This window comes from Lotus japonicus, chromosome 5 (genome assembly GCF_012489685.1).
Source record: "Lotus japonicus ecotype B-129 chromosome 5, LjGifu_v1.2".
NCBI classification, from domain to species: Eukaryota; Viridiplantae; Streptophyta; class Magnoliopsida; order Fabales; family Fabaceae; genus Lotus; species Lotus japonicus.
In genome coordinates, this window is record NC_080045.1 from 13406969 (window position 1) to 13466745 (window position 59777).

General features: G+C 39.2%; 3 protein-coding genes across 3 annotated transcripts; all 3 read right to left on the reverse strand.

Moving 5' to 3' along the window:
• Positions 1-2041: 2041 nt before the first annotated feature.
• LOC130719098 (uncharacterized) lies at positions 2042-2428 on the reverse strand. Its single transcript, XM_057569741.1, has one exon. The coding sequence runs from the start codon at positions 2426-2428 to the stop codon at positions 2042-2044; it is 387 nt and encodes a 128-aa protein (XP_057425724.1).
• Positions 2429-3455: 1027 nt separating this feature from the next.
• LOC130719099 (NAC domain-containing protein 83-like) lies at positions 3456-5080 on the reverse strand. The gene is made up of 3 exons (XM_057569742.1): positions 4900-5080; positions 4103-4365; positions 3456-3623 (listed from the first exon to the last, which is right to left on the reverse strand). The coding sequence occupies exons 1-3, from the start codon at positions 5078-5080 to the stop codon at positions 3456-3458; spliced, it is 612 nt and encodes a 203-aa protein (XP_057425725.1).
• A 15977-nt stretch (positions 5081-21057) lies between these two features.
• Positions 21058-22663, reverse strand: LOC130719100 (NAC domain-containing protein 83-like). The gene is made up of 3 exons (XM_057569743.1): positions 22483-22663; positions 21697-21959; positions 21058-21225 (listed from the first exon to the last, which is right to left on the reverse strand). The coding sequence occupies exons 1-3, from the start codon at positions 22661-22663 to the stop codon at positions 21058-21060; spliced, it is 612 nt and encodes a 203-aa protein (XP_057425726.1).
• Positions 22664-59777: the final 37114 nt, after the last annotated feature.

The following is a 59777-nucleotide window of genomic DNA, read 5'->3' on the forward strand; positions in this document are numbered from 1 at the left end:
ATTATTGCTTTCTGTTTTAATATAAATCCATATGAACTTTTTTATAACATGATGTTATAATTTTATGTTTTATAGCATGATAGTTTGTATGAAACTATGTTGATTACTGCTTTCTGTTTCAAAGCATGACTAATTGGTAGTATAACATGATATTATTGGTTTTTTTAAGCATGCGAATTTGTGTGAATCTATGTATATCATGATGATTTTTGCTTTATGTTTTAAGAATGAGAGTTCATATGAATATGTGTATATGAACATGATATGTTTCATACTGTTTCAAACATTTGTTATTCAAATGATGATATGATTAATTTAATTGCAAGAGTTGAACCTTAAACATCACTCATTTCTAATTTCTAGGGTGTAATCGAGCCAAGTTGGTGTTTAAATGTCCGAACCAATAAAAAAGTTTAATTTGAGTTGGTTCATATTTCTTTTTTTATGCTTCTGGACCCGAACCAAACTAACTCATTAGTTCGGTTCGTTTGGTCTAGTCCATAAAAAATAATATTATTTTGAAATGCATGAAATTCATTTTAAAAAAACTTGAAAATTATAAAAAAAATACAAACTCCATATAATCCAACATCTCTAAAAGACCAAAACATTCCATATAATTTAATATAAACAAACTAAGACCAACATCTCCAAAACAAACATAAATAGACTGTAGAATGTTAAACTCCTAACTATCTTAGGTCTTAATAGTATTTTGATATCCAACCATTTTGGTTCCATATGTTATTACGATCATCTACACGTTTGTGGAGGCGGACGGATAAACATAAGTCGTAGGTGCATAATATGTTGCTATCAAATCAGAGGTTCGGCGGATTTTTCTCTATTTTATTTAGAAATATATGTTCATTTCATATTGACGTTTACAGAGGCGGAGATGGTGGATGTTCGTGGTCGCAGATGAACCTAGGTATAGGGTAAGAGAAAATGGTTTTTGGGCTGATTTTAGGGTTTTAAGCCGATATTAGAGTTTTGGACTGATTTTAGAGAGTCAAGGGAGAGATGATGAATTTGAAATTCTTTAATTTTTGGGGTCATTTCAATTCCATTGAATCTAGTAAGTTAAAATACCTAGTTAAATTTTCTTGAATTTATAATTCCGCATAAAAATATATCCATACAAGATATTTCACAACAAAGCATTTTAAATACCCTCTAAAATTACATTCCCCAAAAATTACCCCATCCAATATGGTCATGTGGAATAGACACATGAGAGAATCCAAATCTCTTTTCTTTGTAACTTATAAAGTTAATGCAACGAAGTTACTAAGACAGAATAAGTTAATCCATGTGTCATATTTTCATTAGAGAACAGTAAAAATATGACTTTTTTTTTTGTGAATGAGAACAATAGTAAAAATAGGACTTATGGTATTGTATTTAATATTTTCCATATTTTTATTTAGATTTAATTTGTGTTTGGTCTTTTTCAAGGTATTTCTACACTCGGCAACCGTGAGACTAATTTCTCATCCCACGACCAGCACACTAAGCGGTGGAGGCTGACCAATGAGTTTTTTGACTTTTTCCATTCACAAAAGTCAAGATATAAGTATGAACCCTCAACCACTTGCTTAAGGAGCAAAGTATTATACCATCCCAACTCAGTCACTTGCTTGTTTACATTTAATTTGAGTTCGACTAAAAAAAGTTTAGCATAACATTTTACAATAAAATACAGTATTTTATAAATTCAGAATTTGAAAAACTTCATTAAAATTATTTTTAATATATTAAACTTTCAGTTATAAATTTATTAAATGTTTGGCGATTAACAATTCGACAATTTCATACACTTAAGCTATTGTTTAATTGAATATAATATAAACTGAATATAATATAAACTAAATATATTTTTATATATTCAAATTTTAATTTTAAATACAATAATTTTATAATCAAACATTAATATTTTATATTTTAATATTTTTCCATAAAATATTACACATGAATCACGTGCAAATGTAAGGTTTTTTTTTTTTGATACATCGGAAAATTGCAAGAAATACCAAGAAAACTAAGTGATGCCTAGTGCATCTTGCAGAATGAGAACTTGAAGCTCCGGTCCAGGTGCATCCAAGGTGGTAATCTCCATGCCTGACCCTCGATAGCTGTGTTTGGCTAGCCAGTCTGCTGCCTGGTTACTTTCGCGTGGAGTCCAAGAGAGGTGGAGTTGCCAAGCATGAGTCATGAAGCTGCGAATCTCTTGGAGAAGAATCACCTGGGGATGGGTAGCCACCCTGTGATCATCTCGCAGGATGTCTACAAGTTCTTTACAGCCTGTTTCGCATAAAAGTTTTTGAGTTCCCTGGTTCCAAGCAGTTTGCAAACCTTCACGAAGAGCCTTGGCCTCTGCTCGAAAAGCGTTCCCCCTTGTTCCTTCTTCATGAATCCCAGGACCCATGAGCCCTTGTGATCTCTGAGAAGCCCACCTGTACCCGTCATACTGTCTTCACTATTGAAGCTTCCGTCTACGTTAAGTTTCAAGAAGTCAACTTGAGGAGGCCTCCACACACTAGCCATCCAAACATGATCCTCATCCATGTTGTCTGCTTGAAGGGAGCGAATAATTTCATCATGGTCATGACAAAGTTTTCTCCACGCACTCTCTAAAGTCCACTGTTGAGTGTCCATGCACATATTACATCTCCACTTCCAAATGTTCCACAGGCCAACAAGGAATTTGGTAGCATGAGAGCTGCGAGCATGATGCTCGATCCATTCTTTTAGGTCTTGGGTCCAGAAATTGAGCCAGTGCCACACACCCAGTCTTCCCCAAAGCTCACGTGAGTGAGGACAGTCTCTCAAAGCGTGAAGGTTATCTTCCACTTCACGTGAGTGAGGACAGTCTCTCAAAGCGTGAAGGTTAATGTAAGGTTTTTTTTGAAACCAATATAAGGTTGTTATACTCAAGTATATTAGTGAAATTAACTAGGAAAAGATTTCAAAAACAAAAACTTGGAAAAGAATTTATAAAAAAATGAAATATAGTTTAGGTAAAAAAAAAGTTAAAATAAATAAATTCATATAACGGTTTTTTTATTAAATATATTAATTATTAAAATATGAAAATTTAAAACTACTTTTTAGTGACATTAATAGTCAATAATATTATGAAAAAATTAAAAAATAGTATGTATTTACTAGATATAATACACATGTGTTGCACGTGCATTGCGCGAATTTGTTTATATTTCATAGAGAATATTATATAAAAAAAAACAAAATGGAAAATTTACTATTATATATGTATAAAGAATTTGTAAAAATATGAATTGTAGGGTGTTTTAAAACTTATCATTATTTGCCATAACATGACATTCATTACACTAAACAATCACTTATTAGTTAATTATGAGAAAATGGAACCAATAAAGAGGGTAGGACAAGTTTTTTTTAGGGAGATTCACTACCCTAGCTCAAGGAAGGAGTCATTTGGGAGGACTTGAGAAACTTCCACTGTCAGCACTGAAATCAAAGTCTTCAACACTCCCATTATCACCGCTTTCCCCATTATACAATATTTTGCTATTATTTGCATTCTTCACATTCTTTGCATCCTTAATCTGAAAGATGCGGTACACAGCCCAATTTGCTTTCTGCATTTTGAGTAACAAAGTCCACTAATCAAATACTCATAATGAATAAAACAAAATTAAAAAAATTCGATAATGATCCTACCTAACCAACAAACCATTTCCATGATAATTTAGAATACATTACCAAATTTTTTTTTTATAAACACCTCTCAAACACATTTTACGTGATTGGTTTACTTTTTAAAAAGTCAACACATTTGTCTCACTTTTTAAAAACTATGTTGGCTTTTGAAGAAATAAACCAATCTTATGGAGTAGGTTTGAGAAAACGTTCAAAAGTGTGTGTCGGTAGAATTTTTCTTACTCTAGATTCATAATGAAAACAGTCGGTATTTTAAACCGACTTAGGCCAAACTATACCCAAAGAGCTAGCTTGTGCGTGATGATTTCTCTATCCTATGTAAGGACTTATTTGATCATACCTATAGTCAATGTGAGACCTTTACAATTAGTAAGTCACATTTATTTTCTTTAATTACCTTCGATGGGTTAGTAATTGACACAAGGCGAAACTCATGCATTATCCATCTTGTCCTCCTAAAACAGTCTCCTTGCACTTCCCAATAGTTCAGGGTGTTCCTCTTCCCAATCACCTCATTGTTTGTAGGGATAGGAACGTCTTTCCTTTTTTCCATAACTCTCCACAGGCCACTCCCAACAACTCTCATGTCAAGGTTTTCAAGGTCATCTCGACTCATAGTATTGTGGAAGAAGCACTTGCGCTCATTAAAAATTTTTCCATCTGAGAATAAAAAAAATTCAAAATATCATCTTGGTTCATTTCTCACTTTTAAAAAACACATAACATTCATAGGACATGGATAATTTTTTTCATTTTTGTGACATGATACCACTATTATCCTACTCTAGGTTAACACAAGTGCCATAAAATATTAAGAGTGTGTTTGGTTTCTCTGTTGGCAAACCTTAGAATCAGTTCTAGTTGGTTAAAATCAATTCTTGATGAAGATATTGATGTTTGAGAGTTATTTTGGATAATGGATCTCATACCCAGAATTAACTCAGGTAGAAGCTAGAGAGAGTAGCTTATGCACTGGACAAAATTAATTGTGAGATCTTACAACTGAATTTCGCATTTCCCAACAAAATCATATTTTCATACATTTATCAAACATAAATCACTTAGATTTCAAATAAATTTTACTACAATCAATTTTATCAAAATCAATTGTGAAAAACTTTAATCTAAACACACACTAAAGTGCTCATGGAACCGTGAAAATAAGAGATTTTTGTTTAAAAAATATTCACCAACCTCCTCCTGGTAGACTACAAGGCTCAGTCTGAAACACATCAAAATCTGGAATAATTTCAATTGGAAGAGGTTGAGAAAAGACCCTCCTTTTCAGGTAGAAATCCACAAGAACCTCATCAGTGAGATCAAACCTATATCCAGGTAGAAACCTAACAACCCCATCATTGTCCACATAAGTCATGATTAGGTCCTCCATCTCGAAGGGGCTTTTGTATAAACTCTTTGGATGAATCAATGTTGAAACTTATGTGTTCATGATATCAATTTATAGTAACAAGAGATGTAATATCACCTTCTCCACGTGTCCCCCCACAAGTATTCTATTACCCTCCAAGGAAAAAAAAAGTCATCCCACATTTTTTTTTCAACATGACCTTCTTCCCTATTCTATTTCATTCATAATTAAAAAAAATTTAATTTTTATACATTTTATTTTAAAGAAAATGAATATAACCGTTAATTTTATCCATTAAAGCGGTGTATTAAAAACGTTTTTTTCTATTATAATGTTCAGAATTTAAAGAAATTAAATATAATTGAAGAGTATAACGGTTAATTGTATAAATATTTGATATTTTGGCTGAATATTAATGTGTAATTTATTTCACATAATTCATTTTTAAAAGTATTAAATTGATGATTATTAATGTTATTTAATAATTATTTAATTTTTTAATTATTATTGTTTTGAAATTTATATCCTCATTAATTATTTATTTATTTTAAAATACGTTTTCTTTAGTATTTGAGTTGGCACCCCTTGTGCCCTTTTATTCAATTTGTTGCTTACCCAAAAAAAATCTCTTAAATGAGGACTCAAAAATAATAGACAGGGTTGATTTGATCATTATTAATTTATTATTATTATTATTAAAAATAGTAGCTAAAGTTTTATTTTAGGAAAGAAATGATTCAAATAAGATGAAGATTAAATTTATTCTATTTTTTATCTATGCAGTCAATAATTTATTTTTATTTCATTGTGTGTATATTAGAAACATACATAAATAAATATATATATATATATATATATATATATATATATATATTTTTATTTATATATAATAGGCAACCAAAAATAGAAATCATTTCTATTTTTAAACTTTAAAACGCTTTCCCTTTAAATTTGGTGTGAATAAAACGCTTTCCCTAAATTCAATATTAGTATTGTTTCATTTCTCTAGAAACACTACTGTAAAAATCCTTATATAATTTTTATGTTAATATTTTCGTTTATGTGATATTTTGAATTAAAACTCAGTGTAAATTGACATCGAAATTGAAAAAGATAAAATTTTCTATTTTCAAATTAAGGTTGAATAGTAATTATTAGTATTTACTATATTATTAATTAAGTAAAAATCCTTATATTATTTTTATGTTAATATTTTCGTTTATGTGATATTTTGAATTGAAATTTAGTGTAAATTGATAAAAATTGAAAATAAGAAATTGTTTGATAAGAATTGATTATCATTGAACTTTTTTAAATATAATATTTTTAATAAGAAATCAAGTGTATTATATATGATAAATAATCAAGTAATTATTGATGAAATAGAATAGGGTGAGAGATGGTCATGTTGAGAAAAAATGTGGGATTACTTTTTTCTTGGAGGGAAACTGAATGCTTGTGGAGGGACACGTGGAAGAAGGTGACATTGCATCTCTTGTGGCTATAAATTGATATCCTAACCACTACCAGCTTAGAGCCCTCTTCATCAACCAGAGACCATACGCTGCCGCCGCCTCCGTGTTCTCCATCAGCAATGTCGACAACATCCTCCCTAATTGGTTGACCTTCCGAGCTTTAGGAGTTGGCTACGATTGTGGTGTCGGAAGGCCAACAACCTCCTTGGTGTGAACCAGTAAAAAGGGAGAGTGAGGCCACCCACCCACCCTTGAAAGGTGTTACTGATTCCATAAGAGCTTTTAACTTGTGTTGCACTAAACATGTGGAAGCCTCAATACAATCCTCTCCTATCTGCATATCTTCTTATTCATGTGTGGTTTCATCTTCTATCAAACAATTATAAAAACAAATTACAGGGAAGCCAATTTCTGGAAACAAAGCAACATCTGGAATCCTTGGCCCCGAAACACAAAACCTTGAAGTACCTAAAATCATCCTTTCCTCATCGAAAGAGCAAAACACCTCACGTCGCTCATCCATCTTGCCCGATAAAATGTCACGCCATGATTTAGAAAGATAGCACGAATCACCAACCTTTCTCAGCCAGCCTTGAGAAACAGGGGCCTCCACCTTCTTCAATGGCGCCGAAGATTGGGATCTCGCCTGCTTGACCTATCTAGAACATCCTTAGGAAATTTAGCAAAAGAAACAGACAGCTGACACCCTCCCAATTTCACCCCGTGAAGAAATTTAATTGTTTTAGAAGCATGATCCCTGGACACAAATCGAGGGAAACCGAAGCGAGAAACCCTCCCTTGCTTCTTCATTCTCTGGACGAAAACACTCGCTAGCTTCCCGTGTTTCGCAAACAGCTCTTTAACCTGATAATACCCTACCGATTCTGCAATTCCATCAATGAAAAGAGTGGTACAACTCTGAGAAACAACATCCAACCATGAGAAACGACGTTTTCGATGACCTCCTCCATCGTCTGCGTTGTCACCTTGATCTTGACTATCGCCTTCATCGTCCGTGTCGCCGTCCTCCAAATCTCCTGCACTAACAGCGCCGTTCAATGAGGCTGCTAGGGAAGGGGAAACCCTAGCAGAGAAAGTTGGCACTCGCATGTGATTTGTTATGTTACATCGTAAAGTTCATCGGTGAGCGCCTGCTCACCCAAGAGGAGCAAACTAGGCGAGCCAAACCCTCAAGCCACTCCTTTGACCGGCGCAGGCGGGGGGCCCGTCGTGCCTGATCCTGTTGCCACGGGTAGCGCTTACGATCCCTTGGTGTCCGACCATCATGGCGAGGCTAGTGCTTCACAGACTCCAGATGCTCCTCGCCCCGTTACTTTAGCAGAAGGTCAGCGATCACCCTCTTCCACCCGCCCGCCGTTTCCCTCGCATGTCCAGACGACTCTCGGTCAATCAGCCCCTAGTTCTCCCGGGGTTGGTGGCGAGGGAGAGAATCTCTCTGCAGCCCAGCCTACGGGAACTTCCAGCAGCTCTCCCCCATATCCTTTTTCCTTCCTCCTTTCCCACCCTTATCTTGAGAAATTAAGGGGGGCTCCTAGCCAGAACCCACAATATGTCGCCCAGGAAGCTGTGTCAAATCTTCTCCGCGCCGGCTGCCTGTTCGCCCAAGTGGCCTGGCAAGCGCGACCTCTTACCGGAATCGTCGGGCTTCGCCAAGAGGTAGAGAAGCTACGCTCTTATAACCTTCGGGCTAATGACACCTGCTCCAAGCTGTCCAACCAGTTAGCGGCGGAGGAGGGTAAGACAGAGAGAATGCGACAGAAACTCAAGGATGTCAAACTTGCGATGATAAGGGCGAACGAGAAGGAGGAAAAACTTGAGGCCCAGGTCGAGGAGCTCCGAAGGGACCTTGACGCAAAGGAGATCACCGCTGCTTCTCAGGAAGAAATCCTTGCCGCTAAAGACAAGGAGATTGCTGTTTTGCGTGAGGAACTAGCGGCAAGAATGAGGCGCTTGCCGAGGCCCATTCGGATTTGGCATCCAAGTGTAAACTTCTGGCTGACAACGAGGCCCAAGCCGCCACCCTGGAAGAGAACATAAGGAGGGAGGCTGCCCATGCAGCCGCCAAGGAGCGTGTTCGCGACTTCCTTATCGCCAAAGCTCAAGTCAAGCACCTCCATCCTACTATCAACCTTGACCCTTTGGGAGCTTTTAAAAAGGTTACTCCTGCTGGGTTAGAGGGTCCGGAAGACCCACCGGAAGTTGCTGACGTTGATCTCGGGGATGCTGTGGAACAAGAGAAAAAGATGTAATGTTAATTTGTTTCGAATAATTGTAATGCTACTTCCTTTTGTTTTGTTTGATCGTTATCGTTGTATTTTCGACTTTAGTTAATCAATTAAGTTTTACTTCCTATATCTATTTTAACGCTTTCCGACGTTTACTCTCGCTTTCTCCCGCACTCCCTTTAGTTTCTTTGTTTCTAAATTACGTTCGACGACATTGGTGGTTTGCCGTGTTTAACTAGGACTTCTGCTCAGTTTTTGAACTGAGGCTTTGTTCACACCATGTTTCCCGTAAGATCAGGTGTGGCCTGGCCAGCTTTGCTTGGCGAGGACTTACAGTTGCTCGGGTCCCAATGGCCATATAGGTTGCCCGAGACTTAGCCTAGTTAGGTTTGCTCGCCCATATTTCGGGGAGGCTGTATGGATAAGAAGCCTATCCGCACACATCGCCGACGAGTGACGACAAGTTGCGTCGGCTTTTCCGGAGCGATCCCCAAACATCAAGGTCGTGCTGGGATCGCCACCTTCAGGGAATTTTTCCCACCTAGCTCTTGCCGCAATTCAATGTGATTGAAATTGTAACGCCCGTAGTCGATTAAATAATAATCGGGGAAATTGTTAATTTTTAGCCAGGAGAAATTAATATTAGAATAGTATTATTTTTAGTAGCATGTTAATTAAGTAAGAGGGCTTAGTTTTGTGATGGTAATAGTAATACTGGAATTATAATAATATTATAATTAGAGTAGTCAGGGGGGGTTAAAAAAAAAGAAAGAAAAAGAAGGGTTTGGAGAGGAAAAAAGGAAGAAGGCTGTGCGTGAAGTAGCAGTTTTTATCCCGTTGGGTTTTTCCAAGTAAGGTTTTAATGAGACTCTTTCTTGGGATTTTCTCTATGCCGTTTTGCGGGTTGGTGGTGGGTTCTTTTCAGCTCAGTTTGTATCCGATGTTTATGTCTTTGTGAACCTCAGACTGTATCTGTTTCTTGCCTTGAGTTGGTTTTACACTCGGGCTATTTATAATAATATTCATTTCATCTTTCAAAAAAAAAGTAGCAGGAAGAGAGGGAGAGCGGATCGGCTTCGGAGAATTCGATCGGGAACGGGGAGCTGCACTCAATCCAAAGGTAAGGGTGGGATTTTGAGTTTCTAATGGAATTATGGTGAATGATATTAGGGATTTGGGAGATGTGGAATTGTTGCTGTTAATGATGTTCTGGAAATCTGATTTGAAATCCATTGGTTTTAGGATTTTCTTTTGTGTGATTGAACGGGGTGAGGGCAGAACCACAGTATGCTAGGAGTTTTAGGGTTGAGGTTCCCTTTTGATTTTCTTTATGATCACGCACATTAGGACTGTTAGGTAGCATGCTTGTTAGGTTTTGTGTCTTGTTTGATGAGAAACAACTTTAATCACTTATTTTGGAACATAAAACGGACTGGTCATTTTCCTGGTATGAACCGTGACTTTCGAAGCCTTTTAGAGCCTGTTTAGAGTGCTTGAATAATGTTGCGTTGAACTGAGAAAGTGTAGACCTTTGAAAGAGCTTTCTGGAATGATATGGTACATAATTTTTGGTTGAGAGACGAGGTCTATAAGTTCGGTTTAGTAAACCATGTTTTTCTGCGGTCTGTATCTGCTATCTCTGCCAGTGAACTTCAACGTGATTTTTCACCTTGTTAATGTGCCCAAAAAATTCTTTGATGAACTAGAAAGTGGTAGAGTTTTCTGTTAGCTTTTCAAATTGAGGTCATTTGTAATTTTTGAAGAAGTAACGAATCCTGTAGGTTATCTCTACTGAAACATGTTTCTGCTGTGAGCGTAATTCCTGAACTGCTATATGAACTTTAAAGCTGTCTTATAATTGGTTTTCTTTCCTACTGCAAGCTAGAATGAATCAAATTGAGTACGTAGTATAACGTTAGTGTTTTACAGTAAGATTAAGGATTTCTTGAATATGAGCCAAAAGAATAAGGTGCTGAATTATGTGGTTTTAAGCGATGATAGTGATGTGGTGATATAGGTGCAATGCCTCATGTTGAAGTGATGATTATGAGATGTATACGCCCTTTCGAGTCGCATAGCATTTGCATACTCTGTGATGGCCTGTATTGGCATTTTGTGATGAAGGCTTATGCCTTGTGCCTCTAATAATTGGCAATTAGTGATGAGGGCTGAAGCCCTGTTGGTACCTCATGCACATGCATAGTCCTTGTTGTGTTCAAGTTGCATCCGAGTCGATGACGTTATTTGTGACTGTTTTAGTAACTGAGCTATATGAATGTAAAAAGAAGTGGTGTGACATTAATCTAGCATATTCATTGCCATTCTTATATTTATGATACTCGATATCTCACCCCTTCTGTTTGAATGTTACCCTTGTTGGTTACGTGCAGGTAATCAGGAGGAGTAGTCTATAACCTTTATTTCGAGTTGGGGTCCTTACTCTGATACGTAGCACTCGGGGGGGGGGGGGATGGACGCTTGTTTCGTTTCTGTTATATTTGTTGTTGAATTAAGTTATCATTGAGGAGTTGTTCCTGTTAAGTTGTGAACAAGATGCTATGTTTTCTTTAAGTTTTAAAGACGTTATATCCGCTATTTATTTATTGATTTAGTGAACTATTTTTATTATTAAAAATTAATTATCTGCCACAGGAATAGTTATGTTTAACGCAGTTATGTTCATCATTTTTATGTTCGTTTGCTATGAGTCCTTCTCAAGTTTATGTGCTATGTATCTGTTACAGGAGTATTATGTTGATGTTTTAAGTGATTATGTAATGCCTCATGATCGTTTGAAATTTTATCATTCTGATATTTGCAATATATATACCGATTAGAATTGGGGTGTTACAGAAATGGCTTGGTACAATTTTTGTATTTTCAATCAGACGTTATAGTCAACAAACTCCCGAGATGGAGAACAAGAACATGTCTTTGTTTTTACTATTTAGGCGTTTTTGCCAACAAACTCCCGAGATGGAGAACAAGAATGTGTTTCTTTGTTTTTAATCCGTCAATCTTCATGAGTCGCATTCAGCTGCTCGTCCTCGTGCCAAGCTGGGCTCTTCCTCAATCTTCAACTGTAATAGTACCTCAAGCTCGCCGCATTCCAAGACCGCGGCACCCGCCTCCCATCTAAGCTCTCGAGCTGATAGGCCCCCTTTCCTAATACCTTCAAGATCTTGTAAGGGCCCTCCCAGATCGAGTTCAACTTGTTCCCCGTGTTCCCGGTTCGTTTCTTAAGCACCAAATCCCCCTCCTGCATCGCCCTTGGGCGAACCTTCGTGTCATATTTCGCTGCGGCTCGCTGCTTCATTGCAGCTTCTCTGATACGAGCATCGTCTCACGTTTCAGATAACAAGTCTAGTTCCACTGCCATGTTGGAAGGGTTCTCACCTTCAAACTGCGGTGCTGTCCTCCCAGAGCTATTGTCTATCTCCACGGGCAGCATGGCGTCCGCGCCATAGGTCATCCTGAAAGGAGTCTCCCCTGTGGTTGAATGTTACGTTGTGTTATAGGACCAGATCACCACCGGAAGTTCGTCCAACCAAGCTCCCTTCGCATCGAATAGTCGGCGATTTAAACCCCGCAAGATCACTTTGTTAGCCGATTCTGCTTGCCCATTGGTCTGAGGGTGCTCCACTGAAGAGAATCTTCTCTGGATACCCATTTCTTCACAGAATTACCTCGCCTGATTACTTGCAAACTGCGTCCCATTATCCGAGACAATCGCCCTTGGGACCCCAAACCGGCACACGATTCTTTTCCAGTAAAAGTTTACGATCTTGCCTGCGGTAATACTTGCTAGGGGCTCAGCCTCTACCCACTTGGTGAAATAGTCCACCGCCACGAGGATGAACTTCATCTGTGACCTAGTGGTCGGGAAAGGTCCGACAAGGTCAACTCCCCACATGGCGAAAGGCCATGGCGAGCTGATCGTGGCCAGTTGCTCTGGCGGGGCCCTGGGTAAGTCTGCGAACATTTGACACTTTTCGCATTTCTTAACAAATTTCGCACAATCTTTTCTTATCGTGGGCCAATAAAATCCCGCCCTAAGGACCTTGCTCGCTAGTGATCTTCCTCCTATGTGGCTGGCGCATACCCCTCCGTGAACTTCCGCCATAACGCTCTCATACTTTCCGGGCGGGAGACACCTTAGGAGGGGCGAGCTAAATCCCCTTCGGAAAAGCGTTCCGTCAAGCAGTGTGTAATGCCCCACTTCTCGCCTTTGTTCCTTTGTGTACTTCACTACCCCACTTGTCTCTCCCGCCAAGATGTCCACGATGGGGTCCATCTAAGTTTCTTGGTGGTCGGCGGAGGCTACCAGCTCTCCCTCTATGCTTGGGTTGGCGAGCGTCTCCTGAATCACACTTCGATTATTTCCAGGCTTCCGGGTGCTTGCCAGTTTTTCCAGGGCATCCGCCCTTTGATTCTGCGTTCTCGGCACGAACTCAACCACTACCTCCCTCAATCGACTCATCAGGAGCCGAACACGTTCCAGATACTTTATAATGGCTGGTTCTTTCACCTGGAATACTTCATTCACTTGATTTGCCACCAAGAGCAAATCTGTCCTTACCAGCAAACTTTCGATCTGAACCTCGATAGCCAACTTCAAACCCGCGATCAAAGCTTCATATTCTGCCTGATTATTACTAGCTTTAAACTGAAATCTTAGAGACTGCTCTTGTACTAACTCCCCAGGTCCCTTCAGAGTGATGTTGGTCAATCTGCAAGTGTACAGAATCTACCCGGTTTTAATTTATCGAACCACTGGGAATTGGTATGTGAATTTAGTTTAAGCCTCGAGTTCACGGTAGGAAAGCGAGTAAAATTCAGTTTTAAGGTTGATTGTTTAGGTGATTAATTAGCAAGCAATTGAAATATAAGTGTGTGAAGAACAATGGCGAGCATGCCTTGGGTTCTTGCTTAACTAATCCAGTTTTAGCCAACCTATTCTATCCACAAAACTCCAAGTCTCTCCTTGATGCTCTATCCTAATCAATCATCTATCGATGCCTCGCATAGACAATCCTCTCAAGTCAAGAGATAGGCACAATTCGTTGATAACCTAACCATTTTCTAAAGGCACTAAGCATGCAATTCAGGCCAACAAACCCCAACCCTTCCTCTATTCCTAGTAGCAAGCATAGAAGGGGTAATCCCACAACAAGTCCCTAATCTATAACAAACTTCTGTTCTATTATAGAAAAGCATGAAGCTAGTTCGCAATCAAGCTTGAAACATAAAGCATGGATATGGGATTCAAGGGTTTACTCAGAGGATTCATGAATAGAAATAGGAATTAAGATTAAAACATCATAAGTCTCACAAAGAACCCAAAGCAAAAGGGGTTTAGCCAAGGATGGCTATAGAACCTATACAAGAAAGAAAGGATAAAACCTGGAACATGGACTTGGAGAAAGCTTCTCCTCAAGCTCCAAAGCCTAACCTTACTTTTAAATTATTTAGGAATGTATAGAAATGACAAAAGTTACAAAAGAAATGACAAAAAGCCTATTTATAGGCAAACAGGTCGAGTCTGGGCGCTCAGGCGCCAATTAAGCACGCCTGAGCGCCAATTCCAAGTGGAAAAAGTAGCTTCTGGAGGTAATTGGCGCTCAGGCGCTCAACAGGAGTGCTCAGGCGCCAATTCCTTTCTAGCATGACAGAAACTACGAATCAGTTGGCGCTCAGGCGCTCTAGCGCCTGAGCGCTCTCTACATGCTAAAAAGCTTCTTGAACTTCTTCTTAACTCCTCTAAATGCCTCCTTTAAATTCTCCAAGCCTCTTGACCTTCTTTCTTCATCAGTTTTCAGACCTAGCTGCTTGGGAACAAAGCAAGGAAAATATCTAGGATTTCCAAGAGTTTATTAGCACAAAAGACCCTCAATTCATGTAGAAAAGATATGCAAGTCCTAAACTTACTTTTTTTTTTTGAACACGAAATGAGTAATATTAATATAAGAGCCTGAGCCAAAAACCGCTCAAGACTAAAGTAGAGTACATACTGACCAAATTATATAAGAACAAAGTGCATATATGAGAAATGCACAAAACCCACCACCAACCCACAAAATGGCCTTAAACGAATCCCATGAAGGGGCCTCATTAAAACCTTTCTAGGAAAAACCCAGTGGGATAAAAACCTAGGAAGGAAAAAGAGTACCACCAACATGGGAAAACCATTCTGCATCTGAACAAGAAAGCATGCCCCCATATAATCTATGATCTCCATATTTAAATATCCACCAAGGTACAAAAATTTCAAGCGCAGTCAAGTCCCAGGCAGTAGCTATGTATGATCAAAACAGCAACAAACCAGCAAACTACAATAGGCGGCAACAGTAGCAGAAAAGAGCAGCAAAAACAGCGATATCACAACAGCAACCAGCAAAACAGCAACAGCAGCAGCAACGCCAAACAGCAGCAGCAAAATAGCAACAGTAAAATAGCAACAGCAACAACAAAACAACAACAGAAACAACAACAACAACAAAACAGCAAAAGCAACAAAGAATAAACCATGTTTCCACAGCCGCTGTCAGAACCTGTAGAGAACTCTCCCGCCATAAACACATTAATCCACCTGCTGTTCCAATAGAATTAGACTCAATATGCTGCATATACAAACTGAGTCCACAGAGGTGTAGTACGTTTATGTTGCTCATTCAGTTTAGTTTCCTGTAACAGCAAGAGTTCCGGTTTCAATTGCATCACTGATTTCCTTACTGCCTCACGTTTTGTAGGATCACCTAGCCCGCGAACGTTCCAAGTTATCCAAGGTCCAGACATATTACTTGAGATGAGGGTGATTTTGCCGGATTTGAGTCTCTAAACCACGGAGCATCAAAGCCTCAGACCCTCTCGGTTTCAACCCCAGTTGTTTACCTAGAAGCCAAGTCCTCTGAGCTCTGGTTGTCACACCATCTTCCCCTTGCAACAGCTCCAAAAAATCATTCGGAAGAGGAATAGGTTTATTTTTACTTCCCTTTGGGCGACCCCGCTGTGCACTCTTCTTAGATGAATTTGTTTTTAGTGATTCCTTCTCCTCCAAAATCACTGATGAACCAAGCGCATCTGGTAACGGGATAGGAAAGCACTGTAAGGTTTGCCTCTCTGGAGAAGAGAAGGTGCGACCAGGAGTGGGTTGAGAAATACGTGTTCTTATTATTTGATGAGGTGATGTACGCACAAAGATATCTGTGATTCCACGTACGGCAGAGGTTGGCAAAATTTCAGAAGCTGTTGCACCCTCAAATAAGTTGTTTTGTATAGATTTCATGACAGGCAAACATGCCTCAACCCCATTAATTTTTGTATTGCCAAGCGGGTCCCAGCTGGATGAGTTAAAAGGCCTGCAAATAAATGATTTTTGATTCAAATCCTGAGCATTGAATGAGTATCCCGTAACAGCATATCCCTTCCCTTGATTCTGAATGAATTTATCGCTGATTTGTTTCTCTTTTAACAGAATATCTTCTTTATTTAAATTGTCCTTCCATTCCTTTATCTCCTGTAACGTGTAACCTGATTCAATAAGCATTTGCAACTGCTCCTTACGTTCCTCTGCTACATTGATGGCTGCCAACGCCTGAATTTTTGAATTTTGATCTGTCCCCACTTCTTCCCCCATTGATTGCGGCCTACAGCAGCCCTTGTTAGTCGTCCCCGCCACCTCCTCCGCCGGTATCGCCTTACGCAGAGCATCCAACACTCTCTCAGATGGTGAAGCACCACAAATTTTTAATCCCTCCGCCACTCCATCCTTATAGACCTCATCTACCGTACCTGTTTCGATGACGACCGCGGCTTCATAATTCTTCTCAAGAGAGAGCGACACAGCAGACGTTTCCACTGTATCTTGTCCCTGCACCTCCCCCACAGATCCTTCATCAGAGCTCCCATCATCTTGTGAATTATAAACTTTAACCGGCGTCGACGGAATTGCCTCTACCGTTCCATAATTGTATGCTTCTGGATCCTTCTTAACCAGAACAATACTCGTTGTACCGCCAACATCAACGGCCAAGGTAAAGGAATGCAGAATTGGATGGTGCATACGAACCAAAATACGGGCAAAATCAGCTCTATGTCGCAGCAAGGTAGGAGAGTCAGACATAACATAAGCACCAAGCCTATTTCCAACAGAAGTAAAAAAAGATTCATTCCACAAGCCTAACGGAACCTGCCACAGACGAATCCATACTAGCTGAGCCGCCCCAAACGAAAGCAGCGTACAAGGCTGAATATCATACAATTTTTGCTCTAAGAAAAATGTGCATTCTGTAATAGTTTCCTCCATGTCTGTCTTAGTTTCAAACTCCAGAATCACTTCCTCTGCTCCCAAAGGAATTAGGCGAAAATTGAACAAACCTATTTGTCCAAATTGTTCCTGCAAAACATCCACAGGTATTGACAGTAGGGTACGTGCCCTTGCACATCTCTGGATCCATGCTTCATCCATAACAGAACCAGCAAGACGTAATTGGTAGTTTTCAGGAAGGATTACAGCATCTTGCGTCTTACCGGTTTTTACATTAATCTCCTGACGTGGCTCTTGCTCTTTCTTCTGCTGTCCTAAACTTACTTAAAATGCAAGAAAGGTCCCTATAAAACTATAAAATTACCAAAACAAAGTAAAAACACCAAGAAAGATAAAAATGCATGATAATGCATGAAACATTACATGAGACTCAATAAAAAGACTCAAAACTAACAGAGAAATGACCCTAAAACCACTACTAAACTAGGGTCATCAAGTGACCCCTACTCCACTTCCGCTCTCATTCGATGAGCCATCGACGAACAACGTCCATTGCATGTTTACTCTTTCGCCGACTTCTGGTGTTAATTCCACCCCAAAATCAGCTAAAACCTGCGCTCCGACTTTTCCCCTCTTGTCATACTGCAAACCATATTCTGATAGTTCCACCGACCACGCGACGAGCCTTCCTGATAAGTCCGGCTTCTGTAACACCTGTCTCAAAGGTAGGTCAGTTCTTACTTTTACCTGAAAGCTCTGGAAGTAAGGCCTTAGGCGCCTGGCGGCAACGAGTACGGCGAGCGCTGCTTTCTCTATCTTTTGGTATCAGACTTCCGCCCCTGGAGCGTATCACTTACAAAGTAAACTATTTTTTGTTCACCATCTATTTCTTGGAGAATTATTGAGCTGATTGCGTGGTCGCTGACAGAGAAATACAAATGTAAAGGGAAACCTTGGATGGGTTTCGACAGAACAGGCGGTGCAAACAACATCTCCTTGAGGCGATTGAAGGCTTCCTCACATTCTGGACTCCACTCAAAAGCTGTGTTTTTCTTAAGGCACTTGAAGAACGGGGCTGACTTGTCGCTCGAATGAGGGAGAAACCTGGAAAGGGCCGCGATCCACCCCGTCAGGCGCTGCACCTCTTTCACACTGCTTGGGCTCTTCATTTCCTGAATTGCTTTGCACTTATCCTGATTGATTTCAATTCCCCTTGAGTTTATCATAAAGCCTAAGAACTTCCCACCTTGTATCCCAAAAGAACATTTTTCCGGATTGAGTCTCATGTTATGCTTTCGGAGTCTGCCAAAAGCTTCTGACAAGTCCTCATGATTATTGGTTCCCAAAACAGACTTTACGATCATGTCATCGACGTAAACCTCCATGTTCCTTCCCACTTGATCTTCAAAAACCCTATCCATCAGCCGTTGGTATGTCGCCCCGGCATTCTTTAATCCAAAAGGCATTGTTTGATAACAGTAATTCACTCTGGCGGTCATGAAGGCTGTCTTGTCCTCATCTGACGGGTGCATCTTGATTTGGTGATACCCTGAATAGGCATCCATCAGATTTAGCAGCTCGTTTCCGGACGCTCCATCCACCAATTTGTCGATGCTTGGCAGCGGGTAAGAATCCTTCGGACATGCTTTGTTCAGATCCGTGTAGTCCACACACATGCGCCATTTCCCATTCGCCTTTTTCAACATCACCACGTTCGCCAACCATGTCGGATATTTGATTTCTCGAATAAAGTCCGCCGCCAGCAATTTGTTAACCTCTTGTTGAATCGCCTTTTCCTTTTCATCGCCCATTCGCCGGCGTGTCTGGGTTATTGGTTTGATTCCGGGATTTAGTGCCAGCCTGTGGCAAATGAAGTTTGGGTCTATTCCCGACATGTCTTTGTGACTCCAAGCAAAATGATCCAGATTTTCACCCAATAGCTTCGATAACCTCTGTTCTTGATTCTCAATCAACCTGGTTCCGATTTTGAGGACTTTCTCGCCAAATTTCAGTTCCTTAGTTTCTTCGATCGGTGTGGACCTGTTAACGCGCCCCTCGCCTCTCGGATCTAGATTATCCTTTGGCACATCGACTTCGTTGCATCGGTGTCCTGTCGAAGCATTCTTTTTCAAATATCGTTCCACCGCGTTGCAATAGCATTCCCTTGCACTCTTCTGGTCCACAATAACTGTCACAATTCGCCCATTTGGTAACGGATACTTGAGTTCCAGATGTGCTGTTGAGATCACGGTGCACAGACGGTCCAAGGTATTCCGACCGATTATCATGTTGTAGGATCCCACCGCTCCCAGGATTAGGTATCTTACCTTCAGTGTCCTAGCGTTCTCAAACTCACCAAATGTAGTATCAAGGTCGAGGATGCCCCTTACCCATACTTGTTCGCCCGCGAACCCCAAAAGATTCCCTGCGTAGGGAGTGAGGTCTCCTTCTTTCAAACCGAACCGATCAAACGCGTCACCGTAAATGATGTCCGCCGAACTTCCTTGATCTAGAAGCACTCGCTGTACATTGAGTTGGTTGACGAAGTAGGACCACAATCGGATCGTCTATGTGCGACTTTATTCCGCAGAAGTCCGCGGGCGAAAATGTAATGTCTGGGTGTGAAAAACTGAAAGGAGTCTCTGTGACCGCGTTCACCGCCCTGGCGTATCGCTTTCTTGCTGCACTAGTGACTCCACCTCCGCCAAATCCTCCTGCGATCGTGCTCACTTCTTTAGTCGTTAAGGCCTGATCGCCCTGAGGTCTAACAGGTTCCCCACCGCTATCAGTTGCTCAACCGCGCGCTGCAAATCGTGACATTCCTCTGTAACGTGGCCTGTTGTTCGGTGGTAAGCGCACCATTCTTCCCTATCCTGCTGCTCCAGGCGGTTATTAACGTCGCGGATTAACCATCTCCAATCTCCGTGAGCGTCCAACGTCTCAAATGATAGCAGTTCACCTCTCGATTCACCGCGCTGCCTTCCACATGCGCGACGCAATGGCGGACCGCACGTGTGTCCCAGCCTTCCCCTACTTTGTCGACGATGTGCCTCCATTAGGCTTCACCAGCGAACTAGGAATTCAACCAAAATTCCAAAAAACCGTAGAGAAATGCACGGAAAATCGAACTTCTCTCAACCAAATCACAATCCACGTAGTCCGGGAATCGAAATCTACCGATCCCCACAGACGGCGCCAAATGTTCTATCCAAGAACATAGAGATGAGGTACAGTACCCATAGTGATAGGATCGTGATGTGAGAATCTAGAGAGAGTTTAGAGCGTAACCGCTTAGAGAGAGAAAGTAACTGAATTTCAAGCTTTTATTTCTCAAATGAGCTAAAAGTCATTTACAATTGGTAACCGTCCCCTATTTATATATTTGGGGGTTGGGCTTGGCGCCCCTAATTCCTCCCAATGGGACAATTGGGCCTCCCAGGAGAAGGCTCAAATTCCTGGCTTGCGCGTCGCCCCTGGCTGGCGCGCCTAGGCGAGGGACCCTAGGGTCTCGCCCAGTCCAAAAAAAAAACTAGGAAAATAATTTATAAAAGTTGAAATATAGTTTAGGTAAAAAAAGTTAAAATAAATAAATTCATATAACGGTTTTATATTAAATATATTAATTACTAAAATATGAAAATTTAAAACTGCTTTATAGTGACATTAATAGTCAATAATAATATGTAAAAAGTATAAAATAGTATGTATTCACTAAATATAAAACAAACGTGTTGGACGTTCATTGCGCGAATTTATTTATATTTCATAGAGAATATTATATCAAAAAATCAAAAATGGAAAATTTACTATTATATATGTATAAAGAATTTGTAAAAATATGACTTGTAGGGTTTCAAAACTTATCATTATCTGCCATGACATGACATTCATTACACTAAACAATCACTTATTAGTCAATTATGAGAAAATGGAACCAATAAAGAGGGTAGGACAAGTTTTTTTAGGGAGATTCACTAATCTAGCTCAAGGAAGGAGTCATTTGGGAGGGCTTGAGAAACTTCCATTCTCAGCACTGAAATCAAAGACTTCAACACTTCCATTATTACTGCTTTCCCCATTATACACTATTTTGCTATTCTTTGCATTCTTCACATTCTTTGCATCCTTAATCTGAAAGATGCGGTACGCAGCCCAATTTGCTTTCTGCATTTTGAGTAACAAAGTTCAGTAATCAAATACTCATAATGAATAAAAAAATTAAAAAAAATTCGATAATGATCCTACCTAACCAACAAATCATTTTCATGATAATTCAGAATACATTACCGAATTGTTTTTATAAATACCTCTCAAACACATTTTACGTGATTGGTTTACTTTTTAAAAAGTCAACACATTTGTCTCACTTTTTAAAAACTGTGTTGGCTTTTGAAGAAATAAACTAATCTTATGGAGTATGTTTGAGATAAGGCTCAAAAATGTGTGTCGGTAGAATTTTTCTTACTCTAAATTCATAATGAAAACAATCTTTAAACCGAGTTAGGTCAAACTTTACCCAAAGAGCTAGCTTGTGGGTGATGATTTCTCTATCCTATGTAAGGACTTATTTGATCATGCCTCTAGTTAATGTGATACCTTGACAATTAGTAAGTCACATTTATTTTCTTTAATTACCTTGGATGGGTTAGTAATTGACGCAAGGCGAAACTCATGCATTATCCATCTTGTCCTCCTAGCACAATCTCCTTGCACTTCCCAATAGTTAACGATGTTCCTCTTCCCAATCACCTCATTGTTTGTAGGGATAGGAACATCTTTCCCCTTTTCCATAACTTTCCACAGGCCGCTCTCAGCAACTCTCATGTCAAGGTTTTCAAGGTCATCATGACCCATAGTATTGTGGAAGAAGCACTTGCGCTCATTGAAAATCTTTCCATCTGAGAATAAAAAAAATTCAAAATATCATCTTGGTTCAATTCTCACTTTTAAAAAACACATAACATTCATAGGACATGGATAATTTGTTTCATTTTTGTGACATGATACCACTATTCTCCTACTCTAGGTTAACACAAGAGCCATAAAATATTAAGAGTGTGTTTGGTTTCTTCGTTGGGAAACCTTAGAATCAGTTCTAGTTGGTTAAAATCGATTCTTTATGAAGGTATTGATGTTTGAGAGTTATTTTGGATAATGGATCTCATACCCAGAATTAACTCAGGTAGAAGTTAGAGAGAGTAGCTTATGCACTGAACAAAATTAATTGTGAGATCTTACAACTGAATTTCGCATTTCCCAACAAAATCATATTTTCATACATTTATCAAACATAAATCACTTAGATTTCTACAATCAATTTTATCAAAATCAATTGTGAAAAACTTTGATCTAAACACACACACTAAAGTGCTCATGGAACCGTGAAAATAAGAGATTTTTGTTTTAAAAAAATTCACCAACCTCCTCCTGGTAGACTCCAAGGCTCAGTCTGAAACACATTAAAATCTGGAATGATTTCAATTGGAAGAGGTTGAGAAAAGACCCTCATTTTTAGGTAGAAATCCACAAGAATCTCATCAATGGGATCAAACTTATATCCAGGTAGAAACCTAACAACCCCGTCATTATCCTCATAAGTCATGATTAGGTCTTCCATCTCAAAGGAGCTTGTATAAACTCTTTAGACGAATCAATGTTGAAACTTATGTGGCCAGGATATCAATTTATAGCCACAACACATGCAATGTCATAAATGTTTAGGAGTATGTCTTAAATTGGTGTTGCATTCTCTCTCGCACCACTATTATTGTCAAAATAGCTCTTACCCATGGGTCAACTCACTTATGCCAGGATTTTGACTCCAATACACACAACTAATTCCTAAGTGGGGGCTTTATAGCCTCAATTATCACAATCCACTCAATAAGATGGCTGGGACAAGGTATTACGATGATACATCTCATTAAAAACATATAATTATTTGTATACATGATTAAAACATATAATTATTTTCTGCAGACCATTAGAAGAAAATTCTTCATATAATTATTATTTTCTGCAGACCATTGGAAAATGTTTTAATCCACTAAATTAAAACATATAATTATTTTCTGCAGACCATTAGAAACCCAATTATCATGCACCTTTTTTGGACTTCCCCTTTTTACTCATTTCATGTTTAATGTACTTTTAACGTTCCATAGTTTTTTTTAAAACAAATTAAATGAGTTAATAAAACTCTATGTTGAAAAAATTAATTCTGAATAATTTTTTTAATATTTATTCCAAAATCAAAATAAAAAATTGAATTTGCTTCTTAAATATAATTTGATTTTAAAAATGTGATAAATAGGAAATTTTAATAAATGCCTCAAATTCTGAATATGTTTTTGAAAAATTTATTCTGAATAAAAAATTATATATTTATTCCAAAAATAAAAAATTGAAATATATTTATTCGAAAAAATAAAATTAATTCTTCATTTTTTTCAACCCGATAAATTTAAATAAAAGAAATTTATTTCAACTATGGTCAATGTCACGTGTCACTAGTCCCATCGTAATTCAATTTCTCACTTTCAATTAGTTTTTATATTTTTTATTTTGCATATATTTAAAGTTGTAATGTTTTTAAAATTTAAATTTTAATATAATTAATAAATATATCAATCAAAATTAAATCATCATTATTATATTTATAACCCCTTATTATTCAAAAATTGCAATCTACCTCTTTTAAGCAACAAATAAATTTTCGATGAATATAAATATATGCAGTTTAAACAATCTATAATTTTATATTAGGATCAATTTTAAATTAAAATAAATAACATGATCTATTAATCACAATAAATTTTGACTTTCCTATTGTATTTTGTTTTTTTTTTTTTTTTTTTGAAATTGTATTTTGTTATTCTTCTTATATATGATGATGCATCTTCCATATCTTCATTTGATACTTCTATATTAAACCATATATTTATTCTCTACCATTAGCAACCCAATTATCATACATAACTTCCCATTTTTACTCATTTCGTTTTTAATGTACTTTTTAATGTTCCATTTTTTTTTTTGGAAAAAAGTTAAATACGAGTTAAAAATTATATGTTCTAAAAAATCATAGTAATTATTTTATAAATATATACATAGTCAAAAAATATTATTAATTATTAAACTTATCTGAAAAATAATATTAATTATGCAATATTTTTTAACTAATGTATCACACCACCATGTTGATTCAAGGGAATAATATTGCACAAGGGAATTATGGTATTCATTTGGTTAACATGGTGGTGTGACACATTAGTTAAAAAATATTGCATAATTAATATTATTTTTCAGATAAGTTTAATAATGAATAATATTTTTTGACATGGTGGTGTGACACCATGTTAAAAAATGGTGTGTGTTTTGTGCATATTAGAGGTTGTGTGCTTTTTGGACTGGGCTAGCTTTAGCATCCAACAGTTTGTAGTTTGCTGCGCTTTTTTTTAGAGCGGGTGTTTCTCTTATTGCCTATTAATATATATCCATTTTGCTTTTTTATAAAAAGTTGAAATACATGGAATTAAAAGTTGAATTCAGAATAAAACTAATAAATCTCAACCTTGTTGTTGTCCTTTCCACAAAAGAGAGTCATCCCCACCAACTGCAATAAGAATGCTCTCGCAATTGCATCCGGAAAGTCATTTTCCTTTTCCTCTGCAACACCAGCGAGACATGAGTAGCGACACAGAGGCTCCATTGTTTAGATCAATCTCATCATAAGCCTCCTCCTCTGTCACCTTAAGCTGATCAACCAAGACAACAATAGCACCCTCCCGGGTAAGACTAGCAAGCGTAAAGAAATCCCTTGTGACAGAGATATGCAGCAATGATGAGACATCGTCGAGAGTAATAGTCATTTTGCCGAAAGTCATATGAAAGGATGACGTCTCAGGATGTCATCTCTCTACGAAAGCTGTCAACATGGCTCTGTCAATGCTGGGCAAGTTGCATGTCATTAGAGGCTCAAAACCGGAATCGCGAACCATTTTCCTAATATGACCATTGTAGTACACTGGTGTCCCCTGTAGATGTCTGTCATGGTAGTAAAATTGGATGATGTCCCGGCAATGCTCAGTTTATGGGTCAATGTAATGCTTCCATATCTGATAGGCAACATGAGTTTTATAACTTGTCAACAGTACAAGTCAAAAGGCCCTCCTTGGTAGTAAACCTCATCCTCATTCTCGGACTCCTCCTCTTCGTTCTCATCATCATCATTGTCTTCCTCTTCAGGCTCTTGCACAACATGTTGAACCTCTTCAGCTTCAGGCTCATTAATGATAATCCCATGTACACGGTTTTCTTCTGCTCGCCTTTTGCATTCTAACATCGTGGGATGCCTACGTGAGGGGGCAACCACGACCGATTGGTCATCACAGATTGGACACCTACTATTCAGATTCTTTGTCCTTGCCATCTGTATCAAACAATAGGATCTGGTTTATATCATCGTCTGTCAACATGCACTTTAAAGTGTGCCGCCTTCACACTTTAAAGTGAATAACAATTAGAGTTAAAGTGCATATAGTATCCCACACACAGTTTAAAGTTCGAAGGCCAGACACTTTAAAGTGCGAAGGTCACGCACTCTAAAGTGAGTGGTTAACGTATATTAGAGTGCATAGGTAACGCATTCGAAAGTGCGAAAATAAACCAGAAAGCGAGAAAGCTAATCGTTTTCACGCGAAATCGAGCAAGAATGCAGGACGGTGGTTTGAGCGGCGGCTGAAGCCTCTGGTGTAAGACCAAGATTTGGTCAGGTGGTACAACTCTATGTTTTGATGATAACAAGTTTATTATTATGTATGAACAATTGTGGTACTCTAACGTTTGTCTTTTTAATTTGTGACAAACAGGCTCTGACTCTGATTCAAAGATGATATACTAATCAGAAGTTGAAGACCAAGAGTAACCAGCACAACGCTTCTGCATTTAACTACGTTCTTCTGAACGGTAGCAAACGCTTCAGACGCTCTGAAGATTAAAAGCTCTGATGTGGACTCCGAACGATCCAAACTCTGAAGTTCTGAAGACAAGATGTTCTGAGGAACAGTCCAGAAGCTGAAGACTTGGAAGCTCTGAAGTCCAAGAATAAGCTGGCTCTCAAGACCTGAAGCACTTCATGCTCTGAAGGCCAGATGTTCTGATGAACGGTCCAAAAGCAGAAGTTCTGAAGGTCAGAGGATCCAAGCTTCCTTCTGACTCTGATCACACAAGCTTCACAAGTTCCAACATGAAGCGGCGCCCAAGATCAAGAGTTAACTAGGCTAAGGCAATGTCACTGTCATTCGTACAAAAGCTAATGTATTATTCTGACTGCCTTACCTACGACGTTCAGCCATAGCAGACTCTGGAAATTCCAAACTGCCCTCCAACGGACAGATTCATCCAACGGATACACATTCTAAACCTTGGAGTATTTAAAGGCTGAAGACAGAAGAAATCAGCTAAGAAACTTTGTGCATACACGTGAAATACTTTCAGCGAATACCTTAGCAATATTTCTTCATTGTTCTTATTAGTGTTTACGTCTGTTTGTTTAGAAGCATCTCTTTGTAAATCAAACTCTTTCACAAACTTTGTTTGTAGTTCCTTGAGAGACCAGTGAGGTCAGAATTCTTGAGAAGACTAAGGCAAGGTTGTCCTAGTGTTGCTAGGTCATTGTATTGTTAATCACTGAGCAGGTTGCTAGTGCAGTTGTAACAATCATTGAATAGTGAATTTCCTTCATTCTGAGAAGGAAGAAATCACCTTAACGGGTGGACTGGATTAGCTTGAGTGATTTATCAAGTGAACCAGGATAAAATCATTGTGTTCTTTTCTCTTTCCCTTATCTCTTGCACCTCGTGATCTGTAGTTCGAAAAGATTATCCTTAATCTTAGAGGGAAATTTCTAAAAGCTAAAAACCCTATTCAAATCCCCCCTTTCTAATGTTTTTCATACCTTCAATTGGTATCAGAGCGTAAGTTCTGATTAGCACACTTAACAGTGTTCAGAGATCCGGACCGGTGTGAAAACGCAAATGGTTGCCACCACCAGCGATGCTCAAAGAGATCACTATATTGCTAAACCACCTATCTTTGACGGAGAAAAGTTTGATTACTGGAAAGATAGAATCGAAAGTTTCTTTCTTGGATTTGATGCTGATCTCTAGGATCACATTATTGATGGCTACACTCGCCCTGTTGATGAAGATGGAGAGAAGATTCCAAGAGACAAGATGACTGATGCTCAAAAGAAAATGTACAAAGATCATCACAGAGCAAGAACCATCTTGCTGAGTGCTATCTCATATGAAGAATATGAGAAGATCACAGACCGTGATTCTGCCAAGGCGATCTTCGATTCCTTGAAGATGTCTCATGAAGGAAATGAAGATGTCTATGAGACAAAGACGCTGTCCTTGATCAAAAAGTATGAAGCCTTCATGATGGAACCTGATGAAACAATAGATGCCATGTTCTCTAGATTTTAGATGATCATCTCTGGAATTAGAATACTTGACAAAGGCTACACCAATACTGATCATGTGAAGAGAATTCTCAGAGGTCTTCCTGAGAAGTGGATTCCTTTGATGAGTTCCCTGAAATTGTCTAAAGACATCAAAAAGATGAGCTTAGAAGAACTCATCAGCATTCTGAAGAGTCATGAGATAGATCGTGCTGATCAAGTTGCTCAGAGGAAGCAAAGATCCATAGCTCTGAAGGTGAAGTCTGAGGAGACCAAGGTGCTTCAAGCTGAATAAGTTTCAGACGAATCGTTTGAGTATTCTGATGAAGATGAGCTCTCACTCCTTTCAAAGAGACTGAATCACCTCTGGAAGCACAGGAAAAACAAATACAAAGGTTCATCAAGAGTCAAAGGAAAACAAGAGTCTTCATCTGGTCAACGTAAGTCATCATCCAAAGAGGTTACATGCTTTGAATGCAAGGAGCCACGACATTACAAGAGTGATTGTCCTAAGCTGAAGAAAGACAAGAAGCCTAAGAAGTATGTCAAGGCTAAGAAAGGTCTAATGGTAACTCTTGATGATTCAGACGCATAAGAAGTAGACTCTGATGGCGAAGTCGTTGAAGGACTCATGGCTATCGTCAAAGACAAAGAAACATATTCAAAAGCTGAATCAGATCCAGCATCTGAGGCTGAGTTAGACTATGAAGATGAAAGTGAGGTATTTGTAAGATCAAGTTTTGATCTAGTAGTACAACTCTATGTTTTGATGATTACATGTTAACTATTGTGTATGAACAATTATGGTACTCTAACGTTGTTTTCTGAGTGTTCTAATGTCAGGCTATGACTCTGGTCATATTTCACATAATTCAGAAGCACAATGCTCAAAGAGTAACCTCTGCAACGCTTTCGCACTTACTATGTTCAATCTGAACAGTAGATTAAGCTTCAGACGATCTGAAGATAGTAAAGCTCTGATATGGATTCAGTTCACTAGAAGCTCTAAAGGATCAGAAGCTCTGAAGGATCAGAAGCCCTGAAGGACCAGAAGCTGAGTAGTGAAGATTCTGAAGTCCAAGAGTAAGCTGGCTCTGAAGACCAAGTACTTCTCCTCTGAGTCCAGAAGCAGAAGGTACAAACGTCAGAGGATCCAAGTTTCCTTCTGACTCTGATCACCAAGCTTCACAAGTTCCAATATGAAGCGTCGCTCTGATCAGAAGTCAACTAGGATAAAGGTCATGTCACTATCCAAAGTAAAAAAGCAATTGTACCATTCCTGACGACCTTACCTAACTTATTCAGCCACAACAGAACCCGGAAAACCCAGATCTGCCCTCAAACGGTAGCATTCCATGTAAACTTCCAAACCTAATTCCTTGGAGTATATAAAGAGGCTGAAGATGAAAGATGCCGCAGAAGAAAGCTCATGCGATATTCATTTTATTTCTCTTAAGCAATCTTTCTTCAAATTGTACCTATTGTGTTTACTATTTGCTTTCTGAGAAGCATTTCCTTGTAAACCCAAACTTTCAAACAGTTGTTTGATTTTCCTTAAGGAGACCAATGTTGGTCGGATCCTTGAGAAGACTTAGAGAGTGAATCTTAGTGATAGCTAAGTCAGTGTATTGTTAGTCACTTTGCAGGTAGCAAGTGCAGTTGTAACAAACTCTGATTAGTGGATTGCCTTCATTCTAAGAAGGAAGAAATCACCTTAACGGGTGGACTGGATTAGCTTGAGGGATTTATCAAGTGAACCAGGATAAAATCATTGTGTGCTTTCCTAAACTCTTATCTTAGCACTTTTATCTTTGGTGTTTGAAGAGAATTGTTAAAATCTCAAGTGAGAAAGGTTTTAGATTGAAAACGCTATTCAAACCCCCCCTTTCTATCGTTTTTCATACCTTCAATTGGTATCAGAGCGCAAGTTCTGATTACCACACCTAACAGTGTTCAGTGATCCGGGCCGGTGTGAAAAACTAAGATGGCTGCCACCATTGAAGCGCAAAAAGATGTCTACAGTGCAAAGCCTCCTATGTTCGATGGTCAAAGATTTGAGTACTGGAAAGACAGGATCGAAAGCTTTTTTCTGGGCTTTGATGCAGATCTCTAGGATATTATAGTGGATGGCTATGAGCGTCCAGTTGATGGTGATGGCAAGAAGATCTCCAGAACAGAGATGACTGCAGAGCAGAAGAAGCTTTACTCACTGCATCATAAAGCTAGAACTATTCTTCTCAGTGATATTTCTTATGAAGAATATCAAAAGATTACAGATCGTGAGTATGCTAAGGGTATCTTTGATTCCTTGAAGATGACCCATGAAGGAAACAAGAAGGTGAAAGAGTCAAAAGCGTTGTCCTTGATTAGGAAGTATGAATCCTTCCAAATGGAATCCAGTGAGTCCATTGATGACATGTTATCCAGATTTCAGTTACTCATTGCTGGAATTAGACCCCTCAACAAGAGTTACACAACTGCTGATCATGTCATGAGGATTCTTAGTGGTCTTCCTGAAAGTTGGATGCCTCTGATAACTTCCTTGGAGCTCACAAGAGATGTTGAGCAGATGAGTTTGGAAGAACTCATAAGCATACTTAAGTGCCATGAACTGAAGCGTGCTGAACATTAGGATCAGAAGAAGAAGTCTATAGCCTTGAAACCCAAATCTGAAAAGGCTAAAGCTCTCCAAGCAGAAGAAGAAGAATCTAAAGAAAACTCTGAAGATTCTGATGAAGATGAGCTAACCTTGATCTCCAGAAAGCTCAACCGCATCTGGAAGCACAGGCAGAGCAAGTACAGAGGCTCTGGAAAGACTAAAGGAAAGAATGAATCCTCTTCTGGTCAGAAGAAGTCTTCATCAAAGGAAGTCACATGCTTTGAATGCAAAGAATCAGGGCACTACAAGAGTGATTGTCCTAAGCTGAAAAAGGACAAGAAGCCAAAGGAGCATTTCAAAGCTAAGAAAGGCCTCATGGTGACTTTTAATGAATCAGAGTCAGAGGATGTTGACTCTGATGGAGAAGTTGTTGAAGGACTCATGGCTATTGTCAAGAACAAGGAAGCAGAGTCAAAAGAAGCAACTAACTCTGAATCTGCATCAGAGGAAGATCCAGGCTTTGACGATGAAAATGAGATATCCTTGATCGCTCCACTGAAACACCAATCATGGTATCTGACAGTGGATGCTCGCATCACATGACGGGAGAAAGGCGTATGTTCCAAGAGCTAAAACTTAAGCCTGGAGGCGAAGTTGGCTTTGGAGGCAATGAGAAGGGTAAAATTGTTGGTTCTGGTACTATTGGTGTTGATAATAGTCCATGCATTGATAATGTTCTGTTGGTAGATGGCTTAAATCATAACTTATTGTATATAAGTCAATTAGCTGACAAGGGTTATGATATCATCTTCAATCAAAAGTCTTGCAGGGCTGTAAGTCAGATCGATGGCTCTGTTCTGTTTAACAGCAAGAGGAGGAACAAAACTTATAAGATTAGATTATCTGAGTTGGAAACTCAGAAAGTAAAGTGCCTTCTTTCTGTTAATGAGGAGCAATGGGTATGGCATAGACGGTTAGGGCATGCCAGTATGAGAAAGATATCTCAGCTGAGTAAGCTTGACCTTGTCAGGGGCTTACCCACTCTGAAGTTCTCTTCAGATGCTCTTTGTGAAGCATGTCAGAAAGGCAAATTTACAAAAGTCCTTTTCAAGGCAAAGAATGTTGTTTCCACCTCAAGGCCGTTGGAACTTCTGCATATCGACCTTTTTGGACCAGTGAAAACTGAGTCTATAGGTGGCAAGAGATATGGGATGGTCATTGTTGATGACTATAGCCGCTGGACATGGGTAAAATTTCTATCCTGCAAGGATGAGTCTCATTCTGTGTTCTCTACCTTTATTGCCCAAGTGCAAAACGAGAAGGCTTGCAGGATTATGCGTGTCAGAAGTGATCATGGTGGAGAGTTTGAGAATGACAAGTTTGAGAGTCTGTTTGATTCCTATGGAATTGCACATGATTTCTCTTGTCCTAGAACTCCTCAACAGAATGGGGTTGTTGAGAGGAAGAATAGAACTCTTCAAGAGATGGCTCGAACCATGCTTCAAGAAACTGACATGGCAAAGCACTTCTGGGCTGAGGCAGTAAACACAGCATGTTACATTCAGAACAGGATCTCTATCAGACCAATTCTGAATAAGACTCCTTATGAATTGTGGAAGAAAGTAAAATCCAACATTTCTTACTTTCATCCTTTTGGTTGTGTTTGCTATGCTTTGAATACTAAGGATATATTGCATAAGTTTGATTCTAAATCTTCTAAATGTCTATTACTTGGTTACTCTGATCGTTCTAAAGGCTTTAGAATTTATAATACTGATGCTAAAACTATTGAGGAATCTATTCATGTTAGATTTGATGATAAGCTTGACTCTGATCAGTCAAAGCTAGTTGAAAAGTTTGCAGATATGAGTATAAATGTTTCTGATAAAGGCAAAGCTCCAGAGGAAGCTGTGCCAGAGGAATATTCTCCAGAGGAAGTTGGTCCCTCTGATTCACAGCCTCAGAGGAAGAGAAGAATTGTTGCCTCTCACCCTAAGGAGTTGATTCTGGGAAACAAAGATGAACCAGTCAGAACCAGATCAGCATTCAGACCCTCTGAAGAGACTCTACTCAGTCTGAAGGGATTGGTATCCTTAACTGAACCAAAGTCAATTGATGAAGCTCTTCAAGACAAAGACTGGATTCTGGCAATGGAAGAAGAATTGAATCAATTCTCCAAGAATGATGTTTGGAACCTTGTCAAGAAACCTCAAGGCGCTCACATCAATGGAACCAAATGGGTTTTCAGAAACAAGCTGAATGAAAAAGGAGATGTAGTCAGAAACAAAGCAAGGCTAGTTGCTCAAGGCTACAGTCAGCAAGAAGGAATAGATTATACTGAAACATTTGCTCCAGTAGCAAGATTGGAAGCTATCAGACTGCTGATCTCATTCTCAGTGAATCACAACATAATTCTTCATCAGATGGATGTTAAGAGTGGCTTCCTGAATGGATACATCTCAGAGGAAGTGTATGTGCACCAACCTCCTGGTTTTGAAGATGAGAAGAACCCTGACCATGTCTTCAAATTGAAGAAATCTTTCTATGGTCTGAAGCAAGCTCCCAGAGCATGGTATGAGAGACTTAGTTCATTCCTTTTGGATAATGAGTTTGTAAGGGGTAAAGTAGATACAACTCTCTTTTGCAAAACTTACAAAGATGATATCTTAATTGTGCAAATTTATGTTGGTGATATTATATTTGGATCTGCTAATCCATCTCTCTGCAAGGAATTTTCTAAGATGATGCAGGATGAATTTGAAATGAGTATGATGGGAGAACTCAAGTACTTTCTGGGAATACAAGTTGATCAAAAACCAGCAGCAACTTACATCCATCAAAGCAAGTACACAAAGGAACTTCTGAAGAAGTTCAATATGACAGAATCAACAATTGCTAAGACCCTTATGCATCCTACATGCATTTTGGAGAAAGAAGATGCCAGTGGAAAAGTAAGTTAGAAGCTCTATCGTGGAATGATAGGTTCACTTCTATACTTAACTGCATCTAGGCCAGATATTATGTTTAGTGTACATTTATGTGCTCGATTCCAATCAGATCCTAGAGAAACTCACTTAACTACTGTTAAGAGAATTCTCAGATATCTGAAAGGTACCAATAACCTTGGCTTGATGTATAAGAAAACATCAGAGTATGAGCTTTCAGGTTACTGTGATGCTGATTATGCTGGAGATAGAACTGAAAGAAAGAGTACTTCTGGGAATTTTCAATTTCTGGGGAATAACTTAGTCTCATGGGCAAGCAAGAGGCAGTATACTATTGCACTATCCACTGTAGAGGCAGAATATATCTCAGCAGCTATTTGCAGCACTCAGATGCTCTGGATGAAACATCAGCTAGAGGATTATCAAATCCTTGAGAGCAACATTCCAATTTATTGTGATAATACTGCTGCAATCTCACTCAGTAAGAATCCAATCTTACACTCAAGGGCAAAACACATTGAGGTAAAGTATCACTTTATTAGATATTATGTTCAGAAGGGCGTACTTCTTCTGAAGTTTATTGATACTGACCATCAATGGGCAGATATCTTTACAAAGCCCTTAGCAGATGATAGATTTAATTTTATACTGAAAAATCTGAATATGGACTTTTGTCCAGTATGAAGATGGATCAGAACCTCTGACTATGATGCTACCTCATCAGAAGTTGTCTAGTTCAGAAGGTAACTTAATCAGATGCTGAGTACCCATTGGTGCTTACTCTGAGACAAGACAGTAAACGTGTGTCAGTTCATTCTGATGCCTCGTTCCTTGTGCCCTCCGGATAATCTGTTGTAATGAGTGTAGATGTGCTTATTCTCCACCGTGTGTTTTGTGTATTAACTGTTCATAATAATGTCTTTAATTTTTAGCCGTTGATTTTACTTTTGTTTTACAATCAACAACAGTTACCTTCTAAAAACCACTACGCACACACGTTTTCCATCACTCATGTTTTTCGCTTCTCTCTCCTGTTTGCAAAAACTCTTATCTCCTTCAGCTCTCTCTCTCTCGTTCATCCCTCTTCTACCCAAGCCTCCAACCTTCAACTATGGTGAGATCTGAAAAAGCTGATTCCGGTGAAAGGGCTGATTCCGCCGATGGAAGAGTGTTCCCAAGGATGGTAGTGGGTCTTCCAACAGGGCAAGTAGGTCCCGTTCTTCGTCCCAAATCGATAGAGGGTGCTCAAGCACAAGTGAAAGATGCTGAGGATGTTGTTCCTTTGTCTCAAAGGAGTTGTGCAGTTACATGCGTCTTCCCTCCAGAAGAACTTCAAGTTCTTGCTGAATGGCGTTTCGACCTAGACAACATTGCTGCTAATGGGGTCGATCTTCGTCCTGAAGTACAGGCTCAAGGCTGGGAAGGATATTTCAATAGATTACATGGTCCAGTCTATGATAAGCTGGTGAAGGAATTCTGGAAGCATGCTGATTGCAATGAGTATCAGGTTGTGTACTTTGTTCTGGGAAAAAGGATCATCATCTCAGAGAAGTCTTTTGTAAGACTTCTGGGTGCAGATACAAGTCGTGGCTACAGATTTCAGATGCAAGAGTCAAAAGTCAAGACAAGTACCAAGGAGAAGGTCAACAAGGCTTTATACTCTACATGGAGACCGGGCAAAACTGATTGCAAGACAAAGGATCTTCATCCTGAACTGAGAATCTGGCACAAGATCCTCCTGAAAGTGCATAAATCAAAGACCAAAGGGAAGCTCTCCAGATTACATCAATTTCACTCAGAAGGTGATGCTTTTCTTCATCAAGGAGCACACCAAAGTCTATCTGCCTTACTTTCTATTCTCCTATATGAAGGAATGCATCAGACAGTCAAGGACTACTGCGTCACCAAAGTCTGCCATCAAATACATACCTTTTGGCATATTACTATCTGACTTCTTCATTGAGAGCAAACTGATATCTGCTCTGACCAAAGCTAGATGCACAGAAGACCTAACAACAATTGTTGGATATGTCTTCACTCCCACATCATTGAAGATAATGGGCTTGGTAGAAACAAAAGTTGAGGTTAACCCTGCTACTGCAAAGTCAAGAGGAAGAAGAATCCCTCTGAAGGACTACCCTCTCTGGTCAAAGGCTGATGATCCAGAGGCTATCAGGTTCTATCTTGATGATATGAAGCAGCAAAGCTTTGTGATTGATGTGGATGAATTCTTCAGAAATCTTCCAGAACCTCCGGACTTTGAGTCTCCCAGGAAGAAGAAGACCAAGAGAAAGCAAGTGGAACCCTATTGTAAGATCAAGTTTTGATCTAGTAGTACAACTCTATGTTTTGATGATTACAAGTTAACCTTTTGATATGAACAATTGTGGTACTCTAACGTGTTTATCTGAGTGTGCTATTTACAGGCTCTGACCTCAACTCAATCTCACACAAATCAGAAGCACTGTGTATAAAGAGTAACCCAAGCAACGCTTTCGCATTCACCATGTTCAGTATGAACAGTGGAAAAGCTTCAGAAGTTCTGAAGCTATACAAACTCTGATGTGGACTCAGTCGCTAGAAGCTCTGAAGATCCAGAAGTTCTGATAACCAAGAAACACTGAAGGTTCAGATGTTCTGATGGTGTAGAAGACTCTGAAGATCCAGAAGCTGAATAGTGGAAACTCTGAAGTCCAGAAGCAAGAAACTCTGAAGGCCATGTTCTTCCCTCTGAGTTCAGAATCAGAAGATACAATGGTCAGAGGATCTGTGCTTTCCCTCTGACTCTGATCAACTGGCTTCACAAGTTCCAATACGAAGCATTCCTCTGATCAGAAGTCTCCTAGGTTAAAAGGTCAAGTCGCTATCCAAGTACAAAAGCAAGTGTACCTGCCTGACGACCTACCTAACGTTCTCAGCCACAGCAGAAGCTGGATTTTCCAGAACTGCCCTCCAACGGTAGCATTTCCCATGCAACGCTCAACCCTAATCCTTGGAGTATATATAGAGGCTGAAGATTGAAAGAAGCAGTGAGAGAAAAAGTGAAGAAGCAACACATACGCGCAAGACATATTCAAAATATTCTAAGCTTTCTTTCATCTGAAATTCATTGAGTTTACTATTAGCTTTTTAGAAGCAAATCTCTTGTAAACATTTCTTTGATAAACAGTTTGTTTAGTTCCTTTAGGAGATCAAGGTTGATCGGATCCTAGAGAAGACTAAGAGAGTGAATCTTAGTGTGAGCTAAGTCAGTGTAATTGTTAGTCACTTGTAGGTTTCAAGTACAGTTGTAACTCTTACCTGATTAGTGGATTGCCTTCATTCTAAGAAGGAAGAAATCACCTTAACGGGTGGACTGGAGTAGCTTGAGTGATTTATCAAGTGAACCAGGATAAAATCCTTGTGTGCTTCTCTATCTCTTATCTTTAGCACTTAAGCTCTCGAAAGATTTGTCAAAATCTTTAAGGTGGAAGTTTTGTACTGAAAACGTTATTCAAACCCCCCCCTTTCTACCATTTTTCATACCTTCACCTATGAGACACAGGATCCCTCTGATGGTGATGATAATGATGATGATGAACCACCACCTCAGAAGAAGGCAAAGAAGGTCAGAATTGCAACGCAAGTCATTCATCTGGAACCAACTCTAGAGCCTACTAAACTGCAATCTCTACCAGAGTCACAAGATCTGCAGTCAGAGCTTCAAGTAAGTTTATTGCTCTTTCTGATGATGATGATTTAAATCTGCTTGATGCAATTCCTGTTGTTTCCAACCCTGAACCCACACAAATTGATCAATCCACTTCACACAATTCACCACCTAGGGCTTCATTCTTTCAACCCTCCATTGAGGAAGAACCCCTCTGGAAAATGCTCCAAACTCCTAAGTCCACTACACCAACCTCACCCATTATCCTTCCATACACTCCACAAACCTCTGAACCACAGGCTTCTGAGACACAAGCTCTAGAGATACCAACCACTGAAAAGTCTAACTCTGAGCCTCAACCCTCTGATCACTCAAATCAGGAACCCTCTGATAGAGAAATTCTCTCTCCTACTCCCTCTGTCTCTTTTCCAACAAATGTTCCATTTTCCTCTCCTTCAAATAAATCTGAAGCCTCTCGCCAATTCTTTCAAATTGCCAGAGAAAGAATTTCAGAACTTCCTGAACATTTCTTAAATGTTCCAAGTCCAAACCGCTACTCTGGCCCAAGACCAGAACCTCTGACTGCTCCTGACTTTCCAATCCATGCAGTCCCTCTGTCTTCAGTACCACCGCCTCTTCCTCCTTCTCCTCCATCTCAAAATGAAAACTCTCTCTTTGACCAATCTCTAAATCCTGAGACTGAAGTTTCTCATCCACACCCTGAGACCAATACCTCTGAACCCCAAACTGTGCAAATTGGTTCTCCTCATGGTGTTTATGAAGCTACAAGTAGCAATCATCCTTCTTCACCTGAAACCTATCTCTCCATTGTTCCCTATACCCAACTTAGACCAAACACCCTGCTTGATTGCATCAACTTATTTAATCATGAAGCATCTTTCAGGGTCTGCAATGTGCATGGTCGCACTGACCTCAGTGAGAAACCAGACCTGGTTGCTGAAGACTGGGATCGTCTTTGCACTTGGATGCTTGACCGTCAAAGAGTTGAAGCTGCCAACCAGCGTTTCAGAAGAAGAGAAGCACTGAATAAACAAAAATTGAGAAATCAACTTCATGCTGCTATTGAAGAAGCACGGAAAAAGAAAGAACAAGAAGAAGAAGCTGTAAGGTTTGAAGCAGAACAGCGTGAAGCTGCAAGGTTGCAAGCTCTGGAACAAGCAGCTAAATTATAAGCTGAAGCTGAGGCTCTTAGAAATCAAGCACTTGTAATTATTCCATTTACTGATGTTGCCTCCACATCTGCTCAAGTTCCTCACTCTGATCAAGCTGTTCCGTCTACTCAAGCTCAGTCAGACTCAAGACTTGATCTCATTGAACAAAGACTTGATTCTCATGAAGCTCTTCTTCAGAGTCTTAAAGAGATGTGCACAGAACTTCTGAAGAGGACACCCAAGCCTTAGCCTTTAGGAACTCACTTTTATTCTGTTTTTCTACTATGTTACTATGTTTTCATATTTAACTATGTTTCTTTTATCAGATTATCATTTTTCTTTCCTATGTGCTTGCATAATTACTTGTTTATCATTACTTACTTTTTACTCATACGCATTAATCAACAAACAAGTTTTTTTTATTAATAACATCATTCATACATTGCATTGATACATTTAAAAAAGAGGATTTTTCCTCAAAGATCTACACTGCCTACGCATCGCTGCTTTCTCAAGCTCCAGACGATGCTGCCTATGTTCTAAGTGGACCAAGCTCCGGCGCAGCTCCTGCCTCTCAGGACCCTCCGCCATAGTCTCCAGAGCCGCCTCTGCTGCTCTGATCTCTTCATACAGGTCCCAACTCCCGCTGGAAGAGATCTTGAAGCTCCTCCACAAAAGCAAGAAAGCCTCTGAGGATGTTGTCCATCTCCGGACTCAGACTCATCCCCAACAGCTGGTTTGTCAGACTATAGACACTTGGCTCCTCTGGATGGCGCACGTTGATGAAGAGATCTTCATCAAAGGCTTTCTTCCTCAATTCTTCGATGCATGCTATGAAGGATGCCATTGCAATATTGATTTCAAGTGAAAACGAGATGTGAAGACTGTTATGCTTTAACCGCTATTTATAAGCTCAGTTCAGTCTCCAAAAGTTAATGCCGAAGCAGTTTCTCGAGGATTGTTTATCGGTAACAGATGCTTACCTTTAACTCCTTAGCCGGTGGTAAATGTTCCACTCCTTCACTTAATCTTCTGCATCCGCACTAATAAAATACATTTTATTTAATCTTTATTTTCTCCATTTTTTTTTAACTTAGTCCTTCTCTAAGGGGGAGTACCTTGTACTTCAAGATAAGTTTTTTTTCACACCCTCATGCTTTTTGCTTATGACAAAAAGGGGGAGTATACAACCAGTTTTTGATGTGTAAGTTGTGTTAGTGTGATTTCTTTTTCTTTTGGAGAATTTAAGAGTTTCACTCTTTATGACCATAGATCTGTCCGTGGGCACTTGCAAGGAATACATTTTCACTTCTTCTGAAGTGATTATATGCTAAATCGGTTGACTCTGATACTTATACCTTGCTCTTGACTCTGAATATTTATGCGCTCTGATATTCACATATTATCTATGTCATAAATTCTCACTCTGAACTCTTTTATTATTTAGCTCAGAATCTAGATATTACTAATGTTTTCATTAAGTCTTAGATTCAGGGGGAGCTAAGCTCAGAATCAAGCTGTGACTTGGATTCAGAATGAGCAACATAAACCATTCACCTTAGGATAAGTTTACTTCTATTCTCTAAACTCTGAGTGAATTCAGTTTATTGTTTAAGAATTGTTCATCAAAATACTTGGTTTTGTCATCATCAAAAAGGGGGAGATTGTAAGATCAAGTTTTGATCTAGTAGTACAACTCTATGTTTTGATGATTACATGTTAACTATTGTGTATGAACAATTATGGTACTCTAACATTGTTTTCTGAGTGTTCTAATGACAGGCTATGACTCTGGTCTTATTTCACATAATTCAGAAGCACAATGCTCAAAGAGTAACCTCCGCAACGCTTTCGCACTTACTATGTTCAATCTGAACAGTAGATTAAGCTTTAGACGATCTGAAGATAGTAAAGCTCTGATATGGATTCAGTTCACTAGAAGCTCTGAAGGACTAGAAGCTAAGTAGTGAAGATTCTGAAGTCCAAGAGTAAGCTGGCTCTGAAGACCAAGTACTTCTCCTCTGAGTCCAGAAGCAGAAGGTACAAAGGTCAGAGGATCCAAGCTTCCTTCTGACTCTCATCACCAAGCTTCACAAGTTCCAATATGAAGCGTCGCTCTGATCAGAAGTCAACTAGGATAAAGGTCATGTCACTATCCAAAGTACAAAAGCAATTGTACCATTCCTGACGACCTTACCTAACTTATTCAGCCACAATAGAACCTGCAAAACCCAGATCTGCCCTCCAACGGTAGCATTCCATGCAAACTTCCAAACATAATTCCTTGGAGTATATAAAGAGGCTGAAGATGAAAGATGCCGCCGAAGAAAGCTCATGTGATATTCATTTTATTTCTCTTAAGCAATCTTTCTTCAAATTGTACCTATTGTGTTTACTATTAGCTTTTTGAGAAGCATTTCCTTGTAAACCCAAACTTTCAAACAGTTGTTTGATTTTCCTTAAGGAGACCAAGGTTGGTCGGATCCTTGAGAAGACTAAGAGAGTGAATCTTAGTGATAGCTAAGTCAGTGTATTGTTAGTCACTTTGCAGGTAGCAAGTGCAGTTGTAACAAACTCTGATTAGTGGATTGCCTTCATTCTAAGAAGGAAGAAATCACCTTAACGGGTGGACTGGATTAGCTTGAGGGATTTATCAAATGAACCAGGATAAAATCATTGTGTGCTTTCCTCAACTCTTATCTTAGCACTTTTATCTTTGGTGTTTGAAGAGATTTGTTAAAATCTCAAGTGAGAAAGGTTTTAGATTGAAAACGCTATTCAACCCCCCCCCACCTTTCTATTGTTTTCATACCTTCAGTATTCGCATCCTTCTCCTTGTCTGAACTAAAATCTGCCTTAGCTGAAATTATGAGTAAACATGATCTGCTTCTGACTAAGCATAAAAGGTTGAAAAAGGATTTTCTTGATGCTTCTGATATATCTGCTAAACATGTGAAAACAATTTCTGAGTTAAATGAAAACAATTTCTCTTTAGTTAATTCCAACTCTGTTCTTAAAAATCAAATTTCCAAGTTAGAAGAAATTATTATATCCAGTACTTCTGATGATAAGAATGAAACCAAATATGAAAAATCTTTTCAGAGGTTCCTAGCTAAAAGCGTAGATAGAAGTTTAATGGCTTCAATGATCTATGGCGTTAGCAGAAATGGAATGAATGATATTGGCTATTCTAGACCCAGTAGAAATGAGCCTCCTATGCCTAAACCTAAATCTTTTTATGAACATTTTGTTCCTTCTGGCACCATTATACCTAAACCCTCACCTTCTAAAGTTGCTTTACCCATTAAGAAAGGAACATTTTCTATGTCAAGATATCATGCTCAATTCATTTGCATTATCCTGTTGAAAGACCCAAAGTTGTCAGAACTTCTGGGGTAACTAACTAGAAAGGACCCAGAAAGTGGGTACCTAAGGAAAAGATTGTATATGTTGCAGATATCCTTGATAGCTCCACTGATACTCCAATCATGGTATCTGGACAGTGGATGCTCGCGTCACTTGACGGGAGAAAAGCTTATGTTCCAAGACCTGAAACTTAGACCTGGAGGTGAAGTTGGTTTTGGAGGCAACGAGAAGGGTAAGACTGTTGGTTATGGAACCATAGGTGTCGGTAAGGATCCATGCATTGATAATGTTTTATTAGTGGACGGTTTAATGCATAATTTATTGTCAATAAGTCAATTAGCTGACAAGGGTTATGACATTATTTTCAATCAAAAGTCTTGCAGGGTTGTAAGTCAGATTGATGGCTCTGTTCTGTTTAAGAGCAAGAGGCGGAACAACATCTATAAGATCAGATTATCTGAGTTGGAAACTCATAAAGTAAAGTGTCTTCTTTCTGTTAATGCAGAGCAATGGTTATGACATAGACGGTTAGGGAATGCTAGTATGAGAAATATCTCTCAGCTAAGTAAGCTTGACCTTGTCAGGGGCTTACCCACTCTGAAGTTTTCTTCAGATGCTCTTTGTGAAGCATGTCAGAAAGGAAAATTTACAAAAGTCCCTTTCAATGCAAAGAATGTTGTTTCCACCTCAAGGCCGTTGGAACTTCTACATATTGACCTATTTGGACCGGTGAAAACTGAGTCTATAGGTGGCAAGAAATATGGGATGGTTATCGTTGACGACTATAGCCGCTGGACATGATTAAAATTCTTAAGACACAAGGAAGAGTCGCATTCTGTGTTCTCTACCTTTGTTGCCCAAATGCAGAATGAGAAATCTAGTAGAATTGTCTACGTGAGAAGTGATCATGGTGGAGAGTTTGAGAATGAGGAGAAGGAAGGAAGAAGATTAACGAGATGGGTTCAGCATTGAAGCGAGCGAGGGGGAGTCTTATTTATAAAAGAGTAGTGAAGTGTTTTTTTGGTTTTGGGTCATTCAGCCACAAGAACAGGGACCTCTTTGCAATTTCAATTTCTCTTTTTACCTAGAGCACAAGTAATCAAGTATGATGAAGTATCATTCATGGCTAGAACTAGAAGTCACTTTTGGAGTGGAACTAGATTCACTCAATTATAATACATCATTTATTTTAGTGCATATTTAGAAATTATTATACAACTAGAAATTATTATATAACCCATTAAAAATCAGATGATTTGAAAATTTTCAGTTCATTGTTTAGAATGTAAATGACTAGATTGCAAAATATAAAACTTAGTATGAAAAAAAAACATGATAAATTCAAGCCTAACGAATGAAACCCCTTCGCTTTTAGATGAGTACCGGAGAATTGAGGTTAAATTAAGGCTGCAATGACTTGGTTCAAATCCCTGGCGCCTAGATCCATTAGCATAATTTTTTCACATAGTTCAACCACCATTAGATCAACAATAGTGACATGATGAGGATGGGTACGATTGTACCATATACGAGTATGTCACTCTCCATGATGGAATTGAGAACTTGGCGAGGATGGTGTAGTTAGGCCAATGCGTGCCAAAGGACAGGAACACGGGGGCAGAAGGAACCAGAACTTCCGGCGCCGCAGATCACCAAGCCTATATGGAAGAGCACATAGAGGTCGCCAAAAATATCGAATACCTCGTGGTCAAGGTCAAAGGTAATGAAATAGAGAGAGGAAGAAGCCACAACAATAAGGTCAAGAAGAGAAACAAAATTTGAATCACATGGATTGAGGAGGACCAGTTGACCGCACATGGAGTGGTAGCCCTCATGGTAATTGAAGGACTCACCAGTAGTGCAACCTCGGTTAGTACTTGTAAGAAGAACCTAAAGGAAGTTATGCAAATTTCTTCAAGTCAGACATTTCAGTTTAGTATGAGGATTCTTTTGGCTTGTATATCAAATTCAACAATAAAGACTCGACTAGAGATGACACCCACGCGAGGTGGGGGCGGGGAGTGCCTCCCCACTCCCCATCCCCGCATCCCTCCCCCGTCCCCATGTCTGTGGCAGGGTGAGGTTTCACCCCATCCATAATCTCCACCTCCCCACAGGTCCCCATGGGGACTAATACATCATTAAAAATAAAATAAAAAATACATAAATTTCTACATGGACCACAAATGTTTAAATATAGAAACCACATATTTCTTTACCTCAATCAACATCTTTATCTACATTAATATATGTTGTTCAAACTGAAATTTTGAAGTACCTAATCAGCTACGTTTATGATCCTTTATTATGAAGGGTATTATTGAATTTTTACATAATCTCTTATTATCAACGAATTCAATAGGAGATTAATTAAGCAATTAAAATACAATTAATAAAAGCAATTAAATAAGAAATATTGTATCATTAAAAAGAATGATACATGTTAAGTAATATGCATATATCATTAAAAATGGTTACTTAAGTTAAATGTGTGCATTGAATAAAAGATTTGTTTCCTTAATCACTGTGTATTTATAATAAATATAAAATTACACACTATTAGAAACAAAAGTACTTGTGGCCTAGTGGCATACGATGCTTTTTGGAACTACAAGGTCCAAGGTTCAAACCATAGTGAAAACAAAATTTATTTCAAAAATAATTTTTTCTAAAAACCGTTGACCGGCTGGTGTTAACCGGTTTTCCTGGTTCTTGATTGGTCCAACGTTCGGTTCAATTTTCTGAACTGAGCTTTACATTAACCACTAGCTAATTTCCTTGTTTGTTTTTCCCACAAGTCAGACACATTTGGTTTACCTTTCCCTTGGGCCTCCATCTTGACTCTTGAGCAGGAGTGCTCAATTCAGGTCTTTCGACAGCGATTTCTACAGCAGGCAGACCATATACCATTTCCTTATTCTTTGATGCGTTGTATTGCATTTGGGATAGCAGAAACAAGCTCATTTACCTCAACCAGCGATCTTCATGGGGGCAGGTCCTATCGCGTGCAATTATGCTTCGTTCCTCTCCTTGCGAGGTGCATCTCTCAGCTAGGTCGAGTATGGAGCTTCCAGTTTCTTGGTATTAGAATTTGGGAGACCTAACTCAACCCAAAAGCTAGCTCAAGAGTTGAGGGTTACTCTACCATTTATAAACACTTGATTGGTCATATCTCTAGCCAATGTGGGACTCTAGAACACCCCCTCACGCCCAGGGTTGGACATCTGGAGCGTGGAATGAACTTCCATGAGTGACCCAAATATGAGAGGTTTTCACAACAAATGGCTCTAGGACAGGATATGATACCATATTATAAATTGGGAGGCCTATACTCAACCCAAAAGCTAGCTCAAGAGTTGAGGGTTCCTCTACCCTTTATAAACACTTGATTGACTATATCTCTATCCAATGTGGGACTCTAACACTTGGCGTCGTCTTGAGTGTGAAGGTTAATTTTGACAACTTTCTTAGTTATGTGTTGGTTGTAGTAATGACATACCCTTTTGATGTCTTGTCGCTTGTGATAGCTGATGAAACACATCGTTTCAGTAAATGAGGGTAAAATAAAAAAAAAAGAAGGAAAAGAGACAACAACGTAAAGGAGAGGAAATGGGTTGAATACCCATTATTTTCTTTTTCTGGTGCCCGAAACTTCCCTTCCCCCTTTTGTTTCCATTCTTCTTCACCTCAAAATTCACATTCTTCTCCTTTAATACTTTCATCTTCATCATTTATGTGCTATCATCAACTCAAAAACACGGATACCCATTGTAGATTAAGTTTTGAAATTTAGTGATTTGAAGGTTACACATCTTCTGAGTTGGGTTCTTTGAAATAAAATCTACAATCCAAAAACTCAGAATTTTACTTTTACAGCATGGGTGGGTAGTGAGTACTGTCATAGCATAGTAGAATATCAAGAGTTTGATTTTTTTTTCATGAGTTCTCTAAAACCATATGTCTCATAAATTGGGGGTTTTTATCTAATCTCTTTGCTACCCATTATTGATGCTTAGATTCACAAGGAGGCGCTTCTATTGGTCCAACGGAGGGTGCGAGAGGGTTTGAACTTGCTCTTCATAGCTATGAGTGTATAGTTTATAAAGTGGCAAGTTTTTAAATTTAATTTTTAATAATAGAAGCAAAACACCATATTTTCAGCTCTTAATAGATATTACATCTTATGTCCATGGATTTTATTCCATGTTTTGATGCACATGAACTAATTGGTGCCTAAACTCAGTTTTGTTGTTGTTGCTCTTTTTGCTATATGCAAACCTTTGGATTTTGATCACTTGTGATGTTTTATTTTTTACTCTATGTGTTGTGATATTTAAGCTTTAAGCTTTTAAGGATTTTAGAAGATTCAAGAATGTGATGTGATGAATATGTGGAAGTTTAGAAACTAAACTCATGAGAAGGAAAATGAAGCTCAATGAGATTTGAAATGTTAGTACATGGTATACATATATATTTTTGTATTTGTGCTAAATCTAAAATTATATTCTATCAAATATTATGTTTGGAAAATATGTGATGAATTCTATTTTGGGAAACCGTTCGTCACAAGGAAGAGATAATGCGGCATATTAATCGTTCGTCGCAACGAAGAGATAATGTGACACATATATTGTTTGTCGCAACGAAGAGATAATTAATGCAACTTATGCATTGTATGTCATAGTATAATACCCTTCGTCACAACGAAGAGATAATGTGACTATGCGAATTCGTGCTTTATAGTAGCGCATCGTTTGTCGCAACGAAGAGACAATGCGGCCTATATGCATATGGTTTATGGAGGTGATTGTGTTGAATGATGAAAGTTGAAGTTACTTCCTAGTTTTATTATTTTGTTTTTGGATTAGAAGCTTGTGTGAAAGTTATTTAAAGGTGTCCATGAGAATTTTGATTTAAAGTTTCTCCATGATTTTCTTGTTTTAAAAATTAATTTGTATCTATTACAACATCTCAGCCTCTGCAATAATATCTAGGGATATATTACAGACGCATGAGTTCAATTTTTTATTTTATCTCAAATTTTGAAATTTAATGTTAGATAATACATAAAATTATAGTTAATTGGCATCAATTAATTAATACTAATTCTTTCTGATAAAAAATTGAAGGATGGCCTAAAAATTAAAATTACATAAAAATTTCATGACCAAAGATGCAATTAAATATTTGCTTGTCATTCCAAATCGCATAACATGATTTGACAGCAGTACCTGAACCATTTCCCTAAAAAGTTTCCTCTTCTCTTCTTCTCAATGAAAAACTGTAATGAAAATAGGAAATGAAAATTAAGTTACAAATGAAGGTTTTATTTTTAGTAATTTGAAATGATCTTCAAAATCTGTCATAGGTAAATGTGAAACACATTAAAATAAAGCCGGTGAAGGATGTTTAAATCTACAGAGAGAGCACTTTTATACATTCATGAAGTATTGAAGTTAGTCTTGCTTCACCAAACTCCTTTGTTCACTGTCATTCAACATGAGAAAATTTTGGATGTGAACTTTATAGCAGCTGTTGTAATCGGAGGCTGCACCATAAAAAAAAATGGTAAGCCAGTGAGAGTGAGATTGACAAACTCAAAGAAAATCAAGGGGAAATACTCAACCTGTGCATGGCTCTTCCTCTACAGTCTCTCTAGAACCTTTGGCGGACACGTTTATCACAGTTAAAGCATCTCTAGAAATGACAGAAAAAAGATCATAACAATAATATGTTTTGTTCCCATATCTATCAAGTCAGTTGAAGGTCCAACACCAACAATCTGATCTATTATAGCTCTATCCAGCACTAAACAATATATAGCTAAGACAGCAGAGATCCTCTATATAGAGGGAATTTGGGGGATATTCCTATTTCTGAAACATCACAACAATTGTTTATTATTTAACCGATTCCAATGGTTTGAAAGATATGTCATCACAATCCTAATACATAAATTATATCTCAAAGAGATGAGCCATGTTGAGAAATAATTTTCTCAATTACTCTTATGTAAACAACCCTTTTAAGCTATCATATGCATGTCTCTTTCGGAAACATCTATTAGATCCATACAATCGGTTAGCCTTCCAGAACATAGCCTACACTGCAAGAATACAAATCACAGAGCATGAACTCAATCTAGTTTGAAGTACCTGGAAGAAACAATTCACAACCTTCAGCGCACCCACAAATTGAGCAAAACAATATTAAAAGAGAGAAAGAAATGAATTGATCATGATATCTGATTATTTGATTGCAGAGAAAAAAGATATAAAAAATGCAACCTAGTGTATTTTTTTATTTTTTTTTGGTTACAAATGAAGGGCACGGCCCCGAAAAAAAAAACAGAAACTAACGATGTGCAATCACGGGCGAGGAACACTTGTCCCTCTCTAGCAACCTAATGCAATCTCCAAAGGGAGCCTCAAACCAGTGAGTCCCAAACGAAAGTTCCAAGCCTACTTTCGCCAAGTAGTCTGCAACTGAATTTCCCTCCCTCGGCGTATACTGGACAAGAAGAGAACCATGATCATCCCTCTTACGCTGAATATCGCGAGCTATGTACTCGAAGTGGTGCTCACAGACATCTCGCTGCTCAAGCAGCTCAACAACCTCTAAGGAGTCACTCTCTATGATCACTTGATGATAATCAAGGCTGATCATCACATCAATAGCAGTGGCTATGGCCAATAGCTCGCCTACAAACGCATTCTGGGTACTAAAGTTACCCAAATTTCTGCTAAACCCTCTCAGCCAGTTTCCCTCTGAGTTTCTGATTACTCCTCCACAGCTTGCCATGCACTCGCTGCTCACTGTGTAACACCCCGATTTCGGTGGCGTCACTTTAGTAACTCAAGAATAAAATAAAGCGGAAAAGCAGGTATTTTTTTTTTCGTTTTGTACAAATAAAAAGACTTGTCGAAATAAAGACTGAACTCCAATCGCGATTAACAGCGATTAATATACAATACAAGCACAGCCCTCGCTGCAACTAAAAACATCGTCACGAGTCTCCTCAAGTGACGGAAAGTAACATCAAGTAACTAAGGTGTTACCCAGCGGCAAACAAGTGCGACTCATAAATGGAGTCATAAGTCTTATAAATACAGTCCTCCGAAAAGTAAGTCAGCCCAAAACGGCTTCCAAAATGACTTCCTACGTCCGACTACTCCATGCGATTCCTGTCTACGGAGAACCACACCGAAAGCAACCTGTCGGAAACTACCCGGTCCCAAAAGTACAAATGACGAATCAGAGCTATGACAACAACAACCAGCTCAAAAGACTCTAACCACCCATAGCCCACACTACTATCATCGACCCTTCCTCGATCAGGCATGAAGTCCGGGTCCTCGTCGAAGGCTTCAGTAATAGTCATTTCGCTCCGGGTCTTTTCCGCACAACGAATCATCACGAACCGGCTGACGGACGCCTGGCAGCAGGCCGACCGCCCAAACACAAACATACAAACAAAGCCAAGGTGCGAGGGTCAACTCACAGGATATAATAGATAATACAAGCAACATGTGATGAATTAAGGGGTATATATATATAGGTTGTATATATACATATAAGTTATATATCGTCTACCCTAAGGTATATACATAACATGTTATCAGATCTCTAGTAACAACACAATATTCAATATCTCAACAATTCAACAAATAACATGACAATGTTCACCAATATCAAATCATCAAAATCTCAACATATGAGGTTAGGTGATAAGGTTAGTCAAACAATGTATCGTCCTCCCAACGCACAAGTGTCTAACTAAACAAATGTTCCCTGTCGTTTGCCCTATGGTAAACGACGATGAAATCTCACGCTTTCATGAAGTCTCACGCTTCAATGGAGTCTTACGCTTTCACGAAGTCTCACGCTTTAGTGAATTTTCACGCATTCACGAAGTCTCACGCTTCAGTGAAGTTTCGCGCCTTCATGAAGTCTCCCGCTTCAATGAAGTTTCACACCTTCACGAAGTCTCACGCTTCAGTGAAGTTGCACGCCTCCGCAAAGTCTCCCGCTTCAGCGAAGGTGTACGCCTCCGCAAAGTCTTCCGCTTCAGCGAAGGTTCCCGTCTCCACGAGGTCTCCCGCCTTAGTGAAGTTTTTGCTTTCACGAAGTCTCACGCTTCTGTGAATTTGCACCTTTCACGAAGTCTCACGCCTCAGTGAAGTTCCATGCTTTCACGAAGTCTCACGCCTCAGTGAAGATTCTCGGCTCATCCTTTGGTTGGCTAAATAAACTGCTCAAAGAGCGAAGGAGTACCAATGTACTTGGAAACTTATTGGTTTCCCCAAACCTTGGATTCGGCGACACTTCTCATTTTCCAAAACTAACATCCAAGCCCTAAGCTTTCATCTGACATTGTTATCATTATTTAAAGGGTTCAGATGTTGTTTAATGTATTATGAATTTTCCTTGTAAAATAGTTTTCATTTAGTTTTATCTCAAGTCCTATAAGTTCCAAAAGATCCCACAATCCCAAATAATTCCCAGAGAAGGTCTCGATCCATCAAACAATATCAAGGGTCCGAACCTCGGTCCGTCCCGTCAAACTTTCTCAAAATCTCACGATAAATCCGGCATAACTGCCCGTTATCCTCCCTGACGTACAACAGATATATGTGTAATTTCATAATCAAAGTAACTGTGAGACCCAAGATTTTAAGCTTAAAATAAATTAGTGAATTCCTTATTAACGAATAAGTTCGATGTATCGTGAAGGGAAACCTGAACAAGAGTTTATTGGATGAAATAAATTTATGAAGGAGAAGGTTCAGGAAAAGTTCAAGGATTGTATCAAAACCGATAAGAGTTATAGCACGATTAATATTCGCCTAAGCCTAGGTCAAAGACACTAGTAAATAGCTAATTTACACTTTAGGACGCGATGGAAACTAATTCCAAAAATCTTCAGAGAAATGTTAGAATTTCTCTTATTCGTCTATAAACAAGTATTTCGATGCGAATCCCTGGAATGTACGAACGTCAAATTCCAATTCTCGGAAGTTTGCCGAAACGGAATCCCTGATAGTTGAAAAACCCTAAAATCGACGGACGATGAAAACTTTTTCTATTCGGAGCTTCAAATAAAGATTTCATCCGCGCACGCCCACTCTAATCGACGTTCCAAATCTTTCTTCAGAAGGAAGTTTCTGCATCCGAGGTCAATATCATAAAGTGCATAAAGTGCATTTTTAATGCCGGTAAGCATTAAAAACAAGCCTCGAAAACCAAAAATCATACTGATATTTCTTTGAAGAATTAGAAGATTCAGCGGGAAGAATATCGTGTCTAAAATACGTTGGAATCAGTAGGAAAAATCGGAATTGCGAAATTTTCATTTTTCCGCATTTTCCATTTCCTATATATAGTATGAAAAATGAAAAAAAAAAAAAAACAAAAAAATCCCAAAACACACACACACGGCCGAGAGCTCTTGGAGGAAAGGAGGAAAAGTGTTTTTTTTCCAATTCTTGACCGATCGTCGTTCCGTTCGTTGCTAATCGAAGACATCGAGGTATAGTTACTATCCCTCACTTCTGATCGTCAGATCTGTCGACTTTTTCTATGTTTTTCTGAGCTCAAAGTTTGGAGCTTTTTGTAAAACTGTCCAAATAACTTGATTTCAGTGTCTAAACTTATTGCCTACGTGCTCTAGAGCATGAATATCCGGTTGTTTTCTGTTGAATCTCGCCGAATTGCCGCCGAGTTTCAATTCTGCTCAAAAACCCATTTTTATGCTGAGGTTCCGCTTTTTGGATCAAAAACTCTCGACTGAGCTTAGCTTTAGTAGGATTAGTTGTTATAAATGTCGTTAGGATCGACCCCATCTAATTTGTTTTTCGAAATTCTGATTTTGAGTTTCCGAGCTAAAAATATTGACCAAAATACCCCTGCGACAGTTTTCGACCCGATAATTTTTCTGAGAGTTTCCCTGGCCTAGATATCGCCTAAGAATACCTAGGAATTGATTTAGATCGAAGAAAAAGTTCGAAAACCCTATTTTCCATAGTGGCCGAAACCTATTTGCTTGGGTACTGTGTCCAAAAATAATTTTTGAGTCTCTATGACCTGAGCCATTGCGTAGCTCTTTCAATTGTCGAAATTTTGGCGCTGGTTTTGTGTCATTCCGAGTTCTGTAGCTCGAGTTATGCACGTTTTAGCGAATAAAGTGTTTTTGTACAAAACTTGAATCGAGCCAAAACTCATCCATTCGGGGGAAGCCCTTCCATTCGTGCCTAAATGTTGTACTCTGAAGCTTCTCGAGCTTTGTCGACCATTAGTTAGGATTGTTTCGACTGTATCGACTTGTGTTGATTCATTATTGCTTTGTTTGCTCAAAGGTTCAATTGTGGAAACCTTGGGATTGACTGAGCAAGCTTGTGAGCGAGACCTGCACCACGAGACTAGAACAACTCGAGGGTAGGGCAACTTACTTACTAGCTATTTGTATTGTAGGCGTCGATAACTTCGACTTGAGTATTGCTTGATATTGAATATTGCTTGGATATTGTTTATCGCTTTGAATTGGAAAATGTTTTCTGGAGGCTTCGGCCGGGTGAACTTATATGAGACGTGTGTCTCCGTTTTCTGAGAGGCTTCGGCCGTTTACTGGTTTCTGTCTTATCGCTTTCTAGTGGATATGACAAGGTTATGTTTACAGCACTGCCATATTGATTCATCGCTCGATAGAGCTTGATGTATTTGCGTTTATGATTAAATTGTGCTGACTATATTCGTGCATTTTGATGCCACTTTTGGAGTGTAGAATACACTTACCTTCGTCATGACAAGGACGGGTTTGTTTTGGGAACGTTTGTTAGGTCGGACCAAGGTTCGAACCTTCATTGTTCTAGGGGATCTAGTGTTTTCTCGGGGAGTTGTTTGGGTTTGATGGAAACTTTGAACTTATAGAGTTTTGGACTGAAAATAATCATAATCTGTTTTATGTAAATAAATCCATAATATATTTATTAAGAATATAATGTTTTTAATTAATGACGATGATTCAACAGAAAAGACTTAGGAATGAAAGTGAGTTGGAAAACAGGAATGGGTCGGTGATCCTAGCTTTGGGAACTTTATTTTGAAAGGTGTTGGAAATGAAAAACTGAACTTTGGAATTAACGACATAATGGACTAATTCACGATGGAACATTTTGCCTAATAAGAGAACTATTGTTTTAAGGGAACTCATTTTATGGGAAAGAATTTGAAGACGGGCTTTAGCCAAGGGTCTGGGCGTTAGTAAGGTACCAAGTAGAGTACACTTGGCACAACAGGTAGTGACGGTCAGCCGTGTAGAGTTGTATCGTGCCTGTTGATGTCTGGCGTAGCAAGCAGAATGGTTAAACCCGTGGGGTCACAACCGACTTGACTATAGCCTAGGTTTCTCATTGTAGATGCCTTTGGTCAATGAACCAATTTTACCTGTGAGGACGAATCGTTGTTTAGCTAACCATATTGCACCCATGCATACACGCGATGAAGTGCCAAGTGGAGTACTTCGGTATAGCAGGAAGCAACGATCAGCCGTGTAGAGTTGAATCGGTCCTGACTATACCTGGCACAATAGGAGGTAACGATCATCCATGTAGAGTTGTATCGTGCGTGTTGATGTCCGGCATAGCAAGCAGAAATGGTCGAACCATGTAGAGTTGGATCGTCTTGACTATAGCCAAAGGTGATAAGCGACGCCCGAGCAGAAATGGTTAAACACGAGGCCAGTGTTACGACCGTCTCGAGGTGCCCAGCCTTTAAGTGGCAATACCATTGGTTTGTCCCGTCGCCAAGCAGAGTGACGTTATTCGGGTTTGTGTCAGCATATTCTGCATTGGCACACCATGCATCTTATTATGATTACCGTTGTATGACATATCATGCACTCTAACTATAATTGTTGAGACTTGATGATTTGATGTTGATAAACATCGTTATGTGTTTTGATGATTGAATTGTGTAAGAGATTTGGTAACATGTCATGTATATACCTTAGGGTAGGCAACGCATAACTTATATGTATATATACAACATATATATACCCCCTTTATCGCATGTTGGTTGTATATCTATTGTATTCTGTAAGTTGACCCTAGCGCCTTGGCTTTGTTTGTATGTTTGTGTTTGGGTGGTCGGCCTGCTGCCAGGCGTTCGTCAGCCGATTCGTGATGACTCGTCACTCGAGGAGGACCAGGAGCGTAATGACTATTACTGAAGCTTTCGACGAGGACCCGGACTTCAGGCCTGATCGAGGAAGGGTCGATGAAAGTAGTGTGGGATATGGGTGGTTAGAGTCTTTGAGTTGGTTGTTAGAGTCATAGCTCTGATTGTCATTCCTTATTTTGGGGCAGGGCAGGTCCCCGACTATTAGCTTTTCGTGTGATTCCCTTCCATGAGGATCACAGGGAGTTTGTCGGACGTAGGAAGTCTTTTGAGGCCGTTTTGGGCCGACTTACTTTCGTTGGAGGACTGTATTCAGAATACTTGACCTTTTGTTTTAGTTTGTACATAATTGCCCACGGGCACTACCTTTCCGTCACTGGAGGTCACTCGTGACGATGTTTTTAGTTGCAGCGAGGGCTGTGCTTGTATTGTATATTAATCGCTGTTAATCGCGATTGGGTTGAGTCTTTATTTCGACAAGTCTTTTTATTTAAACAAAACGAAAAAAAATACCTGCTTTTCGGCTTTATTTTATTTTGAGTTACTAAAGTGACGCCACCGAAATCGGGGTGTTACATTGTGGTATCAGAGCTTGTCGAGTCTTTCGGGAGTCTTTGGGGAATAGGTCTTCTGTGCTAGGTTGTGTGACTCTGCTAAGAGAAAAAATTGATTGTCTGCCAAACGATCTTCGCTTTAATTGATTGAAGTTGCTACCTAATCATATTGTATAGCTATGCATAATACTATCTTATGATTGGTACTGACTGTTTGCTAAATGAATACAGAACATGGTGAACGCGAACCAACTTGCTGAGATGGTGGCCACTTTGGTCCAAGCAATGACTGTACAAACGAATGACAATGCACATAGGCGTGCTGCTGAGGATGCACGTGAGCTACACCGGCTTCAGAGAGAAGCAGCCCTGGACCAGAACAGGGGATTGAATGATTTCAGAAGACAAAATCCACCCAAGTTCACGGGTGGGACCGACCCGGACGAGGCGGATCTCTGGATCCAAGAGATTGAGAAGATTTTTGAAGTACTACAGACTAGTGAAGGGGCCAAGGTGGGCCTGGCAACTCATCTACTGCTGGGCGATGCTGAGTACTGGTGGAGGGGCGCCAGAGGGATGATGGAGGCAAACCATGTTGAGGTGAACTGGAATTCTTTTCGTGCTGCTTTTCTGGAGAAGTATTTTCCTGATAGTGCTCGTGACGAGCGTGAGTCGCAGTTTCTGACTCTTCGCCAAGGGAGCATGACTATTCCGGAATATGCTGCTAAGTTGGAATCTTTGGCCAAACACTTCCGATTTTTCCGTGATCAGGTTGATGAACCCTATATGTGCAAGCGCTTTGTGAGGGGACTGAGAGCTGACATTGAGGACTCAGTGAGACCGTTGGGAATTATGCGGTTTCAAACTTTGGTGGAGAAGGCCACCGAGGTGGAGCTGATGAAAAATAGAAGGATGAATAGAGCAGGAATTGGGGGACCGATGAGGTCGAGCTCCCAAGACAACAAGGGAAAAGGAAAGTTACAGATGAAGAAGCCTTATCAGCGTCCTACGGGGGAAGGGTTTACCCCAGGACCGTACAGGCCTACGATTGCTGCTGCGGGAGGAGCAGGAAGCCAAGCTGGGAGCCGTGAGATGACATGTTTTAAATGCGGGGAGATTGGGCACTACACCACGAAATGCCCGAAGGGGAAGCCGAGGTGTTTCAAGTGTGATCTACCAGGACATCTGGCCAACAACTGCAAGACACCCAAGGTTGAGCCATTTGTCAACACCATAAGGGGAAAGCGCCCTGCTGCTAGAGGAAGAGTTTATATCATGGATAGTGAAGGAGCTGAGGAGTTAACCAGAGGAGAGCGCAAGAACGATGGTAACCTTCTAACTATTCTTTCTCATTCTAGTACAACATGCTCTTCATTACTCTCGTAGAATGTGCAACACACCTAACTTACTTATACCGTTTAAGCTTTGACCTTATGGTTAATACACCTATTAAGACTTTATTTGACGGTTACTCGTGTTTAAACTATAGAAGTTACACGAGGTTTAGGATGACACGCTAAGCCTGGAAAGTAGTCTCGCACCGATGCGTTTATAAGGAAGCTAGAAGCTGAAGAATGAATCTTAGAGAAATTCCTTAGGGGCAGTATACGTGTTATGTTGAGGGTGTGTGGTTCCGTAGCGGAATCGTTAGGGACTTGATATCAGGATATTTGTGGTTACTGGATGTTAGGAACTCATTGACTGTTCCAGTGAGTTTTTCTAAATCTTCACCTTCGAGGTATTAGGCCTGATCAACTTAATGTTGAGGGGGTGATATTCGGAATCAGAACTGGCAATGGACTTGATAGATGGATTGGTAAGGTTGATTTGATTGGATCGAGGACTAGTTGAGTTGGGAGGTAAAGTTCGCGTGAAGTATTTGTTTGCTTGCGAAGGAGTTATAGTTTTAAGAAATGGATATTCATTTAAGAAGTATTGAAGAATTAAAGGACATTTGAGGTCCAAACTTGGTGAAAGTTTAGGTTTAAGTCTATAATTCTTGCCCTAAGTGTTTAGGACTCAAAGTTTGTCAGGTTTTGATCGAGAGACTAAGTATCGGATTGATTGGAGGACGATCTAGTTACGGAAATAGTGAGTTAGTGTTAAGATGAATACTTGAGGTTGTTATATGTGGACAAATTTCTTAGAGTCTAAGAGTGAATGGGACTTTGTTATGAAGTCCGATGTTGCATGCTGGGGTTAGCAAGTGATTTTCACTAAGTTGAATGAGGGTTTTAGGGTTAAGATTGACCTTGGGAGGTGAAAATCATGTACGAATAAGATATTTAGTGGTGTTAGCATTAACGATTGTAGTTAAACCTCAGAATGTTGAGGGATCGGATGATAAAATGACTAGTTAAGTTTCCCGAGGTACAGTTATGATTTGATCTTCTAGGGAATAAGTTCGGATTTGGGGGAAGTGTTAAGGATTTTAGGTAATTGTAAAGTGGGTTGTGAATAAGTGAAGGTTGGTTTTATGGTTCGAGTAAGGGAAGTCTCGAAAAAGGGGAGATGACAATGATGGATTGTAAGATATTGATATGATGATTAGCTTATAAGTTATTGATGAATGGATGTTAAAAGGGATTGGGTCTAGCGATGCACAAGGTATCAAGACTCGAGTCGAGTTTTAATTTGAATGATGACTAAGTAGAAGATTGATTTCAGGGTGCGAATAAGGATAGTTACGAAGTTAGAGGTAATGATTAATGGACTAGTAGATTCCAAGGGAATTGTTCGTCTATGAGTTATAGAGCGATCGAGTTAAGTTTTGAAACATGAGTGAAGATCACAAGGACAAGTTGAACATTCACTCTGGAATGGCAGAGGTGTACGAGTTTTAAGCAGAATATCTAACGAACGAAAGCAAATGAGCAAGTGGATAAGGCTGTGCGATTGCACCGAGTGCCAACCAATATTATTTCCAACATAGAACCGACACGAGTGGTCGAGCCGGACGACATAGAGCTGAAAGATGAACTGTCTTTCGAAAACGCCGCCAATTAGCATTGGTGACACAAGGATAAAACAGTTGAGGGGAATAGAGATTGTGTTGGTGACAATCATTTGGAACAAGGACATAGGCGATGCTACATGGGAGCTTAAGGAACAGATCGAGGAACAGTATCTGGAATTTCTACTGAACCGTAAGTTTCGAGGTCGAAACTTTCTTTTTGGAGGGTAGTAATGTGAGACCCAAGATTTTAAGCTTAAAATAAATTAGTGAATTCCTTATTAACGAATAAGTTCGATGTATCGTGAAGGGAAACCTGAACAAGAGTTTATTGGATGAAATAAATTTATGAAGGAGAAGGTTCAGGAAAAGTTCAAGGATTGTATCAAAACCGATAAGAGTTATAGCACGATTAATATTCGCCTAAGCCTAGGTCAAAGACACTAGTAAATAGCTAATTTACACTTTAGGACGCGATGGAAACTAATTCCAAAAATCTTCAGAGAAATGTTAGAATTTCTCTTATTCGTCTATAAACAAGTATTTCGATGCGAATCCCTAGAATGTACGAACGTCAAATTCCAATTCTCGGAAGTTTGCCGAAACGGAATCCCTGATAGTTGAAAAACCCTAAAATCGACGGACGATGAAGACTTTTTCTATTCGGAGCTTCAAATAAAGATTTCATCCGCGCACGCCCACTCTAATCGACGTTCCAAATCTTTCTTCAGAAGGAAGTTTCTGCATCCGAGGTCAATATCATAAAGTGCATAAAGTGCATTTTTAATGCCGGTAAGCATTAAAAACAAGCCTCGAAAACCAAAAATCATACTGATATTTCTTTGAAGAATTAGAAGATTCAGCGGGAAGAATATCGTGTCTAAAATACGTTGGAATCAGTAGGAAAAATTGGAATTGCGAAATTTTCATTTTTCCGCATTTTCCATTTCCTATATATAGTATGAAAAATGAAAAAAAAAAAAACAAAAAAATCCCAAAACACACACACACGGCCGAGAGCTCTTGGAGGAAAGGAGGAAAAGTGTTTTTTTTCCAATTCTTGACCGATCGTCGTTCCGTTCGTTGCTAATCGAAGACATCGAGGTATAGTTACTATCCCTCACTTCTGATCGTCAGATCTGTCGACTTTTTCTATGTTTTTTCTGAGCTCAAAGTTTGGAGCTTTTTGTAAAACTGTCCAAATAACTTGATTTCAGTGTCTAAACTTATTGCCTACGTGCTCTAGAGCATGAATATCCGGTTGTTTTCTGTTGAATCTCGCCGAATTGCCGCCGAGTTTCAATTCTGCTCAAAAACCCATTTTTATGCTGAGGTTCCGCTTTTTGGATCAAAAACTCTCGACTGAGCTTAGCTTTAGTAGGATTAGTTGTTATAAATGTCGTTAGGATCGACCCCATCTAATTTGTTTTTCGAAATTCTGATTTTGAGTTTCCGAGCTAAAAATATTGACCAAAATACCCCTGCGACAGTTTTCGACCCGATAATTTTTCTGAGAGTTTCCGTGGCCTAGATATCGCCTAAGAATACCTAGGAATTGATTTAGATCGAAGAAAAAGTTCGAAAACCCTATTTTCCATAGTGGCCGAAACCTATTTGCTTGGGTACGTGTCCCAAAATAATTTTTGAGTCTCTAGACCTGAGCCATTGCGTAGCTCTTTCATTGTCGAAATTTTGGCGCTGGTTTTGTGTCATTCCGAGTTCTGTAGCTCGAGTTATGCACGTTTTAGCGAAAAGTGTTTTTGTACAAAACTTGAATCGAGTCAAAACTCATCCATTCGGGGGAAGCCCTTCCATTCGTGCCTAAATGTTGTACTCTGAAGCTTCTCGAGCTTTGTCGACCATTAGTTAGGATTGTTTCGATTGTATCGACTTGTGTTGATTCATTATTGCTTTGTTTGCTCAAAGGTTCATTGTGGAAACCTTGGGATTGACTGAGCAAGCTTGTGAGCGAGACCTGCACCGCGAGACTAGAACAACTCGAGGTTAGGGCAACTTACTTACTAGCTATTTGTATTGTAGGCGTCGATAACTTCGACTTGAGTATTGCTTGATATTGAATATTGCTTGGATATTGTTTATCGCTTTGAATTGGAAAATGTTTTCTGGAGGCTACGGCCGGGTGAACTTATATGAGACGTGTGTCTCCGTTTCTGAGAGGCTTCGGCCGTTTACTGGTTTCTGTCTTATCGCTTTCTAGTGGATATGACAAGGTCATGTTTACAGCACTGCCATATTGATTCATCGCTCCGATAGAGCTTGATGTATTTGCGTTTATGATTAAATTGTGCTGACTATATTCGTGCATTTTGATGCCACTTTTGGAGTGTAGAATACACTTACCTTCGTCATGACAAGGACGGGTTTGTTTTGGGAACGTTTGTTAGGTCGGACCAAGGTTCGAACCTTCATTGTTCTAGGGGATCTAGTGTTTCTCTCGGGGAGTTGTTTGGGTTTGATGGAAACTTTGAACTTATAGAGTTTTGGACTGAAAATAATCATAATCTGTTTTATGTAAATAATCATAATATATTTATTAAGAATATAATGTTTTTAATTAATGACGATGATTCAACGGAAAGACTTAGGAATGAAGTGAGTTGGAAAACGGGAATGGGTCGGTGATCCTAGCTTTGGGAACTTTATTTTGAAAGGTGTTTGGAAATGAAAAACTGAACTTTGGAATTAACGACATAATGGACTAATTCACGATGGAACATTTTGCCTAATAAGAGAACTATTGTTTTAAGGGAACTCATTTTATGGGAAAGAATTTGAAGACGGGCTTTAGCCAAGGGTCTGGGCGTTAGTAAGGTACCAG

Excerpts from the sequence above, each read along its gene's own strand:
- LOC130719100 (XM_057569743.1), bottom strand. The coding sequence starts at position 22,663 with ATGACTTATGAGGATAATGACGGGGTTGTTAGGTTTCTACCTGGATAT. Across the intron at positions 21,960-22,482 it reads TTGGAGTCTACCAGGAGGAG|ATGGAAAGATTTTCAATGAG; the intron begins GTTGGTGAATTT and ends TTTTATTCTCAG. Across the intron at positions 21,226-21,696 it reads CAATTACTAACCCATCCAAG|AAAGCAAATTGGGCTGCGTA; the intron begins GTAATTAAAGAA and ends CTCAAAATGCAG.
- LOC130719098 (XM_057569741.1), bottom strand. The coding sequence starts at position 2,428 with ATGGGTCCTGGGATTCATGAAGAAGGAACAAGGGGGAACGCTTTTCGA.
- LOC130719099 (XM_057569742.1), bottom strand. The coding sequence starts at position 5,080 with ATGACTTATGTGGACAATGATGGGGTTGTTAGGTTTCTACCTGGATAT. Across the intron at positions 4,366-4,899 it reads TTGTAGTCTACCAGGAGGAG|ATGGAAAAATTTTTAATGAG; the intron begins GTTGGTGAATAT and ends TTTTATTCTCAG. Across the intron at positions 3,624-4,102 it reads CAATTACTAACCCATCGAAG|AAAGCAAATTGGGCTGTGTA; the intron begins GTAATTAAAGAA and ends CTCAAAATGCAG.